This window comes from Buteo buteo, chromosome 6 (genome assembly GCF_964188355.1).
Source record: "Buteo buteo chromosome 6, bButBut1.hap1.1, whole genome shotgun sequence".
Taxonomy (NCBI): Eukaryota; Metazoa; Chordata; class Aves; order Accipitriformes; family Accipitridae; genus Buteo; species Buteo buteo.
The window spans coordinates 36315616-36387704 of record NC_134176.1 but is presented as its reverse complement, the minus strand read 5'-3'; positions in this window follow the sequence as shown (position 1 = coordinate 36387704).

Genomic DNA, 72089 nt, shown 5'->3' with positions numbered 1-72089 from the left:
ACCCAAAGTGGAATCTGGTAGCCATACATATTTTCTTCATTCTGTGAAAGTTCAATACATTTTGTCCAAAAGATGTTTTGTGTCATTTACATATGATGTGGTAATTGCTTGTCCTGTAATTATATGCTTTGTTCTTTTTTACATTTTTATTTGATATTTAGGTTCAATTCAGAGCAAAATTGCAAATGAAAACGATTTCTTGTAATCAGTATGACTTGTACTGAGAATTTGGTGCAGCATATCTGTTAAGCTTGTACTGATGGGAAATAAATCTTAGAATCATCTGAAACCACTGGGAAACCATGGGAGGTAAGAAGAAAGCCTGAGGAACTGTTGAATTGAATGAAGCTTTACTCACCCCTTGGACTAAACATTTTTTTCCTGTTTTTTCATCTGTACCTACCTCTGAAGAAGCTGATTTCCTGGTATTTCTGGGACACCAGAAGATGAAAACATCAGAAACCTGTTCTCATTACAACATGAGCTGTTTTTCATTTCCTTATGAGAGCGTAACCTGGAAAGAGCAGCTCATTGCCTAAAGCAATATTTTGAATCAAAGAAATTAATGCAGAGAGAAGAGTTGTTTCTCATGATAAATGCAGCCACTAAGAATACAAATCTTTGCTGACAGGACATGAAAATCATGGTTAAATGAGATGCGACAGAGTCACCTGATGGTGAAGTAGGGGTGGACACACTCTGCAGATACTGGGTATTTCTTTACTGGACCTACTTGACATACTTTTACTGATAAGGAGTGCATATTATCACAGTGCATATGGCTCCTGGAAGTATCTCTTGGGGTTACAAGCGTGCCTTTCCCACCAGTGTTTTTCAAAATTTGCCTTCCCATTTTGTGTTGCTTGGATATATCAATTTCTATTTTTGCAAAGCAGAAGTTAAACTGAAAAGCTAAAAATAAAAAGTGTCTTCACCTCTGTATTTTTGTTAGTGAACTGCTAAATGTACAGGTTAGATTTTTGGGATGATTTACTCCAATCAAATCTTAAGCATGGTTCCTGTTTTGGTTTGTTTCTTCCAATATGTCTGTCCAAGTCCTGTGGAAATCACACACAAAGAACATTCTCATTGGTTACCACAAAATTACCACAAATATATATCCTGTTCTAATTGCAGGGGAAACAGTTGTGATCTCAGATGTTTCATGTGGTAGCTGTCAGCAAATGGGAACATTTAATGGTAACCATAGTGTATTTATTTCAAGTCACTTCCCTAAGTATAATGTGCTCTGAACAGATAAGTTTTGAAGTGAAAACCCAGCTACAAGCTCTTTTGGTATATAATTTAAATGTATTTTCAGTAAAGACTATTTTTGCCTTGTAAGCAGAGACAATGTTGGTCTTCCCGTGTTACAATCTTACTTTTTGTTTGGGTTATGTAAATTATTAGGGAGTTTTTGGCTACTGTTGCAAAATCTAAAAGACAAGCAAAAGATATTTTCCATGTTTAAACAGCATATAGGAGTCAAATTCCTCAAAGAAATCCAGATCCTCCCTGAATTAATGCTCTTGGTTTTTAAAACTTCTGGTATAAAATTTAGCTCATATAATTAATTGTTTGGGGGTTTGGGGGTTCTGTGATAGATTATTATTTTGAATATGCCCAGTTATTCACTTGTTAAATGAAAAGTTATTCTCATCCTAATGAGTTCAATTGATCTGTCCTGTGTTTTCTGGTCTTTGAAAAGTTTGAGTAACTGCTCTCCATTTTTGCCACCCCTGGAACACAGTAGTAATACAAAGTTTATGGGCTAAATGAAAGTCTACTACCAAACATTTTGATGTTTCCTCCTACTATATGCTAAATCTAAGATCTTTAAAAGCAAGGAATGGACTACAGCCCTTAATATAGAAAAAAAAGAAGTATGATTACCTCCTCTCACTAAATTTCAAATCACCTCCCTAAAGCTTTGTTTATCTTAACCCAGCTAATCCTCTCGGTGCCCTCTTGGTGTTCCCATCCTGCTGTCTAAAACTACTGTGTTTGTTAGAGATAGTAGTGAACCTATTTGAGTCTTCCATCAGAGAGGAGAGAACATCCACCTGCACTGTCAGTTTGGTATTCTGAAGGGACAAAGGAAGGCCAAAACGCTTTCATTCTTCAACACCCAATGAAAATCATCTTGTGGTCAAGCCAACATAATTGATATATTCTGAGTTTAAATGAATTGCAGGGATGGCATTAACAGAACATCAGCAACACCAGTAGGATCTTGGCAGTGGACAGTTGGATAAATTCAAATTCATCACATGTACACAACTCTAAAATCTGCATATTTCATTGGAAGGGAAAACACTGCTTGTAATTCCTCTCATGTATGACAATTTATTTACTATTTTGATAAAAGCATAATGCTAAACACTACCAAAAAAATTGTTATAGATACACATTGAAATATCTGACAGGTGGAACAGATTGAGTATCAATTATCTGAATGCAGAGTACCTACAAAATACATTTTGTTGAATATTCATACAAGCCATTTTATGGCAGTGCTGGAAATAGACTAAATGCACAACATAGACTTGATGTTTTTCATTCACTTTTATAAAAAGTATCTGAGCCAATGTTAAATGTTCAGAACACTTAGAATAAAACCTGGACCAGCTATATTTTTATGGCAAAACCTTCCCTAACTTCAGTGGGATGAAAATTTCCCCCAATGTCCAAACATAATCTACAGGTAGCATCCTGGCACCTGCTCCAAAATAAAACTAACAAGCTAAAAACTGCAGCCCCAGCCATGGGCAGAATAAGGCATGAAGAATATTGTGTCTATTCCAAATAAACCTGGATGGGCAGTTTATGAACATGGAATTACTTTTCCTAGATAAGCTTTCAGGCAGTATACTGAGGTTAAGACTAATTTATTTTCAAAAACTAACCACCAGATCTTTATTTATTCCCACTGATAAGGACTTTCATTGATACCTCTATCTAAAATGCAATCCTGCTTGTAGATCTTTGTCCTGATATGCTCTGCTGGGATATCGGCTTATATTTATTTGGAGGAAAGAGTGCTTGATGCTAAATCACCCAAACCACCTCCCTTAGCACCTTAGTGTTCAATGGAGGTCCTTCATCTATATCTTAGTGTATCTCCAGTGATTATTAGACTGTCTTTCAACTTCTTTTCACCATTTCATGAAGACCACGAACAGTGGAGTGAAATGTTGCTGGTGCAGACACCGCTGATCTTCAGAGGTGCAAACCACCTGCAGCAAAAAGCTGAACTTCACTTTCCATTAACTTCTCCAGAGGAAGGGTAGATACGTGAAGCATACAGCACATCCTGGGACTGAGCCCTAACTTCTATTTAACCTTTCACCTTTCTCCTAACAGCCTTTCAGGAGATGATGAAAACAAGCTGAGAGACAGAGTCTAATAATCACATAAAGTTACATGGAATTTCCCCTTGGACAACCACAAGGTTATACTATCCAGTGACCTAGCTGTATTTATGGAATACAGGAAACCTTTACCTCCTTTCCTTTAGGCTTTAAAAATAAACAGTCTTACAGAAAAATACACAACTGCCACACTGTGTCTCACACCATTTTAAAGCATCTTACCTAGCAGTGTCTGCATCCAAACACGTTAGAGATGAGGAAGGGAGCTCTCTGTTTCCCTTGCTGTACCTCCTCAGGCACTGTCACCTATAGAGCACAGAAGGGGTCTGTATGAACAAAGCGTTGTTTGAGTGCTGGATTGTGAGACTTTTGGCAATATACAGTGGTTGATTGATCATTTCACAGATATGTTTAAAAGAAGAAATTTTCAAACCACCCCAAACTTTTCAATAACAAGCTCATGCATTTCTTTAAACAGAAATGAAAGGTATCTGACCTAATTCTGATACAGGTCAGAAATTGCCAGGCAAGAAACATGAAGTATCCCATTTCTGTGAAAAAAAGAATTCTATAACTCTTACTTTTCTCAGGGTGAAATTTCCCAAAGTAACTGCTTTCTCCAGTTGTTTAAGTCCTATTCAGATTATCCAGGAGACAAGAAGTTAAGAGAGCGTATCAGGACTATTTTGCTAACATCTGTGAATGGGAACTAAAATACGCTTAACTTTATGCATATGCAATTAAAACAGTCTGAATTTTAAATATCAAACACAATTAATGGACTACTAGAAAGCAAGCTAAAGTCAAGTGTTATGCCAAAATTTGATTACTTGATTCATGAAAATTGCAAACTGCTCACAGACAATATAAAAATGGTAAATAGTAAAGTACATCTAAAGTTATTTAAATCATGACATTAAATAATTTGAAAAAAACCACTGTAATTCCAGATTTCAAATAGATATGATCTAAGGATGGAATTACAGTTACATTTCTGACATCATTTCTTCCCTGGCATCTTCTGAGACTGCCAGTTACTATTAAATTTAACAGATGCTTCCAAAAACAATAATAAGGATGTCTGTGTCCATTAGGAAGCAGGTAACAATCACCCTTCTAGTTTAATGGGCTGCTAAACAATTGAAATGACAATAATGCTAAATATTTTGCCCCCAGATAGATTTCTGCCTAACATGTTTAGGAAGAAGTCCATTTACAGTCCCTAGAAAAATTCCAATGAGTGCTATGGTGCAGGGCCTCACAACGCCTGGGATGCAATGTCTCCTCAAGGTAACAGTAAAACTGCAGCAATGAACTTGGTTTTTTTCTTTCTTGATGTTTAAAGAAAACAATGTCCTCATGGTTCAGGGACACAAATGAAAACTACAGCCTAAATTCAGGCTGCACTTTTAGCACCACCCTGACCAGTATGTGGTTCTTTCTAAACCTTTAACTCACAGAAGGCCACATGATCCTGGGTAGGATTTAGCTTCCAAGAGGTAGTAGTTGGTTTTAATATTGGGAGTGATTTTAGAAAGCAAGAATTTCTGACATTCATTGAAAACTATGTGACTTTTCCAAAAACAAACACCATCACTTGTTATTCTTAAGCCAAAATAGTAAACCTGAAATATCATGACAGACCTGAGGATGATGGATAGTGTGCCTTCAACCACTATGGCAATGGGGAAGCCACATCTACATTACCTACTCCTTCCCATAACAAGGCAGGAAGGTGGCAACAGCAGGATTGCTTTACTGGTTTTCCTAGGAGGATTCTCTCTTTACCATTACACTGTCTTCTAGACTGCTGGCTGCCACCAGCTGACCCACAGATGAAGCTGCGAATCATGGAGTTTAGATCCAGATTTGAAAGAGAACCTGACCAGAATTTGAATAGGGATAGCTTCACTGTTTCACTTTGGCCCTTCCTAAATAGCTATATGCTTTTTTTTGTATGCATAACTTCTTTCTTCTTACTAAGTATTTTAATTGAGGCAGCACACAGGAAGGTACATTCTATATCCCAAACAGTTTACAGCAAACTTTTACATAAGATGCAACAAGCCCACATAACAAGAATCATAAAGGAAAGGAGTGAGGTGGAGTGTAGGAATATACTCCAAGTATAAAACATCCCTTCACTGCTCAGAATCGTCCCTGCCTTCCCTTGAGCTCCTAGGTAATCACATTTCAGTAGCATTCTGCCCATTTGTGCTGCTGTCTCTCTGTTCCTCATCCCCTTTTCCTAGGATTTTGTGCAAAACAAAGTTCCTAATACTATTCATACTCTGACCATAGATTAACCAAATATTATTGCTTGACAGAATCAGTAAAAAAAATTGAATTATCATTATATGCTTCGGCACTCTAAAGACATTCCAAAATACTGCTTAGGGTCAGTATGTTAAAGACAATAACAGATCATGTTGAAAGAGTCAAAGTCCCACTGTAGTGTTGCTATATGCATGCATACAGTGTCAAATGTAACAAGGACAGAGTCTGGTATCTTGGAAAACAGCTATTATGATAAGAAAGACCAGAGAAGGGAAATGAATACTGAGTGTAAATGCCAGGTGCACTATAGTGAACAAGCATGTTCTGACTATTCTACCCAGATCACACACTCTGTATTTTGTCATGTCTTGATATTTCTACACTTACAGTCTCTAAATCCCGGAGCTGAATGTTGGCCTGTAAAAGAAGTTTTTTGTTTTCTGTCTGTAAAAATGAATGAAATGCACTGAAACCATATGGCTAATCTATTCAGTATGTTTTTGAAATGTGTTCTGGTTTTTCTTCCCTCAGTCATGGTTAGAGAGGTGTCCTTTCAGCCTAATCTCTCTCCTCCAACCAGATGTGCAAACATGCCTCTTAGAAAGCAAAACCGCTGGAATGGAATGGAATGGGAGAAGGTTAAAAACACACATCAGTTTTCAGTATCTCATCATTTTCCCTTCAATGACATACATTTGTGGATGCATTTGTGTATACAGCCTGTGTATTTATTAAACTCCCATCCTCTCACTTTACTGAAATTCCCTTTTAACCAAAGTCCACCAGAATAAATCACTTCCTCTGTTGTTTATCATTTGCCAAACTTCTTTGCAGTTCCTGCAATACTTTAAGAACTTATGGTCATTCTTGAGCACATGCACGATACATTCATACTAATATACAGGTAGTCAGACCTGTTTCTTCCCTAAACTTTTTCAAGGGAAGAAACAACTTATTATCTTACTTCTAAGCTGCATGAACAATGTTCAGTAACACGTTATTTTTTTCTAATATGCTTTTAATTTCAATATCTCACAATCATTTAATATTTATTTTCTTCAGCAAAATCAAAGTTAAATGGAAGACTAAAATTGTCACTGCTCACAGTTAATATTTAAAATCTTAGTCCAGTAAACCTAGTATGCAGAGAGCCATACTTACTGCTTGTATGTAGGTGCATCTGCATTAAAGTCAGAAGAGTTACACCCACTGATGCCTACAATCTGTAGTATTTGCAATGCTTTTATCCATCAAATCTATTTTATTAGTGGAAGCTACTGAGAACCTAAGACTCTCTGCAGTGTTAGAATTAACTTGCTGGTCATCAGGGCATTTTTAAATTTAACTTAGATATCTTACTCTTTAGGAGATCAAAAATTTCTCCACCTTTTCATCTGTGTAACACCAGCAGTCATTTCCACTGGTTGAAATAGTTTGCAAGACTGCAGCTGAGGTAGAAAGAGGTCCCTGGTTCACAGCACACCGACATAAACTTGGCAAGGCTTTAAAATGGAGAACAGAGCTTGGCCCAACAAAGCGCTAACTACTTGAAGTCAATTTAGTTGTTTATTAGATTTACACTTTCAAAATGACTTTTTAGCCAGGATTTTCTACTACTTCCTCACAACTACCTGAGGTACTGTGTTAGGTTCAGCCTCAGAAAAATGCGAGCAATATATCATAGGGTTAAGATAGTTTTTGCTATTTTATATCCATGCAATCATTTTTCTGATTTATTATAAATATAAGCTTAATAATTTAGGTTCATCTGAGTATTAAGAAGTGTACCTTTCTTACCCTGCAGAATATTCCAGTACCTGTAACTTGAATATATAGACTCTAGGTAATAGGAAAACATGCTTCTCCTCCATTTCGTAATAACCCAAGCCTGTTTGTAGTATATCTAGAAACTGACTCTGGACTCATATAAGGTGCTCCACTCATCTTTTTTTTCCAGGATTGCCTTGAAGTTGTTTAAATTAATACAGAAATGAAATTAATACTGTATAAAGGAGGACTTCAGTATCAAAGCAAAATATAAACTTTGAGCAAACATGGTAAGGATTAGAAGTCTTATTCCAAACCTCTAAAATCAATGTGAATGTGGCCACTAGAATGGATGGAGCTCCTACCATCTAGGAAGGAACAGTTTCAGTGATGGCAAAATAAGGGTGGTTTATAGATTTAAAGTAACTAATTTTGAAAGTAAATATATTTTAGATATAATCTAAATATCTTCCATGTACTATAAAATTCCCTTTTATCAGGGTTCCCTGCAGCTAAAAGAATGTGATTTAAGCAGAGGCAAATGCTGAAGCAGATTTAGGAAGGATATCATCCAGAAACTTAAAGGTTTTTCACTGAAACCCCTAATCCTTTTCTCTTCTCTCTGAGCAACATTGACAATGGGCAAGTTCATAATAATAGATAGTTTCTGTCTGCAGATCACACCTTCCCAAATATAGAAGTCAAACACTACCCATGAACTGTAGAAGATCTTCAGATTTGGCCTGTCTTTGACCATTAGTCTTTGACCTCTCCTGAGACAAGAAACAAGGACGCCAATTAGTTCCAGCGGTGATTGTCCTTTCTGCATCATAGTCATCTGATGTGACATAGGAACTTGACTGAGCTCATGTATCATTAAAAATTTTTATTGTTTTCATGCTGTGCTAACTTTGGACTGTGATGTGGAGAGTAGAGGCTCCACATTCCCCTAAGAAACAACAACCATTGACCCTTTGCAATCTAAAACCCCCAGAATTCATAGTGCTACCTCCACTCAAGGAAAAATGCAAATGAAAACTCAAGTCCTTCTGAGGACCAGTCAGCATCTTTGTCACTGACTAAAACTGTCATTGGAATGGATTCAAAATGAAGTTTGACTTGAAAAAGATAAATTCTTTGGTGAAGGCATGGAATTATTTGATGGAATTGAGTAGCCAATAAGCATATGCTTTTTAAATCTTTTACAACTTAACTGAGTCTGTCAAGAATGTGAAATTTATTGAACTTCACTGCAGGTCAGACGTGGGTATCAAACTAGCAAAAATCATTGCAACAGTGGTACAAGCAGGATGAAACATGCTGCAACACTTGGTTTTCCAGATAACTTAAAGTTTGATGCCAGTCAAATTTACTTGTACGCTTTTCTGAAATAAACAGAACACAGGAGGTGCCTTCCTTTGCCAGCTCTAAAAATCTTCACTTTGAAAATGATTACTGCAGATCACAGAACATGAGGAAAAAATCTTGGACGTTAGATTTGGATTCAATTTTTTGTCAACCTGAAGGACCAGAAAAACGTCTTCCTAGCAGTAAGGAGGACATGACCTAAAAATAGCTTTTTGAGTCTTAAACATGTATATGAAAATACAATACCATTTACTGTCTAACAACTTTTTTCATTGGGGAGTGAACACAGAAAATTTGGCTCAAAGTAACTGGACATAATCATCTTGTGTTTTAAAAGAAAGAAAAATATGAAGCAAAGGAAAGACTGAACTCAAAGTATTCAATCTCTCTCTGTCTTCCATGAGCTGTGCTGTGAATTCTGGCAATCTGCTTTTAGTTACTGCTTTTTTATGTGATGCAGACTGCCATCTTTTACTATATTGTCCAAGCCATATGATTTGAAACAGCAATGAATAATATTGCTTGCTGGATTCTTTTATTTCCATGAATGGGTAAAGTTGCCTGTATATCCCATAGCCAGTATGTATAGTCTTAAATAGTATCACAATTTGTTTAAATACTCCACCTGCTCAGAATATAAGTATAGATAGTATAAGCAACAATGCTGGATCCTCTTCACAGAGTGCCAACAGGAGGTCCCAGTCCCAGCCTGAAATAGAGTATTTTTAGTGATGAGAAGTAAATTCAATTTCTAGAACTCATACCAGTAAGCCATCCAAAAAGGTACACGTTTTCATTCTGGTTTCTGAAATGAAAAGTTCCTTTCAATTGTAAAAGGAACAAGTGAAAAATTAAATAGGATATATTTAAATGCCCACTTAAGGAATAACTGGTATATCTGCTAGATTGTCATTACAATGGTGTTTTTAAGTATGCAAAAGAGGTCAAACCCAAGGACCTCAGCTTGGAGGCTTTTTCTGTGAATCAATACTTTGCGGGAACTGGCTAGGCACCATGAGCTTGCACCTTGAAATACTAGGAAATCCCCCTACAGAACTCATGACCCCAGGACCTGTAGATCCTGTGAAATCAAATGGGTTTGAGTATATTGTAATGTTCATAAAGGACTGTTCACAGGAGACATCATCTCTGTGCTGTACACTCCCCCTGATTTCAGTGAGACTATCTCATGAAAGACAACAGATTTCACAGGATTCTCTTATTAGTGATTTATGCAATTCATGTAATTTATAACTTTTATATAATTTCTAACACTTCTAATGTCATAAATGCATTAGTATTATTAGCTGTAGCAGGAGTTTCACTGAAGCAGTACACACGTGCATATATTAAATTTTATAAAACAAGGTTTATATAAAAGAAAACAGCAGTTACCTCAGCAGTTCACACCAAGTCTGTGCAGTCCACCAACTTCACTTGTCTGATATGAAAGTCCAAAATATAAATGAGAAAACATGAAACACGTTACCACTAACATGTGATACATAAAAAAAAACCGAAGTGAGCAGAGATGTAGCAGTGATGCAAGTGATGGGATCATTTACTGCCTGGGAATAGGTAAATCTTTTCAGCAAGACTGCATTTCAAAGCATGTAAATTGGACTCCATTTTTAGCTGGTATTTCAGAGTATTGAGAAGCATTGCTATGGCCTCTCTTCTTGTCAGTCTAGTACTAAAATCCAAATTCATTCTCTGCTATAGAGAAATAAGAGAGAGGGAGCATCCTCCTTGATTCATTCTTTATACTCTAGTGGGGAGCTTCAGAACCGTGTAAAGGTAAAATCCCTTGTTATTTGAAAAAAAAAGTAACTTAATAGAATCCAAATTTTTCATTTATATTTTAAAATTTTTTTGATTTTTCATCTGTGTTTTTGATACTTTCTGTATTTACCTTATTAGGATTTGTAAGATAGGATCATACACCTTTTTTTTTCAGAGAAACTGGCATGGCTGGTAAAGCACATAAAGTCAACCTTTTTGCTATATCTGCTTGAGGGTAGGAAGGATCTACAAAGAGATCTGGACAGGCTGAATCGATGGGCTGAGGCCAACTGTATGAGGTTCAACAAGGCCAAGTGCCAGGTCCTGCACTTGGGTCACAACAACCCCATGCAGCGCTACAGGCTTGGGGAAGAGTGGCTGGAAAGCTGCCTGGTGGAAAAGGACCTGGGGGTGCCGGTTGACAGCCGGCTGAATATGAGCCAGCAGTGTGCCCAGGTGGCCAAGAAGGCCAACGGCATCCTGGCCTGTATCAGAAATAGTGTGGCCAGCGGGAGCAGGGAGGTGGTTGTTCCCCTGTACTCGGCACTGGTGAGGCCGCACCTGGAGTCCTGTGTTCAGTTTTGGGCCCCTCACTACAGGAAAGACATTGAGGTGCTGGAGCGTGTCCAGAGAAGGGCAACCAGGTTGTTGAGGGGCCTGGAGCACAAGTCTGATGAGGAGCAGCTGAGGGAACTGGGGCTGTTAGTCTAGAGAAAAGGAGGCTGAGGGGAGACCTTATCGCTCTCTACAACTACCTGAAAGGAGGTTGTAGCGAGGTGGGTGCTGGTCTCTTCTATCAAGTAACTAGTGATAGGATGAGAGGAAATGGCCTTGAGTTGCAGCAGGGGAGGTTTAGATTGGATCTTAGGAAAAATTTCTTTACTGGAAGGGTTGTCAGGTATTGGAACAGGCTGCCCAGGGAAGTGGTTGAGTCACCATCCCTGGAGGTATTCAAAAAGCGCATAGACAAGGCATTTCAGGACATGGTTTAGTGGGCATGGATGATGGTTGCACTCAATGATCCTGAAGGTCTTTTCCAACCTTAATGATTCTATGATTCTATGATATTAGCTAGTCTAACAAAAGCTATGACTTCTCCCTACAGATCTGGATTCATTTGTATCAATAGACCTTCATGGTTACAGCAACAGTTTGATTACTAGTTTTAAAATAAGGGCATAGGATTTATTTAAAGAAATTAATGTCTAATTAAACAAATTAATGTATTTCTCTAATTCATCATGGAACATACCTTATAAGGTTTGCCTGGTGATTAGGTGTCATGATTTAACCCGTCAGCAACTAAGCACCGTGCAGCCGCTCACTCACTTCCCCTCCCCTCCCCAGTGGGATGGGGGAGAAAATCAGGAAAAGAAGTAAAACTCACAGGTTGAGATAAGAATGGTTTAATAGAACAGAAAAGAAGAAACTAATAATGATAATGATAACACTAATAAAATGACAGCAGTAATAATAAAAGGATTGGAATGTACAAATGATGCACAGTGCAATTGCTTACCACCTGCCAATTGATGCCCAGTTAGTCCCCAAGCGGCGATCCCCCCACCCCACTCCCCCCAGTTCCTATACTAGACGTGACGTCCCATGGTATGGAATACCCCGTTGGCCAGTTTGGGTCAGGTGCCCTGGCTGTGTCCCCTCCCAGCTTCTTCTGCCCCTCCAGCTTTCTCGCTGGCTGGGCATCAGAAGCTGAAAAATCCTTGACTTTAGTCTAAAGACTACTGAGCAACAATTGAAAACATCAGCGTTATCAACATTCTTCACATACTTGAACCCAAAACATAGCACTGTACCAGCTACTACGAAGACAATTAACTCTATCCCAGATGAAATCAGGACATTAGGCCATCCTTTTTGAAAATTGTCAACATTTTTGCATGCGGAAATTTTCTGGGAATAAATTAGTATAAATTGCTGGGAGATTCTACAATAAAAGCATAATGCCTGTTCTGCTGATATTTGTGCAAATCAGCTGTACATGAATGAGCAGACCAGAAACACTGACCAATTCTGGGAAAACTTTCTTGTCTCAGACTGCACATTATTAAAGATGCAGAACATACAGATACCAGCCTAAGATACCTCAGAGATTTATTTTGAACCATAGGAACACAAAACCTTTTCCAAAATGTAACCACAAGACTCCATACTCATAAAACGGCATAAGGAAAACACTAACTGCAGAATTTCCTGCATATATCCTGTTGGATATAAGCGCAATTTCAGACCTTATAGGCTATATAGACCACTCAAAATACTCAGCAGGTCAGGCATCAGCAGCATTAACTGGTTCAGAGTGACATGATTTGCCTGTGACCACAGCATCACTGACACTCACTTCATAGCCCCAGTCAAAGGCAGCAGGCAATCCACCTGCTCAGAGTCCTCAACATATCGAATAGTAGGAACCCACAGCTCAAGAATTAATGAAAGCAAGTAAAATATTTGTACAAAACATTCTTACACATAAACAAGGAGATCTGGGTTGCTGTTGAAATCAGTGAGTCATCTGGATTTCTAATTTGCTGTGAAATATTCTTGGATGATATTGCATACTCAGAAAAGAGATGATAGATGGGAGCATGTGTACTTTTCTGTAAATATTAATCAGGAAAACAGGACATAGTTAAGGAATTTGTTGGCTAGTAACTCCAAATTGAAAGAGAAGGAAAGACAGAGGTCATGCTTTTTTCCTTGGTAAAAAAAAAAAAAAATTGCCTAATATTAGGAAGAAGCAGTTCTGTGATTATTGTCGTACAGCAGTTGCATTATCCTCACACATTCCCAAAAATATCAGACTCCATTTGTGTTCTGCATCTTTCACAGAGAGAGACAGAGGACTTCAGGAAGTCTCAGCCTTCTTTCTTGGGTTCTTCAGTTTTCGTTGTGTGGATTTATGCTGACTGAGAGAGTCTGAACAGTGTAGCACTGCACAAGGTTTCCACTCTTTGGTCATGTCACGACATAGGAAATAAAGGACTCAATTCACTCACCAGCATTTGTCTTACTACTTGGCAGAATTCATGTACCCAAGCTGGATGCCGTCCTGGAGCTGCGGGAGAAATGGATGCCTATAGATGGCATGTGGGAAGCCAGAGTGCTGCGAAAGGCTCACTGCGAGACAACCAGTCACATTCCGCAAAAGGACTGAAGTCCCTGACCCGTCTAACTAGCATGTATGCCAGCGCTGCCGGGACTACAGGGTTGTAAGTAGATGTAGCCACTGAAAAAACTTTATTGGTGGAAATGTAAGTGTCAGGGGAATTTATGCTCCTAAAGTTTTAAGCAGCAGCTGCATAGTTGTTTTGTGACTAAAAGAGGTACCTTACTGCTAAATTTACACTTATAGATGTTCTTGTGAGTCCAGCTCCTCTGGCTAAACTTTGGGCCTTTGGGCCTTGAAATAATTTATTAATATCAGTGTTGCCAACACAATCCTTCTGGAACCACTGAATTACCCATTTGAAGTAAATTCAATTAAACTAAAGCCCCTTTATTCCTAAAAGAAATAGTGGACTTCTTGAATAACTGACTGAAGCAGGCACTGAAAATAATAATACTCCCAGTCAGTGGGATCATATGTATATTCTATTTCACACAATCTTCTTTGGTTTCCAAGAAAAGACAAACTTTACATGGTAAGAAATCCCTTAATTAGGTTAGTGATAGAGAAAGCAACCCCAGTGCATTGCTGTAAGCAGCAATGTGTGAATTTTCTATTCAACACAGCAACAGTGGTCTATTTATTCGGCTTATGTGCATAATTAGTAGTAAAATTACACAGTCTTTTTTTCTTTAACATACAGTAGTTATTCTTTATAGGTCTGGATTCTGAACAAAAATATTTCCTTTAGACTGTATTTGAGTAATGCTTTCTTCAGGTGAGCTCTGGCAAATGCCATAAAAAATTATAAATCTGGAAACCTAGGAAGTATAGAAAGGGGAAGGAAATTACCTCAGTTTGGCATGAGGTACAATGTTACTTTCTTTAAATAAAATGTATCCTCTGTCCTTAGGAACCCCTTACAGGCTAATTTAACATTTCATTGTACTCTGTCACTTAACCTTGGCTTGCCAGACACAGACAAGGCAGCTGATATTACAGTATTTGGAGTTACAAAGAGCTTATGTTTACATACACTATTTTTTACTTCTTTCCGAATACATGGTTGAATGGCACCTTTCTGATTTATTCATAAATGCTCTTTTACTTACTAAAGCAAATTAGCACATAATGGAATGTGCATCACTAACAAAACTGTAGGTGAATATAGAGGATATCATACACTTGTCACCAAAACTGCAATTTAGCTGGCTGTATTACCATGTTAGCTACTTTTTTTGCCCTCAGCTATTCTTATCTAAGCATGGAAAAAAAACAATTTTAGAAAAATATCTGCTTGTGAACTGAAGGCCTGGAAGGAAAAGTATGCTTGATAGAGGTGAGACTTCCACTTGTGCTTTTCACGTTTTAAAATGTATGATGGAAGAAGAAAAGCATTTTCAAAAGACTAAGTATGATGTAAGACCTCAACATCGTATCTTTTAGTAAAGGACTTAAGAAGTTATATCTTTAAATTACATGAGGGAAGATTAAAGCCAATTCTGGTATTTATATGCCAACAGGAAGCAGAGAATTAGAGCGTCCTTTAAATAAACACAAAGGCAGGGACTATCCAATAACAGAAAGATAAAAAATACATTCAAATGAGCAATAAAGCAACAATTTCAATTTCTGTGTGCTTAGTTTTGATAGATTCTTACATTTGTATCCTCTCAGGAGGCCAATAACTACCCTTCATTGTTTGGAGTAAAGACAGGGTAATGTTGTCCCAGACCATCTCAGACAAAACTAGACAGACTGCTTATCTATCCATTTTTCATTAAACCATCACAGGCTACGATGTACAGACAACACTGGGAACACAGTCCAGTACTTAGAAATGTGTTCTCAAAAGTTTGAGATGGGGTACTTCTCTAGCCATGCAGAGTTTAAATTCATTTCTGCAGCATACTTTTATGTAAGGACAGTAGCTTCACCTACTTAAGGGAGTAGAGAGGGTAAACGCTTTATTTGCTAGGCTTTTACTAAAAAGTCCCTTTCTTAAATGTCTGACTTCTTACCTGTGAAATCTCACATAGTGTCCATCATGCATTTCCAAAGGACAGTAGAGGTTATGACTCAAGAAGAAGGATTTGGGCTGCAAACACCAGGTTCAAGAGATGCCTAACGCAGGACCAAATCTATAGAAAAGAAGCTTCTTCCTTGTTTCCCATTGACTGGGTTAAATAGCCATCAAACGCACACAAGCATGACCAATGTGCCCAATCCTGTCCTCTCTGATTTGGGAGTCAGGCACTTCCACAGCTTGACATAGTGTCTCTGTATAGCCCTTAATGGCTTTTCATTCCATTACTTTGACCAAGGTTTGCCCAAACTGCCCAACTGTAAGATCACTGAAGAATTCCTGCATCAGGCATTCTGAATTAATCTTCCTCAAAGACCCTGACCCAGCCAGTTTTTTCCTGAAGAGTCTGAAAGAAAAGACAGGCAAGTAAGGGAGGCAGGCATGAATTCCATGTTGCCCAGCAGTCTGTCTTTAGAGACATTGTAGGAGACCACTTTTAATGCCATTCCTCTGCCAAGATTGAAAAAGGGCATGAACTTAGCATGTTTAGGCATTCAGGCAGGGCCCCCACCTGCAGAATATTCTAGGGATACAGCTGTTAGCAGCTCTTAAGTCAAAGTTGTCATATTTTTGCATAAATAATGCAATGTGTGGTAACAGACGAATGACTCTAAAGCTTGTTAACTAGGACTCTTGCCCTGGCTTTTCCAGGCAGATAATAGAGCTGGCTTCCCATGCTTAGGCACCTCAGAGCTCATGCACTGTGGAGGGCCCTGGACAACTAGCCGGAGACTAAGCAATTTTAAAAACACCTTTTTTATTGACCTCTCCTTTACTGACAATATGTCAATGCATCAATTTGATATTAGGTGGATTGGATCTATTACTTCATAAGAAGATCCAGAAGTTACCTTTAAATTAGCATTGAAACAAATTAACGATTCCCATTCTTCTAATTACAGCCACACTCCCTAGTAATATGTCTCATGCTTAACTCTCCTCAGAAGAAAAAGTCACCTTTCTCTGAACTCCTCACTTGTCTATGCGGGTAATTAATCAGTCAAAAACACTCAAGTATAAAGTTGATCTGACAAACTCCGTTGAGAACATGTGTGCTGTAATTTCGCAGAATCCCTAGTGCAGGACAGAGTGCTGGCTAAGCCAAAAGGTTTATCAAAACACAGTGATAAATCCCAGATGTGATCTCAGCTTTTCAAGTTTTCTGTTTTGTTAATGCCTCCAAAACCACTCATGGGATTTTTGTTGGGTGTTTTCTTTCTTCCCCCCCCCTTCCACAAACTCAAAGTAAATTGGTCTGGCTTCTGGTACCTGGCACAGTGGCACGCTTCCTCTCAACAACTGCAAGCCTGTCTGAAAAACAGAACAACATCTTTGAGATGAGGTGTTTATATGGGCAACATTGAGCCACTGCAGTGAATGTGTTCCCACCTTCAAAGAGACTCCAGAGCACTGCTTACCTGATGAAAGCATTAACTGTTTATGGCTGACTTGATTTACATGGAAGCAGCCAGCTCATTAGCTGAGCTGAACCCAAAGAAGTAAATGTAATGCACGTGCAGATGTTTTCCTAGCTACTTGATGTCAATGTTGCTGCAGCTTTCCTCAGGGTAAGAGTACAAAGACAGCAGTGATAAGGCTTTGCTGAATCCCCCAGCAGCTAAAGGAGAGCAAGCTGTTGAAAAGATTTACATCAGGGCTACTTAGGTCAAAGAAGTTAAATTAATGTAACCAAATCTTAGTGGTTAATATATAGGATTGCAGTGTGCACTGCATACAGGACTGCACTATATGCATAGTTCAGAGAAATAATAATTTAATATGACCAAGAGGTAAATGGAGGGCTTGACATTCACATACTGCTCCCTACAATTTTTTATAAAGTTCTTCAGATTTCTACCCTACAAGTAAAGTAATCCCTAATTATTTATATAACTAAGGCATCTCCTCTAGGAGTAGTCTTTCAAACATTAAACTCATGTAAGCTATATTTCTCTGGTCACTAGAAGAAAGAAGTTCTTGCTGCTCAGCTGCTTTTCAGACACTGTTCTTTCCTTGAGTAAGAAGGTTTAAAATAATAGTCTAATGAATATTCAAACAGGTATTCACAATATGCGAAAAAAACAATTCAGCAACAAAATGAAAACGGATAAACTTTAATAAATGTGATACTAGCCTCTGTTCCTAACTAATATGGAAATTGTTTCATATTCATCACTTCTTAAATGTGAAAGCTATTTTCTGCTGTCTTTCACTCACAATCCTAATTGAAATTGCACCTCAACATCGTTTCTCAGCTAGAAAGCTTAATAGGAGCTCCCTATTATGGTTGCTTTTCTTGGCTTGTTATCAAATCCTCACCACAGTCATAACAGCTAAAGATTAATCAACCTGCTTTTCCTCAGTTCATTAATTTAGCTACTTTGCTCATATACTCTGTCTATGTGGAATCTGAGGGTCTTTTATTCCTACTGCAAAAGATGATATAATTTGATCTTTAGCTAAGCATGTTTAGAGTATGACATCTTCACTTGTCTATAAGAGAATGCCTCACTCATCACTTTACTTTTGCTTCTTATATTCTTATATTCTTTTTGAGATTCTTCTGCTTTCTAACTAATACTTGTCTCACATACTGGGACACTGGAAATACCCATCATCTTCCCTCTCCTTTTTGTCATCTATTTATACACCTTTGCATCTTCCTGTCTCCTAGATTAGTATTATGTTTATCTTAGATTTGTAAACCAATTTTTCCCACCATTGTCCTTTTATGGATTTAGAAGACAATATAGAGAACAAGAAACAAAGTGAAAAAGGCAATGTGAATGGTGTTTGTATATGCATATGTTTATGTATATTTAGTTATAACCATGCACTAAAATCAATGGCTTCTGCTTCTGTCTGGAGATCCTTATACGTTTGTTTACTTATGAAGTTGGGCAGGGAATGAAAATTTCACCTGCAAAGTTCACCACTTACACAAGAATTTCTATCTATGAATATCCAGCATTAAGAAAACAAAAATCAGAATGGGTAGATGGTTAATGAAGGAGATGGCAAGCTTGAGAAAAGAAAGAACAGAGCATGTCTATGATTTGTGGTAAGCACTGTATACCCAAAGGCCTTGTTTTCCCACTTTAGAGACAAGCAATTTTTAAAAAGTCAATGTCAGTTATTCATTTCCAGTGGCAGGAGAATACGGTGCCCAGGTAAAAAACACTTTAGACCCTGAATTTCAATCCCCAAATTGGCTATTCAACTGTAGCCTTATAACTACTTTTCAGATTTTACGTTTACTGCCTTTAGTCAGTGGTCTGATGGTCATAATAGGCTACTGTGCAGTTCTACGTGAGAAACCATATGCTTTTCCCTGACAAATGCTCTTCCGGCCCTGGATGCTCAACATAAGTATTTTATATTACCAAATTCCAAGAAAGGAAATGCCATTTTCCAGTATTCATACATAGTCACTGTGCTATGTCTCTTATCATAGTGGACACTCTTTCATTTCTGGAAGAAAGTTTATTCAGGGTCTAACCTACGTAGATAAATTCCTCAATTTTAGAAAATTAAGTGATTAATCTTGCCGCTAGTTACTTATGCCAGGCAGTAGTAAGAAATACCTATGTCTTCATCTTCACACTCCAGCTTGAATTTGTAAGCACATGATTTGCTGACCTGTTTCAATGTGTCACAGAATCTTCACAGGTCATTTTGGTACTTGAGATCCTTAAGGTAAAGCCAAAACTAACTTCTTCACTCAGCTTATAGCATTTATTACATCAGTAATAAGTGCAATAGCAGAGAGCCCTGACCACACTTCATAGCATCTAAGCTGAGCAAAGGGCAGGGAGGGAACTGTAGAAGCAGCATTAGCTCTGTCGTAGTGCAGATTCCTCTGAAAATTTAAAGTTCTTTTTCCTGTCTAGATTTTACTAGCTATGATAGATTTGCTGGTAAAGTTCCGCTATGATAGCTTTACTGGTAAAGTTCCTTTTACCAGCTATTAAAAAGTGGCTCTACCTGAAAAGAAAATGTTGACTGAATTTTCTGCTTCTATAATTTTGGAGAGGGGCCCCTGTCAGTGCTATAGGTCTAACATCAGATGGATCAGAACAACTGTATATGCAGGGCAGACATACGCTGCAGGTGTGTAGAGGATTCCTCTATTGCACGTACATTTGCTGCAGTCCCTCTGAATCATCTCCCATGGCATTACAGAAGCCATCAGTTAATGTCTTATATTCTTTGGCAAGGCCAATACTTAAGTCTTTCTGGATGGGCACTGGCCAAAGCAGCCTCCTATTTCTCAGCATCTGACATAAAAGATCTGCAAATAGGGAATCTCTGGCATTTCTCTAGGGTAGAAGAGATCAGGTGTTTCTTCAAGAGGAGATACGAGGACTTTCTCTGTTGTCACTCAGTCTGGAGTAAATCCAGAGAATAACAATTGTACAATTCTATCTAAATGTGAGGAATATTGTCTATTATTCTAAACTGTAACATATTTGCAAAGTTAGTTAAGCCTCTTCCATATTGCTCCCCCATATCTTTCCTGATGTCTATCTAAATATTCATGCAAGTTGAAAAAAAATTCCAGATATCTCATTCATTTTCTTTGTTTTCCTGTAGTGAATATCAGTGTTCAACTTCTCATTTTCCCACACTTCATGATAGACTTGCACAATAGCATTCTAAATTAAGAACTTTGCACAAAGTCAGTTTTTACAAATGTTATTTTGTTGGCTAGTCCAAAACCTGGGAGTGAAGCATTTTGTTAAAGACTTTCTAAATACAGACTGCTTTATTCATTCTTTTTTTTTAAAGTTAAGGGAAGGAGAGAGTTGGAAACATTTTGCTGCCAGAAATAATGAATAATTTAAGACTACATTATCAATTAAGAATAATGCATTTTTCTCCTCAAAGAGTCTGACCTGGGTACATTGAAGGAGGTGTATTGGAGAAGTTGTGTATTAATTAGGCTGATCCTGAAAATCTGGATGATCCTGATACTCCTTTCTTTCTTACCCACTTTACTGTAAGCTAACAGACTTCTGATTTACACTGCTCTGCCTTGGAGGAATACTAGGGCTGAGAAAATGGGGCACTGAAGGAAAGGTGAGGTGGCTTTTAAAGCTAAAAAGAAGAAAGAAAGGAAAATCTGAGTGTCTACTGTAAGAGAAAAGTACGCTTAAATATGATCAATAAGGAAGAAGCAGGAGGAGTGCCAGACTATCCTTCTGCCCACCCCTTAGCCAACTACCTAGACTTCTTCAGCTCTCACCCATGCTGCCTGTCTGTCCAATTGCCTTTTGAATACCCGACAGTTATGGTTGTCTTGCTCTTGGATAACTTTCAGCCACAGAAGAGCTCAAGCAAGTGTGGGAATTCTGTGATTACAGAGTTTGTCAGAGAACCTACCTTTTTGCCACAAAGTCCAGCTCCAAAAAGTAAGTTCTGACATGTGCCACACGCATGCTCACCATCTTTCTCTCTTACTCTCTGACTAATCCTTCTTCCACATATAGCTGTGGAGGAAAAATATTAAAAATATGAACCAAATGTATACTGATATGATAGAATGTTCAAATATTTAAAATGCTGTCTGAAAAATTTATTTTCAAAAAAAAGCATAATGCAAAAATATTTTTCATGGGAAAAAAATCAGTATTTCATCCAGAAAATTACTGGCAAATGTCAATATAGTTCAAAAGAACAACTGTGCTAAAATTGAAAATCCAAACCTCTGTTCTAGTTCTGCTTCCCTATATAGTCCCGTTTATCTTATCCATTTACAGGACTGTGGCTAGCACTCTTTCATTATGCTGCAAAACAGGGAAAATCCTTGCATTAGTTAGAAACGTCCATACCTGCTTTACTGATGGTATTTCTCATCTCTCTCTAAGAACTCCAAGGTTGGCATGCCGGTGAGATTAGAAATTTTCATATTTCAACAAACAAAACATTCTTTTCTAATTTGAATGATGCCAAAAATTTCCTCCCTGCTAAATGCCACAGAAAATTAATATACAACTTAGAGTATGTAGTCACTCTTACCCTTGACTCTTACTTCATTTTCTCCCTCCACCCTCACCCCTCTTATGTCCTTTCTCATTCATTTCTTATCACCTTACTCATTACTCTAAAGCTTTTCATGTCTTTAACCTTTCACTCCCGCCTTTTATTCCTCCTTGAATTTGGACTGGGACCTTGGTTAAAACATATAAGTAGTTTATAATTTCCTCTTCTTTTTTTTTTTTGTTTAAATTTTCAACATCGTGTTGCACCTTTAGAAGCACTGCTCTCAATGAAGTTATTCATAAAGCATTCTGTGTTTAGATTTGCAGTCACAGTGCTGGCTGCCTTTTTGTCTCAAAAATGGTGTGAAGAAGTGGGTCTTAATAAAACTCCTGACTGAAGATTGTAAAGTCTTTGATGGAAGGGCTGTCTCTTACCATGTGTTTGTATGGGTCCCAACAGAATCGGACTCAAAGCTAGGTTAGAAACTTCTTGCTGTTTACATAGTTAGTAATACCAGTAAGAGCATAAAACCTGACATAATTATTTCAGGAGGCATCCTTTTCTTTTGCTGAGTATATAAACTGTGTACTGAGATCATTTGTGTATTTCCTTTACCTGTTCCCTGCATAGAAGTTCAGCTTCATGCCCTAGACCATCCAACAGGAAAGCCAAAATACTGAATTTATGGTCACTGATATCACCATTTTCAAAAATTAATTTTATTTCTTTGCATACTTAAAAGCAGATGTAAGATGCTATAGGAATAATGTAAAGAACACATATGGCTTCTACCTGCAAAATTCAGACCCAGGTTCGTAGCTATATTTAAACCTGTAGAGGTTGGTCAGACTTAGGGTTTAGTTTAACTGTTATACATGCTTTACGTATGTCAGTACTGTACCTATGTATAATAACTCTCAATATTTAAATTCACAGGTTTCAAAAAGCAGTGTCAGTGGGATAATGAAATCATAAAGGTATGACGGGCCATTCTGCACCACCGGGAGTAGGCAGACCTGAGCTCGTTCAGCCCGCGCTGAGCCCAGGACTGGAAGTCAGAGGGTCACAGTGACAAGACACCTGCTCCTACAGGACAAGAGCCACCACATAGCCAGGCCTTCGAGCCAAGCTGGCCCTGAACTGCATCCATTTTAATAACCCTACCTGAGAGTTAGGACATGTTAGCCTGGGCCCAACAGCAGCCTAAGTCAGGCAGACGGTGTCTGGACTACTGCAATGGTGTGGTTTTAGCATTCTGGATTTCTAGTAGCTTGAGCCCATCAAAGCAGTGTCTGTCCCAAGGTAAGACAGACCTGCGGCCACACAGTGACTCAGTGGCAGAGCTGGGATTAGTTTCTAACAGTCCTGGCTCAGTCATGTTCATAGGTTATTTCTAAAAACTTTCTTCAACATCCAGGTTCCCATAGCCAATAAAATAAAATAAACTGTGCTCCCTATCTTCTGAATTCTCAGTAATGTGCGCCAACATTATCACTACAACATGAAAGACGTTCTTAAGCAAACAAAATTACTTGAACTCTAACCTATGCTTTCAGATAGCAGGAACTACTGTTGTAACCCATGGGCTGGGTATTGAGTTTTCACAGCTTGCAGCAGACACTTAATGAAAGTCATCATCTCTTAATCCCATACTGTAACAGCAGGCCCAGGCTAAAACTAAGGTTACACTTCACTGATCAAAATTTCAGAAATAAAATCCAAATTTACATGCATAGGAAAACACAACTTCGAATGTTATATTGCATTTCCTGGTATCACAATTCTCATTCTAGAGATCCTCTCTGAACTAATGGCAGCTGTAATATACATCATCCACAGCAAGCCACCCCTCTGCAGCCCTCCATCACCATTTCACTACACTGGTAAAACAATACAAAGCAAACAAACATTCTTTTTCCAAATCTGTTTCTTCTCTTTTCCTGTAATTTTCTCAAATTCCCCAATTTATCATTGTCATCTGTCTTGACTCATCAGTTCTTTCGAGGCTGAATAAGCAGAACTGTGATTTTAGCTTTAAAAGCATCAGTTATTTATGAGTGCTTTTTAGGTTAAGAAAATAGTGATCTAATTTTTGCACCAAATGGAACTAAAATGCATTAACTAAGGTGCAATTGTATTTTGCTTCCTCCATCTGTTAGCATCCTGTCATACTTCGACTCCAATTATCTGTAGCAGACTTTCAGAAAAATCTTCCAGAGACCCTCAGACACAGAGGAATTTGTTAGGCAATGTGATTACAGGCTCATCTCCATGAACATGAAGGAGGAGAGAGACACAACAGTAGATGGGGGAACTCCAATAACCTACTCAGAGAAAGAAGCTGTCACTGGGGAGCCTCGGCCCCACGGGACAGCGGTGGCCCTCATCTGTAAGTCTGTGGGAGAGGCTCTCTGGGTCTTCTTTCAGACTGAGGGGGTTTAGCCCAGGGCTAAGTCATTCTGGAATGCAGGGATGAACATTATGGAATTGTTCAAGACTTACGAGATGTTTAGGGTAAGTACTAAAGACGGGGAAAGGGAGAGTTCAAGGAGGAACAAGTGTGGGAAACTAGAGGGAAAAGGGGATAAAAGCCATCTATAACCTGGCATTTGGTCAGTATGCTTCTCTGGCCGTGCACAGTCTATCCCATCTTCTCATTAAACTCTATTTCCAACTCTTCTCATGGGTGAGGGGCTTTCTACTCCATGGATTTGTGTATATATGGAGGTCCAAGTGCAGTAACTCGAGTCAGACCATGGGGCATCAGGGCCCCACACACGAGGGGTGGCAATGACTGGAGAGACCAGAGAGTGTGTATTTGTGTGGGTGTGCATGTTGGTGTGTAATCACTACTGAACATCAAGCCAGACTAGCCAGCAAGTAGGATAAGATGCTTAGGAGGAGAGTATTGGTGTGGCTGTTAAGCCTGGGCCAGATAACAGAGGAACAAGATGGGTCTGAAAGTTGGCTAGTGGAGGACCATGAGGTCCAAGCCAGCTACTGGAGAGACCTTGGGATCTGGAGGTGAGCTACTGGTAAGGTCATAGTTCTGGGCCAGCCACTGCAGAGACCCATCTACATCTGTGTGTCTGTGTGTGAAGCATCTGGGAAACCAGGGGATCCTGGGCCAGCTACTAGGTAGACTGGGTGTCCAGCACCAGCTACTACAGAAGGATCCATACTGGCTTATATATATATATACTTATACATTTTATACTAATAGGCTTTCATCCTGAGCAGCCAGAGGAAGAGGAGAAGGCCATTGGTGCCGTTTGTGTTTGTGTGAGTGCTATGTTTTCTGTCTCTGCTGATCTGTGCGACCAGCTGCATATATCTCTATATTTGTATACGTGTTTGTGTTTCTATTGTGAATACATGTTCAGTTTCACTAATGGTTGGAATATGGAGCTGTGGCAGCTTCACCTCTATTGGGCTACCAGATTTGGGAGCTCTAAAAGAATTAACATGATACCTCCATGAAACCTCAGAAGTTGCAGAAGAGTTGTAAGACAATAATTCTCAGTATTGGTAGTTTCTTCCAAAACATTTAAGAGGCCATGAAAATTCATGTGAGGCTACCAAAAGTGTGCTTTTGTAATTTTTATAACCTTCAGCCGACAGCTGGAGTCCTTCCTGGCAGGTAAAACAAAAACCATCTCATTATAGCAACTTAAGTATGGAATCATTAGTCTGTCAATATGTTTGTGATAGATGCTGAAATGCTCAGACAAACCTGAACTGAAATGCTTCTGTCGATGTCCAGAAGCAAAATTTTAGTTACCTGGGGATTTAGGAAATTACATGGACAGCTGAAGAACTATATAAGCAGTGGCTAAGTGAAGACTTGGAAACCACTGTTTTGAATTGAATTAATGAATTGAATGAATTGAACATGAATACTGCATGTCCTCATTCCAATTCCTAAGCTTTAGTATTTACTAAAATATACTGTGATTAAGCACACCATTAAGAATGTCAGATTAAATGTGATAAAGTATTGTAAGGAGAAAAAAACCAAGAAGACTTGACCATTCTTAAAGCAGAAATTGGTCAAAAGAAGTTGTCAATCAGCTACAGAGTTAGGTCACTGGAATCTAAATCCTTTTTTGAAACTGGGTGGCCTATGCCCAATACTGACTTTTGTGTTTTGGTCTGACATTTCAGTGATTTTTACAGTGATACTCTATATATTATTTCACATTAGCAGGACTTACTCAAATGGAGAGTAACATCCCATTTCCTTCTTTTCTTAGCCTATAGTTTCCTACAGTGTCACTTGTTTTTGCTCAGAAGAAACCAAAATATGCCTGGAATTGTAATTTGGAAAAAATTTGTAGACTTGTGGTAGTAGTGGCATTGACTACATGCCATAAAGCTCTTTAATGCCTCACCATCTCAATATCAAGTTCTGCAATGAATGCAATTTGATCCCAAAAGAGCCCTTTTCAGAAACCATGTAGCCTTTAAAGGGCCACATATAATATATTAACTCTATTTTGATGAAAAACAAATCTGCTAGATACTTAACAGACTTCATCCTGAAGTAAAAGCTGCTATATAGTGTTGTTCTTGGCAAAATAGCCCCAGCCTCCTTAGAAGCTGTGATTTTGGATTACCACCCCTTTTCAGTAATAATGAACATACGGTAATCAAAAATGTTATATGCAGGAAAATACAGTATATGCAAGAGATATGTTATTCTTCTCATGCAAAGCAATGAGGACCAGGTCCCTGTTGCTATAAATCAAAGCAGCACCACTTAAATTTATGGAACTATCCCAAGTTATAGCAATTCAGGTCTTGCAACTGCAATCTGCATCCTAGAGCTAGAGGTGATTGTGACTGGTAACGGCACATGCTGTAGCTGCCATATGAACTTACCTTTTTGAACAAGGCTTTTGCTCAATTTTGCTTTCATGATGACCTATGCTTTTAGGAAGGGATGAGCAGTCATTAACAATGTTCAAACTAAGTAACATAAACTGAAGGCTCTTTAATGTTTCAAAGATGGTGTAACAGAGAGACAGGACTGAAGAGTAAAAGGAAAAATCCCAGCCACAAAAGCAGAAGGCAGTTCTAGATTTCCAGCACCAACATTTCAAAGTTTAGAGGCATTCAGGGTTTTTTTCAGAGAGAGGTCATTTTCAAAATGTGGCCATGGATCTAGTTTTAGATCATGGTCTCCACCCACTTCCTTTCCCCACAGAGCTTGGGATAGTCAGGTCCAGGCTCAGGGCCATCTTTAGTAGAAACCATGATCTTGAAAAGCTGTGTTCTTACTGAAAATATTGTACGTACTGCATTAAGAAGTTAGTAATAGCAATAAAAATCATATTTTTCAGTTTCCTTGTCTGGGACATGGGAGAGAGCTTTGGGTGCAGTAAGTTTCACTGATCCTTTGTACAACCCATTTTTTTCATTCTGGGATGTTTCTTAATCAAAGACCAGATTGTTATTGCATGGAATAAGAAGTCGAAGAAAGGTAACTTGCCATCCCCACTTTTCAGTTAGATGTGCTGTCTGTATGTATGATCACATGCCATTAGAGCGCTGTAATTATTTGGTGGTCTGTTGTGCGCAGGAAGAGGTTCAGTCAGGATGTCCCCATGACAATCATTCAGTGAAGAGGTTTTGTGCCCTGATACTTCTCTGGTGGCAGGTGATGCAGTAGCACATGTCACTCTAAAGACAGCGTGGTGATCCAGGATCCTCTTTCTGTACAGATGTTAAGTATACTCCTGCAGAAAAGTGCTTGAAGCTGACTGATTCTCAATCCTGACTCCATAGCATGCCAGGAGATGCTGTGACACAGCACCAATGCCCACATGGTCAGTGGCTTTGTGTTCCTTCTTATGAGACCACTCAACATCTCTTAAAGTAACAGAAACTTTTCTGGCTTTGAGTCAGTAGATGGAGTTGGTCTTAGAGAAAAAGTAGGGCCAAATTCTGGGACCTTTACTACATGTCCTCACAGCAGCTGAGGCAGCAGGAACACCCATCAGATGAAGGAGAGTAATTGTTGAAATCACCAGATCTCTTGAAGAGAGCAAGAAAAGATCTGATTGTTCCACCAAAATATTTATAGAGACCTGCTTGGGGAAACAAAAAATGTCCTCTCCTGAACTAAGAACAGGAAAAAAAGAGCAGAAAAAGAGTGACAGAAGAGACTCCATGTTCAGATAAATTTGTCAACACAAGGCAATCTGGTGTCCATACAAATAAACATGTGTTACTTGTTCTGTCAGAAATCAGGGTCAGTTATAAATCAGACATCACAGCACAACTCACCCTTAGTATAAATCTAAAGGCATGACTGTTACTATACTTCAAAAACATTTTTCTGGTGCTTTCAGGGAAAGAAATAAAGGTTGGCTCATAATCGGACTCTGAGGGAATTAAATCAAATGCCCACATCTTAATGAAATACATTTGAAGCCTACTGTATTTGGAAACTGATATTAATTTCCTACATCCCTTTCTAAGAAGAGAGAAACAATTATATCCATTCTTTAAAACTTCTCATACATCAAAAACCCTGAAGAAGAACAAGCTCTACAACTTAGTATTTTGCTAATTTTGCACACCCATCAGTGTAGTTGTACGCACTCAGTATGTGCCTCAATAAATATATAATTTCAATGGTGTCTAGTGAACGCAGCTTATGAAGAAATTATGTGCAATATCTCTGATCTCAGAAACAAGAGAAGAGACAAAAAATAGACAGGAAATGCATGTGTTTCCCATAGGATCATGTGCACTTGTACAATGTTCTACCCCACTCTCAGTGAGGCTGATTCTGCTCTGTTGAAAAGCAAATTTCATAAACAGTTAAATAAACACATGCAGTTTTTCTGTCTATCAAACTCAGCAACATTTAATGCTACTGTTTGGAATATAATTTCCTGTAAACAAAAATAGACCTTCATATACTATGGTCTCACCTTTTCTCCTCTCTCCTGTTTAACATCTCCTAATTTCTTTTCCCTCAGATACAGATGAGTACAAACAAAGCAAGTTTGAATGGACAGTAACCATTGCTCCCTTGAAGTTAATCTTCCTTCTTTCAAGTGAACCAAATGGAGAATATCACCCTAGGGGAGTCAGATCAAAGAGAATTGTTCACCCCAAACATTGTTTACTCAAACTTTAAATACTGATCTATAAGATAAACAAGAACAGAATTTGCCTTTTAGACATACATTTTAAAATACTCCAGGTAGTTTATTTCATACCAGCAACTCTTCAACAAAAAACAGACTTAATTTTTCTCAAAGACCAAAAAAGGGATAGCACCTGAATCTGGAACCTAAATGAATGAAATCAAAATATACAAATAATGGGACTGCAGTTAGGCTACCACAACCTGACATAGCAATGACGAACGTGAACTCCAAGAAGTACCAAGTGTTAAACCAAAAGGATGAAACAGAGGCATTTTATCTCTGACAGACAAAATCTATGGGTACTGATCATAAAACTATTGCCAATCCTCATGAAGAATGATGGGCAGGTAGACTGTCTCTGAAGACAAGCACCTTCTGAGCCTTCCTCAAGAAGGATGTAAGTGAAATGACAGTTCAGAGATTGTTTGAAATGACTGCAGATTCCTACACTGCTATACAATTGGGGTTTTGTTGGGTTCTTCTAAACTCTACCATTTACACAGAATATTGTTTTCAGTGCCAAACTTTAGGTAGGAACTGTACAACCACAGCAAGAAGAGCACAAACAGAAAGAGGTTCTTCCTAGTCCTAAAGCCTGCAGCTGATACTGCTGCCACTCAGAGAGATGGGCTGACATCCCAACAGCGGGGGCGAGGGGTGGGGGCATAAACAGGAGGCAATGACAGTTACAAAGAGCCCCAGGGGAGGGCGTCCATAATTAGTGTAGCTGTAAGAATTGCATGTGAAACTAATTACACTGGTAAGGCTGCTCTGTGACAGATAAATCCTGTTCTCTGGCCCCACGCCAGGAACACATAAACTCCCCTGGATAATTCTCTCTCTTTTAGATCAGCAGTAGTTCCCATATCCCTCTCAGCTTTGGGGCAATTTTTGATCCTTCTTCCATGCTAATTTTGTCTGCAAGATTCTAGGGATATTGTTTTCTCATCTGGAAGGCATGATTACTCCTGCCTCCAGAATCTCATAACTTTTCTTGCAGTAGGTCTGGCTGAGGGACTCTTGAAGTTTTTTAGTGTTTTTTTTTCTTTATACTTCTTCTATCCTTACCCCTGCCAAGCTGCCTTACTTTCCCTAAATAGAAATCCTAATGGAGATTCTGCCATGAATTTTACACACACACCCCCTTTTCTTCTTTCCCTGGCATCTCTCATTCTTGGAGCCCATTGCACCCAGCTCCCATTTTGGGCTTTTCCTCTCCCACTCTCGTCACACCGTCCCTGCTGTCTTCTATCTGACATGTTCCTTTTCCCCTTACTTTTCTAGATGACTCAAGCTCTCTCACTGCTCATGCAACCAAAACCTTTTGCACATTTTTGTTGATTTACAGGGGCCACCTCAGGTCACTACCTCTTATGCCCATAAAAATATTTCTCTTTCTTGCACCCCTGTTTTGAGCGTAGGTCTCCACACGTCCCCTGAGGGCCACCTGAGTGTGTGGAGAGGTCCAAACTGCCCGAAGAGATCCCAGAAAAACTCCCTCTCCTGGGTTCAACTCTCTGGCAAATACCTCACTGTGTTTCTGAAGTTCAGTTTTTACATGGAATTTATAATAACAGGAAAGAGAAATATACAGTCTTTCAGTACTTGGAATGGCAATCTGTCATGTGGCTAGGAAAGGTATGTCTGGGAGTATCATATAGCTGTTACTCAACCTAGAGACAGAGGCGCTTTGTGTGGTATGCTGAGGCTTCTTGAGCAAGTCAGACCAAAATACAGACACACGGCTGAGGCTGTTCTGGCTTAAACTGACATAGACAGGTTTCACACCCAAGAATAAGTAACTATTTTTTCTTATGACAATAAAATTTTATGAAGTTAAAAAATTAAGTCCCAATATTAGACCCATCTGCCTCCATGTTCAGTGCAGGGCAAGTTCTCACTCCCTGCAATCCTCATTCAGGCAAGGACCAGGATAGTTTTGTAGCAAAGCAAACTAAAGAGGATATTTATGGATCATGCTCAGGCAAGCAGAGGTCAGTTGCACTCTCTCTGGAGATCTCACAAGAGAGAAGTTTGGGTTTTTATCCTGAAAATCTGCCATTCTGAATTACTCAAGATAATTCCAAGTTTTATTAGCTTTCTAGTCATAAATAATTAGATAAAAAAGATATAACCCCTCATATCTCCAGCAGTAACACAGGAATAAAAATGTTGTGAACAACCAAAAATGTTTGTTTCCTAAAGCTTTCTAACACTTCAGCTTTCAATGTTCTAAAAGCTAAAAGAAGAAAGTGGAGTTTTCTCTAAGATTACCAATAGCAATGGGACACTGTAAGTTACAGAGGTCCATTTGGAGTAGGATACTCTAAGGTTTGTCCATGAATAAAGAAATAAAAAGAATCAAGTGGGTTGGGGGAGGTGGGGGTATTTGTGAATAGTTGCATGTTTAATAAAATGCATTCAATAAGGTCATTGAAAGGGAACAGATCGAAAGATCTCAATTATAAAGATTAACATATGGCTTCCTAGAAGTTGCCTCAATAGAAGTCAGGCATTTTCAAAGCCAGCTTGGCAATAGTGTGCTTATTTGGTGAAACTTATGGTCAGAAAACAGCACTCTAAAGGAAGGAAATTGACCAGTTTGTCCTTTCCATGCAGTTCAGAAAAGTCCTACAAGTCATCAGTGGCATAGGTCCCTTAGATGTATATTTAGGCAAAAGCACCATTTGCAATTGGATATACAAGCAGCATGTAAAACATATTTCTGGCAGCAGAAAACATGGTGTCTTACACAAATTGTGTCTAAATCAAAGAGTTTAAGAAAGACATCTTCATGATGATGAGAATGGATTCCCAAACAATAACCAGTAACAGTCCTTTCATGTTGCACACACTGAAGCTAAAGCAAAAAAATGTACCACACACATTGAAATTGCATATTAGACAAAAAAGCCACCCCAAATTCAAGCCAATTTATAATAGAAACTTCATTTTATTATTGGCACCACTACTGACTATATTACACTGTAAGACTCTATAGCAATTTCTCTGCTGTGTGGTAATGTAGGATAACTAATTACAAATGGCAAAGCAACTGCAGATAATGCAGTTCAGCAGGTTCAAAATTTGGCTTTCAGAGACAGCATTCAGGAATTCTCTGAATTCAAGCTCTACCCAAGCACAGAGGAACATTTACCAATCCAATTGTTAAACAATCGGGACAGTATATGCAATAACATTTACTGAGCACAGCAGCAAATGAGCTAAGCAGCTCCCTACTCCCCCTCCCTTAAGAAAGTAATAGCTTCTATATATTGTCAATGTCTTTGTAGCTCTCAGTTCATAAAATGTATTTTCTTTGTCTTCCTTCCTCTCAGTGCACTGAGTTACGTTGCTACTTATTCTACCCTTTCAGAGGTGTCTGTCCAAACTCAGGATGTATCATGATTCCTATTATCATATCTAATTAATCCTCCCTTCACCAAGAGGAAATTAACACCTCCATTAGGTCCATTTTCTGAGACAATTTAGATACTACTGGAGGAGTTGCAAATAGGATCTATGCTGAACACAACTACAGGAAACAGTAAAGAGTAAACAAAGATATGTAAATAAAACAAAAATCCACTAAGACCTGGTTGATTTGAAATATTAGTGGGAGCAGATTTTCTATTTCTTCTTGTCCAGAAATGCTCTATTTTAGCCAAGTCTTGCACTATTCTACATTCTTTCAAAATTCATCCTCTGCTGTCATTGCTGCAGAACCACCGAATTGGTTCAAATATATGAAAAGAAATTGGACTGCAATCATCCACTAATTTGACAGTGGCCAACCAGCAATACTACATATTACAATTTTTTAAGATGAGATAAAGGCCCTGAGCAAGGATCTAGGAACTCAGTATCCTAACATCTAGTGCATAAGCATTTGGTATTCTTTAGCTGGACATGCTCCACTTCTGTTATTACTGTATCCATATTTCCCTCTATTAGCGTGCTGCTAATAAACTATCCTCTGCTCTCTATTTTTTCTAGAATAAACTCAAGATAATGTTTAAATCACAAACACACATTCCAAGAGGAATGTAATCCATTACTTATCTGTAAGCCCGTCTAAATATTTTCAACAAAAATAGCTTTGTTATGGAGTAAAAATGTCATAACACATGAAAAAGCCTATAAACATCTTTAGCCTAATTCCTGTGAGAAAATTGCTCTCATACCCATTGCAGTTTCCTGCAGACACAAAGTGCTTTCTAGAGTTTTCCGTTTATGTAAAATCATAACTATCTCTGTACTGACTTCCTCTTAGCTCCCACAACAGCTCTAATTCAGACTACGGTGATGTAACATTTTTAAAGGCTGAAGCAGGTACTGCTGGTACACAGAGTGGATCCAAATCCCAATGTCACCGGCTGTTCTGTGTCCCATGTTTAGAACAGCAGCCTCCAATTAAAGTTTTTGAGAAAAACTCAAGAATTCCCACTGGGAGATGAAACTGAATCCTTCTGAGCCAAAGATATATATCTGCTGGCTCCACAACACATGAAACTTTGCTTATTTTTTACCACTTCTTTTAAATACTGTGTACGTATGTACCCACAGACACATTTAAAAGCAATACTTATTCTTACTCTCTAGGCATGCCTGAAAAAAAAATAAAATAATAACCACACAAACTACAAAAACCTTTTTTATCTACTACTCTGACACAGCTTAAATACTGTGCAAGCTTTTAGAAATACTTACTTAGGGAACCTGAAGCACAGATGGCAGAGCTGTCTACAGGGCATGTATTTTGTTTTCATAGCAGTTTTCAAGCTTTCAACATTTTTATTTTCTGTTGGAAATATTGCCAGAAAGGAATTGGGTGTCAAGAGCCAAACTTTCCCATTCAAAAGGCATCCTGGTGACTGGGTGTTGAAACTATGGGCCTGCGAGTCAGAATACAATTTGTCATCCCAGAGTATTCTGAAACAGGTGGAAGACAACCTGAATAAGATCTGTCATCATTCCAGCCCAATTCCCTAACTACCACTTCACTGAAAGTGAGGCGTCATGTGTAACTGAAAACCTTTCCCAAAGAAAGGCTTATTCACACTAAAAAAAATCTTAGCCAAAAATATCCCGAACAACGGCAAAAGGAAGCACTTAGGAAGATAAGGACATTAACTAGCCATTTTGTATAAGGTCAGAAGTCTGTCTAGTCCTGTCTCTTCCAAAGGTCTGTAGCAGAAAGTAAAGGAAGTGAATAAGAAAAACAAAGAATGTATAGAATCATATAACTACTCCCACTTTTCAGTTTAAAAAAAAAATAATAATCAAAAAACCTCAAATATTTTTGCAGAAATGTCCACAGATAAATCTTTTGCTCTACTGCAGCTTGTGTCCAAGCATGAATACTGAGCTCTTTTCAGCAGGACCGGGATCAGAATTCTGACCTGCAAATACCAAATTAATGAGACTAATTTTTGTCACAATAACACCAGTGCAAATCTGCTGTAACTACAATGAGAGCACAGCAAGATGTTATCATTGCTCTTTATCCCTAGCTAGTCTCATTTATGCAGAAGAGTGACTATAGCTAACTTTTAAATCCTGTGGCTGTCAGCTCTGCTGTGAACTGCTCAGCTACAGCCAGTATCAGGCTTCATTACTACTGCCTTTCTTTGCTCCTGCTCCCCACAGCTCCAGCTCCACAGATCAGTGTGTGCAGAGTGAAATGTTGCTATTCGGTCATAATTCCAAAACAGTGTTTTCCCAGCTCACCCACCCTTAATTCTTTTGTCAAGACTCTCATTAGATCTTCTCCAGCCTTATGAAAATGACAGCAAAAAATAAATAAAAAAGTCTTCCACATTACTCTGTTTTTCTCTTCTTGAGACTAACATATTGCAATTTTAACTGATAAGATGAGTCTTACTTATGCCTGTAGTTAAATTTGGCCCATGACCTGAAAAGACCACAAGAACAATTAAACTTCAAGGCTGCTGTTTTTCATCATCTCCTTTTTCTTGACTAGCTAAACCTTCAGAGAATCTGAGCTATAACCACATTTTTCAAAGACAGCTCCCTGTTACTAGTCATTCTGAGGTTCATTGTGTGGGTGTCAATGTCTTCCAACTGCAGCATTCCTCATTTAAATTTCACCTGTCATGATATGCAGCAACTGGAGGAAACTCCACTAATTTCTTAAGGCATGTTAAATATCTGGAATTTGGCCACCAGCTAAAAAAAATTAGAAACTAACTTCAAAGACAGGAGAAGAATTATTAGCAGATTTCTCTGGACAAGCACAAAAACAAAGTGTGATTCTTGCAGAAAGCTGATCCTAAGTACCTTCAATCAGTGGAGTGAATACCACTGGCTGTAGAACAGCCATCTACACTGCAGCCAAAATTACTGAAATTGTGTACCAAAACCAATCTCCTTCACTTGTAACATAGGTTGTTTGAGAATCAGGTGAAGTATAATGGCATCTGTTATGCAGGAGTCCTTAATTATTAGCTTATCTCATTGCAAATACATTTATTTATTTGCAAACATATATAACTGACAAATGAATATGCAGATGAAGTATATAAAGCCTTCAATTAATATTTGAATTTACAAGCTTTGTTGCTTTGCACAGTTGATACCTTCATTCATTTAGTTTAATTGCTTGCTGGCACAGATTTTAGGGGATCATTTTTGTAGGCTCCAGAGAATATATTTGCCCTCAAGTCCATTAACATCCAACTAGAGATTTTACAAAAACAGTCCACTAGACCAGCAAGCTCTAGTTAATTATGAAGGAGTCTATCAAAGTCAAAACAATAAGATTTTTGTCAAATTTGGTTTCATGATCTCAAAAGACAGGAGAATCCCTGGCTTGGGATTCTATTGAATTCTATCAGATGGATGATAAAACTAATAAAATTAGAATCTAAATGTCTCCATAGCTTGTGGAGTACCTACTCAGAACCCCATCACATTCAATAGATCTTTATCAGCTAAGAGTGAAGCAAGGTCTGAGAGACTACTCCATGATGGTTCTGCAAAATCTCAGTAGCTTCATGTGTTTCCATTCACTATGGAACAATAAGTTCCGACTCCCCCCTCCCAAACAAAAGCTTCATGATTTCACTTACTGTTGTGTTTTCTTTTCTAGTGAACAAAACCCTGTCATTCTTTGTCTGCCTTTCCCAGCCAACTTCAGTTTGGACGTTTTAAAAGAAAATGAGTCAGTGGAATTTATTGGCCAAAACCCAATAAATCTTAGTAAAATACAATTGCCCAGTTTTCATGAATATATTCCAAGAAAATGAGCAATAAACAAAGTGGTAAACATAGCTGAGGCAATAAGTGATCTGCCTGAAGAATGCTTACCCTCGCAGCAAAGAAAGAGTGGTTATGAGTGAAGAGAAACGTTACTGGAGATAATTATGTATACAGGTTTTATCAGTTATTCCATAAGAGAAATAACATTTTAGTATTTTTGACTCATTTTACTCTTCACTTATCCTCATGTCTCCAAGTACCCTTTAAATAATACTGCTTGCAAAGCCAGCTGAAAAAGTGGCTCTTGGCTCCAAAACACTCTGAAGAATTTATAAGCTGTTTTTCCTCCTATCCTTGGAGCTACTGCCAATAGAAGCCAAATCCAGACATTTGCAACTCAACACCAGGAATGACAAGCTAATCTCATCAGTGTTGTCAAGGCCTAAGCCAATGACCTCAGGCATAGGACATCTGACAGATGCTGAGCCACAATAGCTAATTCTATTTCATTTTATATGAAAGCTCTTTTAGATTATTATTCTCTTATGTATTGCTACACTGAGATACAGCTCAAAAAACACAGTGAATATTTTCAGTCCAGACTAAAATTCCAGTCCCTACAAAGCCTTTGGCAAGCACCATAGTTCAAACAAAAAGGTGGTAGGCAAGTCTTCAGAGATGCAGAGATTTTCTTCAGATAATCAGCATTCGAAAGCTGAGATGCTGATGTAACCTGCAAGTGCACTATCTAAATCTCTCAGTTCTAGACATCATTACAAAATATCATACCTTTTTGGAAATTTGTTCTACTGAAGCTAAGAACTACATAGGAGCCATATTTCATGTAATATATCAGTGCCTCTGCCTCTGGACAGAAACAGGAAATATCACAACAAAATGAAATATGAAAGTCGAAGAACAAACCTCCAAATACTTGCAAACCTTGTCAAGTCATTTCAATCCAATTGCCCAATCTTGATTAAAAGGGTTCATATGTTTCTACCTAAAACACAGAAGGCCAATAGGTTCTCAGTAGCATTATGAAGATGAATGTTTGGTCTCTGGCACAGTGCTCTCAGGCATAGTGCTTCCTAGATCATATAAAGTAGAAGGAAAAGCTCAGATCAATCACTGTGGAAGGAAAACAATACTTCCTTCTTGCCATGGTGCTGCCTGGAAGAGATTTATACTATAAAATGAGTTTCAGATTTATGAGCTGAAATCCTGGACCTGCTCAGATTAAAGGCATAACTCCTACTGACTTTAATAAAGCCAACATTTTATCTATGGAGAGCTGAGAAAGAGCTGGAGAACCTGATAGGAGGAACCGGCCAGGGTCTCTGCCTACCCAGCAGGTGTCTCTCTGATGTCCTAAATATGTCTGTGGATCCTTGCTGCTTATTGAAAGAAAAGTGGCAGTGGCCTTCTTACCTCTAGAGAAGTTAATTTGTAGTTCATTTGGAAAATAGTAGCTATATCACGAATCATGATCCTGATTCAAAAAAATGCAGCTTGCCTGATCATATAGCAGACGAGAATCCTTCCATAGTGGCCACAAAACACAAAAGAGAAAATGCAATTGCTTGGTAATCATGTCTAGGTGGGGGCGCAACAAGAATAGCTAGAACCCAAGACTGCAGACTCATTTTACACTGCAGAGTATCTTTTGGAATAGCCTGAATTAAGAGCTAATAAAAGCACACACTAGACATTCTTGTATCTTGAAAATGACTTTACATGGTACACACTATTCTTGCTGAAATACTGTTCAGGCATTAAAGGCAACACCTTTCATAAAACACAATAAAAAGCATGGGAGAAGATGACAAAAGTTGCAATGATGTACCTATATGTAAAGGATCATGCACGTAAATGAGTGGCACCTTCCATAGAGCTCTCAATAAGCCATATGTGAATATTTTAGAAATAGGTTACTTACAAGACTTTAATGTAGGATACTGGCATTATATATGACAATATATACAGAAGGACACAAAAGATATTGTTACTCATTACATGTTGCAGTCATTAAGATACAGTAGAAAGATCAGAGAACTAATGATAGCCAATGAAGAGGTTCAGAACTGAAATTTCTTTTTATTTAAGTCCATTTTTTTATCAGATAAACATACATTAAAAAATTGCTTTTAAACTTTTAATCACAGTTTTCACTTTCAGTTTTAAAGACTTAACATTAATTTTTGATTACTCTAACTTCAGTTTTACACCTATGTGACTGCAGTTATTCCAAAACTAAGCCTCCTGTCTCTTGAAATACCTGCACAAGAGAGAATAAAATGTGCCCTTAAGTAGTCTCTAGCTATCACTGCAGAGGCAAAGGACACAAATTCCTGGATACATTTATAACTGGGGACCATGTGGCATGCAGCAGGGGAAAAAATAGAATCTGTGTGCCAAGGGGAATCCTGACATGTCTTATCTTAGCTCTGGATGGCTGTAACCAAGATTATAGTTACTGCCAAGTACACCGAGACTATCTGAAGAAATGATCAATTTTCTTGTCTAATGTAAAGTGAATCTTCTTTTCCACTGCCTCTCTAGATCCCTTCAATGTTTCAGTACACACAACCTAGTGTTAAGTAATTTCAGTGGAAATCCTACTTGAATTTGAAAGAAGGGTATTTTCTTATCTTAGAATCACAGAATAATAGAATAGTTTGGGTTGAAAGGGACCTTTAAAGATCATCTAGCTCAACCCCCCTGCCATGGGCTTGACCGCAGATACACTCTTTCCATTATCCATTTTACTTTTTAAAAAATATATTCTTGTATCTACTCTTCTACTCTTGAAAGTAAACAACTGCAAATTTAATTGTAAATTCTAAGGGGCGGGGGGGGGGCTAAACTTAACACACTGGATACACTGGACAAACAAAAGGTTCCAGCAAATAACATCACTGTCACGGTTTAACCCCAGCCAGCAACTAAGCACCACGCAGCCGCTCACTCACTCCCCCCCATCCAGTGGGATGGGGGACAAAATTGGGAAACAAAGTAAAACTCACAGGTTGAGATAAGAATGGTTTAATAGAACAGAAAAGAAGAAACTAATAATGATAATGATAACACCAATAAAATTACAACAGCAATAATAAAAGGATTGGAATGTACAAATGATGTGCAGTGCAATTGCTCACCACCCGCTGATTGACACCCAGCTAGTCTCCAAGCAGTGAACCCCTGCTCCCACTCCCCCCAGTTCCTATACTAGACGTGACGTCCCATGGTATGGAATACCCCGTTGGCCAGTTTGGGTCAGGTGCCCTGACTGTGTCCCCTCCCAGCTTCTTCTGCCCCTCCAGCTTTCTCGCTGGCTGGGCATCAGAAGCTGAAAAATCCTTGACTTCAGACTAAACACTACTTAGCAACAACTGAAAACATCAGTGTTACCAACATTCTTATACTGAATCAAAACATAGCACCGTACCAGCTACTAGGAAGACAATTAACTCTATCCCAGCTGAAACCAGGACAGTCACTTGCCCAGAAAATTTACATAATTAATTCAGAAAATAAAGCAAAGTTTCATTTACTTTCATGTCTTTATATCTGGTTTGTAGAACATAATGTTCATGATATTTCTGTAGCTCTCAAAGGTGGCTAAATGTGTGACTTTGCTTGTAATATTTAATAAGTACTCTAAGAAATAGTTATCTAAATATAATAAATAGTTGCAATTCTAGATTTCATGGTGATAGAAAGTATGGCACAGATTGTTCCATATTCCAGATATGCAGCCTTTGTGGAAGACTCACGCAGGATTGTTTCAGCCTTCAAGTCTAATTGTGACACTTATGGGAGAACACACAGAAATTTTAAGCATGTAATCTAGGTATCTGAGTTACAGATCCCTGGAAAGGCTGACTGGGAATGGAATCACTAAACTTTTGAAGAATGGGAAACTTCTCATTGAACACAGCAATTTACAAAATGGTCAGTGTAATTTTAAACTCATATGCAAATATCCAGGTAAAACTTCCAGCACAAAACTAACTGAGGTACCTACCAATCATCATAGCTGCAAAATCAAAAATACTTTTGCATAACTTAGGCAAAGCTTTGTATTTTGCAGCCACGCAATAAATCCTAACAGCTTACCTCACTGAGCCATCATCTTGACAGAGGCTTGTTTTAATCACTTGATAATAATTCCTTTAAAACATAAGCTTGTCATGTTATATGGCCATACACAGAGCACAGGAGTATTTTTATCACACTTTTACATATATAAATGCATTACAAAATAGCATTTTAAAATAAAGACTTCATTTTCTAATCATTAAATATTTAATTTTCAATTATTTTTATGTAAGTTGAATATTTGTGTCAAAGGATATGAATTTTCTCTTCCTGAGTCAGTATTGTTATTATTACAAAGCCAATGGCATTCTTCGTTAAAAACTTTACCTGAAATACTGCCCCATGTTAACCAGTTACAGTGCACAATAGCAAGAACTCTTATTATTCAAGAACAATGCTACATATTCTTGAGCACCATCTACTCTCACCTATTAAATACTTGCAGACTTCAGAGGAATTCTAATTGTAGCATAATTCCTTTTTTAGAAAATTAAATTGTCAGGTTTATACACCAAAGAATTAATTATTTGAATACTCAGTACAGCCAAGATGCACAAGAATTACATTGTGCACCTCAGCCCTTGAATTTAAGTCACGTTGGGAATTAGTGTAAACAAAAGGCAAGCTTGAGACAGCCAGGATGAGTGATAAAACTCCAAAATATGGAGACATGTTTATTTTGTAATTAGTCACAGTGTTTATTTCCCTGAGTTTTGTTAGTTGCTTGAGAAACATCAGAAATACCTCTACAATGCCATGCCCAGTGAAAAAGAGTTGGCACATGGTAAGAAGGAATTAGTTGGTTGACATATGTCACAAACAAGTCAACAATGCCAATTTCAATGAGAAACATTTGGTGTGCAGTAAGAAAAGATTCTTGCTATGTGACCTCCAAGGGAATTGTGCTAGATGGATTGGCTTATGGTGATATAACTTACTAGTGCTATAGCTGCTTACAATAGCTGGTTTTCTGTTAATGATGCTGTTCGATTTAACAGTTTCTAAACCAACATGATTAATTGGGTATCTACTTTATGCAATCCCTCCAACTAAACTACAAAAACTAAATGGAATTTTTTTTTTAGTTTGAGGGTTTTTTTACCAAAGTGAAACTCATCCACTACCATCTTTTCAGCACAAAGTATCACCCTCACAACACCCAAAAGATAAAATAGCAAAATAAGGCAAGGATGCATGCCAGTGAGATCAAGTCACAGGCCTGAGAGGCTGAAATTCTATCTGTAATTAAAGCATGACTTGGGATGATATAGATTTACCAGAGATTAGTAAAAAGTTGTTATTGGCTTCAGAATTTCTAATGCAGATTAATATATTGAGCATTATATAGCTTTACAGCACATAGAATTGAGATGTATTTTCTCCAAGTGTTTTCCAAAAGCTGCTGTGTTTATTTAAAAAAAAAAAAAAGTGATTAACAGCAACTCAACATGTAGCTCAGTGAAGCAGGTTTCTAGGATAACAACTGCATTGCACATAGCCCCGGAAGCATCCTTGTGACCCTAATCTTGCTGGAGTAACACTAGGCAGTAAAAGTAAGCAACTACAGACAAAAATCAACTTCTTATCAAACTTTTCAAAATCACAATTGGTTTGATTCAAAAATAATAGATATGCACATTCACTATTCAGATACTAGTAGAATACAGTTTCAAATATACTAAAATGCCATTGATGTTGGTTCCCAATGCAGGATTTCAGCAGACAGTTTGAGGGCTATACATTGCTCTAAAGAATTAAAACAAATACTCAAACATATCTAACATTGAAAACTCAGCTAAGCAATGTAACTGAACGTAAATAGTCAGGATGGAGAACAAAACCATGATTCAGCCCTCTAAAGCAGGTGTTGCTTACACAATGCCCTCACAGTATGTATCAAATGGAAAAACTAAACTCAAATCCTTTACTGAAGAAAGATTTAGATTATTAGAAGACAAAGTGATTGAAAAGCTGCTTCTTGACCAAAACATAAGCAATGCATTCCGTGTTCCCACAATTAGTGAATTCTATCAATCATTTCTTCAGAATACTTTAAAAGCACCTACAGTGTTTTAAATATGCATATAAAATAAACAAAATGACTAATTATTCATTTTTATTTAGCAGAGAGTTGCTAGATTTTAGCACTGTGTTTGTTTATAAAAGTTTTAATAAGGTATAAGTAACTTAGATGGATTACACAAGACATCTAACAGCAAGAGCAATAGACTTACAAATCTATCTGTTGATCCTGTTCCAGTCTCATTGACTTGACTAGAAAGTTTTGAAGTACCCTGAAATCCCCTGGGGTTCTCAGTGCATTTAACTTACACATGGGAACTTGCCTAGAGTGCATTTGCATAACCAGCAGAGAAATCACTGAGGACAGATTATTTTTTCCCACCAGAGAACACCAGTGCCTGTGCTACCTTCGCAGTGGAGGAATTTACTTTTGGTTTTCCAGCAGCAGCAAGCAATTGCCATCTAAATAATTGTTTTCTCTCACCTCAGCTCCTCATTCCTAACTATATGAGAATTGCCATGGAGGAAAAAACATAAAGGTAGCATTTGCATTTGTCAATCCCTTTATGGAAACTAGAACTTAAGAAGGCAGTTTAATGCAATAGGGCTATTTCTAGTGCAAAATTGTTAGCTCAGTTACAAGAAACAATTCAGGAAAAGAGCAATGTTTTTTAAAAGGAGGAAGGGAAGAGAAAGATTGAACAGTGATAGCTCAGCTTCCTCTGAGCTGAGAGACAGGCTACATGCTCAGGAAAACAAGAGCAAGAAGTTCAGCAGAAGCAGTGGGATGTGGAGCAGAACTGAGAAAAAGCCACCTAAAAAAGTCTTGCTGCATTCACCACAGCCTGTCCTGCTTGAGAGTTCTTGTATGATCCAATGATCAGTGTGTGTTAAAAGTTCTTTTCTGGGCTAGGTTGCTGAGGTGTTATGTTCAGACACTGGAAACTTGAACTTCTGAAGTTATTTTGCAAGCTAGCCAAAAAAGCTATCATTGCACTTATTTTTAGCATTTTTTGTTTTCCATACAAGAGGGACAAAACATCACTTGTGGATAAACAACTCTTTATCAGGCATCTGCATTGGTGAAAAAGCCATGATGCAGACAGCCACAATCTTTCAACTTCAATTCGAGCTCATGTGCTGCTCTACCTATATCTTCCTTCAAACTACCACACTGTGTGTGGTGTGACAGATTGTGTGTATCTTGTGTCCTGCCACAATGGTAAGGAGTCACCAGAAAATCACTTTTGTTTAATATTAAGCAAGAACTTTAGTATCAGACTTGGAAAAATAATCTTATCCCTAAATTTAGCCCATCTCTTTCTCTGCTTTTCTGCAGCACTTCCAGTTTCTCTAGCTGTAGCCAGAAGCCATCTCCAGTTCTGAATGACACATATCCTTCTGCCATTCACAAGAAACAGGTGCATCCAGAACTGAAGCAGAATCTAAGTGTCAAATTTTATCTTCCCCTTTGGGTACATATTCATTGTAGTAAAAATGCCACACACTACTATTGACAGAGTTTATTACAGTAACATGTCTTGACCCACCAAGAGGAGCCTTTCATTGTGCTAAGCCATAGAGGTCTGCCCATCCAACCTTCCATTTGCTACACGTGAGTCAGAATTTTATCAACCTTCCTTTTACTGTGATCCCTTGATGCTACGTTATTAACAGGAATCAACAAGTAATGGAAAACTATTATGATCATTAAAGTATGCAGACGAAAAGTGGCCAACTTATGCTTATGCATGTGCCAGAAACCAGAATACACATTTTTTCCAGTTCACAAACACTTGAAAAAGGAATTTTGGTTCTGGCATTCTTGGGAAAAATCAAGTGCCTGAAGCACACTCAGTTCCAGCAATGGTGAGGTTTTTTCTTGGGGGGGGGGGGGATGGGGGGGGTGTTGGCAAAGTTACTGAAAAATGTCATTTTAAAAGTAAATAAAATCAACACATTTTATTAATGTTTTGAAAAAAGACACACATTTCAGGTAGCTTATTTTCAGCCAAATAGTGAAGCCGTTTTTCAAAACATGCTCAGGAAAGCTTATTGAAGTCAACAGGAGTTTTGCTGAGTGAGGACTGCAGGATTTGTTTCTAAGAGTCATCGAAATAGCGTGTTTATTACTGAAGCAGTAGCAAAAAAAGCAGTCACTGTGAATCATCCAAAATAACTATTTCCTTTAAAGACTGACACTCAGCCAGATAATTCTATCAGATCTCTGTGGACTTGGATGGAGTGGTCTTCAGCAGACATTTGGATAACCTACAAGAAGCATATGGACACACTAGTTAGAGCATAGGTCTTGCCTCCAACTAGAAAATCATCCTTTACCTCTTCTTTTTATAAGTGTGAGGGGATATTAAGGACAGTGGGGAATTTCTGCCAGGATGAAGGCAGAGCGGATTTCTGGAAGGAAACATGTTTTCACCAAAAGAAAAGGGAAAAAATAAACAAGGTGGAAAAAGAAGCCAACACTTTCCACTGAAAGAAAGAAAAACTATTAAAGGGAAAGAAGAGGTACAAGTAAGAATAGCTCCTTTGCAGACTTGTCACTTCCTATTGCTCTTTTTGTTTGACAGAGCTGAAATAATGAATTTACTTTTTTACTTCTGTATTTAAAGGCTATATTACTTTGCTGTTCCTTTATTCATGTGTTTGCTTTTAAATTCTGTTTGCTTTCACACTTCCATTGCCTTTCCTCCTATGAAAAGAGCAGGTATGGATATGGATTTCCTATAGAAGAGATGTTAACACCCTTCTTTTACTTTACAGCCTTCTCAAGAGACTGGGGATAAGGGAGAGTTTTCAAAGAAAACCATATCCTAGCAAACAGTCTACTTTGTCTGATGTCTGGTGTCTGACATGAGACAGTTTCAAGATGCATTTGAGGAAAGAACTAAATCTCCCATTCCTTGACAACCTGCCCAAAGGAAAATACATTTTCTAATATTTGTTTATTTACCAAAGTTGTTCTTTCCTCTGATTCAATCCTTACACTGGCATGTATTAACTTTTCCTCTTTATTTGCCAAGTACCTGATTTATGATTGGGGATGCTAGGCTTCATCACAATACAGTGCTGACAGTCTGGCAATAATTTGCCCTGTTTCTTGAGTCTCCCATGTCTCTTGTTTAGGAAAGCATCAAAACTCCAGCCCACATGTATTCTTTTGTAAATGGACAATATTCAAAGACATTCCTTTGCAAACGTCGTTTAAAAATATATATATTTAAAGATTGCAAAAATTAATAACTTATAGGAACCAAAATGGCTACAAAATAAAAAAAAAAGTACGCCTGTTTTCATAGACTTGGCACTTTGACCTGTCATATAATTTTTTAAATATTATTAAAAGCACCACATGTTTCTTTCAGATCTCTAAGTCAAATCACATTTTAAATCCTAAATTCAGCAGATATCTGCACTGTTTTCTCATGAAGAAAGATTCAAGTTTCATATGCAGAGTATATCAACCTATTTTCAATCACTGACTTCCAATGATAGATCTGACACATTTCCAGGAGATTCAGTCTGGGGAAGTATTTCTAGAGCTGAGTCAAGTGATGAAGCAAGAACGCTGAAGTCAAAGCCCCTCTGCTTGAGGACCCATCTGTTATTTAAATAATATATTAGCAGGGTGCATGCTCATCGAAGCAACCCCTAGACACAAGATGTCTCAAAATATGGAATATTAGACTTCAGACACTCTTGGCACTGTGACAGTAGTCCACTTAAGTTACATAGCCCTTCACTGATAAATTAGTGTAATTATTTCAGTGTGTTTTTAAGAGGTGCACAGTGTGCTCCCTTGGAAGCTCCACTCTCAGCAATACATAGTTTTTGGAATTTTTCCTACCTGAGCTGCAATTATCAGTCAGAGGGAAACATAGAACAAAGTTCTTGCATTTAGATAACCACAAGATGCTTGGCTAAACCCAAAGTACCAATGTAGCTACTTAATATTTTTGCCAACTGTGCTTATTATGTGGCTTTGGCCTTATTGCACCAGTCTGTGTGCATGTATTGAGACACTAAACACATGCATTATCTCGTGCATTACCTCATGTACACTTACAAAGCTCAGCTTGATGGTCTCCTGAAAAGAAAAATTTGTGTCCTGGAGAGAATGACTATTTTCTAGTAGAATCAGATTTTGGTGATGGATACCATAGCTGGTTCAGAAAAGGGATATATGTCACGGGACAGACCCTGGCTAAGAAGAAACTTTCAGAGCAGTTGCATCCTGTCTAGAATTCACTACACCTCTTTATCCACATTAAGAAAAACAGTGTAGTTTCAAGGTGGTGAATGTGATTCGTGTCCATACAATGACTTTCTTTTTAATAACTGTTTTACCATGATCAGTGAGAAGCATTTGCAAGCCACATGCGGGCCTATTCTTGACCAAATGGAAACTTTCTGTGGAAATTCAACTTCGCCAGGAAATGTTTCTTAGATGCAGGATGTAAATCAGACAAGAGTCCTCACGCTAGAAACTCCAGTTGTCCTGCGGCTGCAACATTCATCTGACACTAAAGTGTTCTTTAGTGCATCATATGAGGTAAACAAGGACTCCACTTGTATTTCCCACTTCCTAGTATTGTCTGTTGAGTTATTGACTATTGCAGGTAAGATATGTCACTCACTCCTCAGAGCAGTTGCACTCCTTCACTGAATTTCCTTCTCTCAAAATACATAAAAATATGTCTAAATAAAAGAAAAACTGCAAAAGACTTGTCCTATAAAGAGTAGAAAGATTTGGAAAAACTCAGTAGCTTCCATTACACAGAAAAACATTTCCCAGGCAGCTCTTTTCAGAGCACAATACTAGCCTTCAATAAGACTTAGCTTAAGCAGAGTAAGTAAAAAATGTTGGTCTATTCTACCAGCTTCTCCACAGTGCCACCATCAGTTCTTCAACATAAAATGAATACAAGTGGATCTTGGACCCAGAAGGAAAGTCAGATCTGCTGTAAAACAGAGGGTACTAAGTCAAGTAGCATCCATCCCACAACTATACCTTGTGTTTACTGGGTGAGCATGGGGATTGAGCACAAATGCTTCTTTCCAAAAGTGCAAAGAGATATCAATCTGCCCAAAGAACAATAAAAGGAGTCCCTTTCTGGCCTTCAGACTCCACACTTGCTCTGAAGAGCTGAGAAAAGGGAGAACACTCTCTCCTGGTCCTTCTCTGATGATAGCTTTCTAATATCTTTGTTATAAGTGTAAGTTCTGTCATCTGGAAAAATCGCCACCGCAGAAATGCTGCTGGGCAGAAAAATTTCAAGCAAATGTTTGACAGCTTTATTCCTGCTGTGAATTGTCATAATTATAATTTCAAATAATAGTTTCAAATTATTCACAAAATTATTTTGTATACAATAATAATGAAAATGTGGATTTATTTTGAGCCAACCCTGGGGAATCATAACCAATCGTTATTAAATGCAAGCTTGAATATCACTGGATGTGTACATCACAGGATTCTTTGACTGAATCAATGCAAGATTGATAATAAGTATATTAAAATTCATAATTCCAAATTAGTGAAGATTTGCTTTAAATTTACTTTAGTTGCAAATACTACCAGTGATGTTTCAATTAGCAGAAATTTTAATGCAAAGGGAACACAAACCAATGATTTGAAATGTAAGATAAAGAATTATAATAGCACTCAATTACCTCTAGAATTGCATCTGAGCTACCACGTCCAAATTCAGATGAGGATTTGTAACATTCCAGCATCTGAGATTTTTGAATCAAGGATTTTGGGAATGGTATGTTTTAATGATTTGGTTCCGTCATTACATAACAATCTGTTGGTTTTTTTAAACCCTTTCACAAAAAAAAACCCTAAAATTTTGGGGTCCAGGTATTTTGGTTCCATCTGCATTTTAAATGAAAGCAGTACTTGTTTGCATAAAGTCTTGTGTTCACTCCCTTTAGCATCACAATATAACATCTGCTGGTAGCACGATACTGATAAAATTCTTCCCTGACACCACACAATCCCACTGAAATCATAGGCAGTGACCTGGACACCACCTCCCTAAGGAATGTGAGCCATCTTCCTATCATGAAATCCCATGATAGCTTTTAAAAATATTTTCAAAATAAATAAATAAATCCCAATTGATTACCACTTCAGTTCTGCATCTTTAATGTTTTGTGTTGCCCTTCTCTGACCTGTAATCAGAGCAACAGTTCTGGAAGCCATTAAGAGACTAACAATGCAAAACCATGATGTCACATGCACAGTGTATTACTGCGATTTAAGGGCAACTTCTGTCTGCCACTTAGATGGTTCTCTGGAGAGGTGACAGCTGACAGGAAGAATGTCCAGCATCATTACTGTCTATTTTGATTGGAGGACATAAAGGCTGTACAATGAGACACCCTCTCCTAACCACTGTTGGGATATATTTATTTACAGCTGGAATGATAATTACATGGATGGTTCTTTTAAGCTGAAGTATGGTTCCTCCTTTTCGCTTTAAAGTAAGGGTGATCATACTAAATCTGTTATTACAAGTGGTGTTTTCTTTTTCCTGATACTATATAAGACTGCCAGCCTGCCAGCTCAGCAAAGATATCAACAAGCACTTGTTTTGTTGACCAGATGAAAACAAGTGCATTTCAGTTTAAAAACTTCAGCATTTGAAAAAACATACTTTTCAAGCAAACAAATACACTCTTCAAGGGAAAAAAAAAAAAAAAGCAGCAGTATCTGGCAATTCGTATAAACAAACAATTCTCCCACATGATGATGACTGCATACAACAAAGTTGTCAAGGCTTTATTACAATACATTAAACTGGGATGTATAAATCTGTGCCTGTGGCTGGTATGCAAAGAGAGACCTCCACAACTTCTGCCTTGCCTTTTGTACCTTTGTCTCTCCAAACACAGGTGGATTCTGTCATATTTCATTTCCAGTTATGAACTTGATTTGAATTCTGATTTGTTCTGAGAACTCAAACAAGAAATGCAAAAAAAGAATACAGCAGGGAGCTGGTATTGCCCAAAGGAGATGGAAGATGTCTTAACGCCATGTTTATCCAGAGACACAGGCAGGACAGAGCATCTCCGTCTCTCAGGGAAGGACCACTGCTTGAGTGAGTTCTCATGTACCTTCCTCAGCTCCAGAGGATGCCTGACCTGTCTCAGAGGAAACATCCACTGTGGCAGTACTCTGCCCAACCTGTGGCCATGTACTTCAGTGAAGGGGCACATGACTCTCTAAACAAAACTCAAATGTGTTCCATAGCTGAATGAGTCACTCATTTTTAATTACTGCTGTAGGGTTTTAGACATCAGTACACACAAATGCTTGCTGGGTGCAAGCATTCAACTTCTTAACACATGCTCAGATCCCAGATATTTGCTAGCTTGTAAAGTAGTTTTAAAAAGTATTCTATAATCTACTACAGACTGCCAGTGCTATAGTCCTATATGTACTCTAAAAATCTATTGGTCTGAGTAGAAACAGATCTTTCAGCAGTTTTGGTTTTGTTTTGGTTTGGTTTTTTTAATCATTAGACTTTTATAAAAATATGAAAAGAAACATTACAACTTTCTATTAAATTTTATAGAATATTTTTGCCACAAATAAAAAAAAAATCACATTTATACAGAAAAAAACCACTGTCTAAGTAAGAAGAGTTAGAATATCTGATCTCTGGTAGAGGCCTGGCTGAAAGACTTATCTTCATTATCTGGCTTTCCAACAATTACAGCATTACATATTTTCATACATTAAAACCAGACCTATTAATATAAACCAGAAATTACTTCCATGTGATTCCATATAAAATATTCTCTCTTCTCATGTTTAATAAATTTCCTGTTTGAAGAGATGTAAACTGATATCCTCATCCAGCAAAGCACTTAAGTATATGTTTAAACTCATGCACATTAGTAGTCTTCTCAATCAGGGTCTGCATGAGGCTGCCATCATTTCTCTCTGCTGGAGTTTTTCCTCTACAGTAAGGTGATGTAAAACCATGTTGAAAAGAGACAAAGTGTATTCCCACCATTTAATGTGGCATTATTGGGAACCAGTAGTGGAGCAGCTTGAACAGATCTCCATCATGCCACAGGAATGGTTCCCCATCAGGTCCTGGAGAGCCAGAGATAAAACAGGAAAATGGAGGACATCCAGAAAAAGTATACATCAAAAGAAGCACACAGATGACTCAGGATGGGCTATCATATCAACCTTCCACTCCCAGTTTCCCCAGAGACTGTAAATGCTGGGGTATCATGCAGGGGAAGCTGGTTATGCTTTTTACAATAATTAATCTCATCCATGTTTTGGCTTTCCTGTTGAAACATTCTTCTGATCAATATTTTGACTGAAATTAATCATTAAGTTCATATATGTAATTGTAATATTTTATTCCTCATCTGAGAGCCACCAGTAGTAGAATCAAATTGAACTTCTGCCTCTTCTTATTCTTTTTTTCTGCTTTGTCACCTCTCTTTTATCTTCTCATGTCCCCTTGACTTCCTTCGCCTAATACATTATTTTACAAATAATCTGTTCTTTTTCAGTATTCTTCTCTTTTCTTTCCTTATTTCTTTTCTTTCCTTCCTCCTTTTTCTTTTTTCTTTCCCTCCCTCCCTCCCTTCCCCCTTTCCTTCCTTGCTTCCCCCTTCCTTTCTTCTTTTTCTACTTTCCCCTTTCCCCTTTTTCTTTTCCACTTTCTCTCATTTCTACTTTCCTTTTATCATCCACTTCTCATTTTCTTCTTTTCACTGTCTTCTATGCCATGATGTTTTTTTCTCTCTACTATTGAAAAATAATAGGCAAGAGCATATGTACATGTATAAATTAAAATTAAAAAAATTTCATTAACTGAGAAAATTTCTGGAGGGTTCATCCTTCTAGAATTTCTTCTTTTAGAAAACGACAATTGTCACTGTTCACAATGTTTTAAGAAAGCTGAGAAGTAAAACTAGAAAGATCTTATCAGAAAAAGATATAGACATTGTCGTGGTTTAACCCCAGCCAGCAACTAAGCACCACGCAGCCGCTCACTCACTCCCCCCCAACCCAGTGGGATGGGGGAGAAAATCGGGAAAAAGAAGTAAAACTCCTGGGTTGAGATAAGAACGGTTTAATAGAACAGAAAAGAAGAAACTAATAATGATAATGATAACACTAATAAAATTACAACAGTAGTAATAAAAGGATTGAAATGTACACATGATGTGCAGGGCAATTGCTCACCACCCACCGACCGACACCCAGCCAGTCCCCGAGCGGTGATTCCCTGCCCCCCCCTTCCCAGTTCCTAAACTAGATGGGACGTCACATGGTATGGAATACACCGTTGGCCAGCTTGGGTCAGGTGCCCTGGCTGGGCATGAGAAGCTGAAAAATCCTTGACTATAGTCTAAACACTACTGAGCAACAACTGAAAACATCAGTGTTATCAACATTCTTCACATACTGAACTCAAAACATAGCACTATACCAGCTACTAGGAAGACAGTTAACTCTATCCCAGCTGAAACCAGGACAGACATGAAGGCCCAAGTTCGCATACAAACACACATCCACCCTAAATAAAATCCTGGTCTACATAACTTCAAGTTCGATATAAGTATTTATACACTCTTCCTGGAGAATAAATAAAATGGAAGCTGACATTCAGCAATGATGAATCTCTATGCTTCTTTAAATTTGGGCCTTGAAGATATTTGTCTTTTGTTAAGAATAAGCTTATAGAATTTTCTTTATGTCTTGCACACATTACAATAGGCATCACAGGGAAACTTTGAAGTCAGTTGCTTGAGTATACAAGGCAAAGTCAAAAGCTTGGCTACTGAAAAAATACTTCAGAAGTCATGGTTTTTATACAGAAAACCAAGAGACAAGAAGTAAAGTAAAACCTCCTGTAACACAATTTTGTGTAAGTGTATAAACTAATCTTCATGCAGAATTGACTTAAAATAATCTCAGGACACCTGATGCTCATTCTGGCGAATTAGACAACACAATGGGACATTAGGTTTTGCAAATCCCCAGTCATATTTGGTTTAGTTTGAGAGACAATTTGTGTACAAGCAATCCTCCGGGTTCTCAGTCCATCTTAAAGGGAAAACATCATACAGCTGAATTTTTAAGCAAACAAGGCATTTTGGTTTCTTTGTATGACTGAAAGTTCTGAAACTTGAGGAGAAAATAAACCAGCAGTTAGTTATGGTGCGACAGAGTCACTGTTATTTAGATGCTTAAATAGCATCCTGTGGTGGTGCTGGTCAGTGGCAGCCTGCTGAAACCCTGCGTTGAACCAAGGTGCCCTCCGAAAAGGGAAGCATTGTAAGGAGGCACCACCTGTAAAGAACAAATGTTACATGAAGACATAAAATCCAACTTCATTGTCCAAGTGAAAAGGGTTATGTCTGTACAAGAGCACGGCTCATTTGTAAACTTCTATAAACTGTATGGCTGCTCAGGAGTGAATACAGTCACATTCAACTTGGCTTCATAAGAAATACAAGAGCAAGCTGACTTAGCTACTCAGTTAAAACAAAAATAACGTAACATTTAATATGAAGTTGAGACATTGCATGAGATGGCTTCATATTCCAGGACTCTTTAAAGTGTATTATACCTGTTGCTATTGTTCAATACAACCCATCTGTCACTTTTCTCAAGCATTTTTTCCACAAACCGGATATTTAGAATTAACAAAACCAAAATCCCATCGAATAGCTAGATAATATCCTAAGAACACGAAACTCTTCACCTTAGGGACACGGAGGAGCTAATAACTTAACTGCTCTCTTCCATTTGCCAGTCAGATTGAAACTGCAGGACATGTGTTACAGCTACCTCTCTCCTTTAGGACTCCAGTAATCACTCCAATTTTGTGTCATACAGGCATATTCAGTGACTTCATGCAATACTAGCCAGAAGCAAAAGACCAAAATACCCAAAAGTGAGGGGAAAAAAAGATAGACATCCCTTAATTCATAAATAACAAGAACACAGCCATGTAAAAGCTATTGCTATCAAACACCATTTCAGTATAGGATCATTCCTTTATATCCCTTTGCAGAAAATAAGAAATAACTTACCGCTAAAATGACATATTTAGAAATTGTCATGGGAACAAACCCACTCTAAAACATCACATAAAACCTTCTGAACTTTGTGACTAAATATTCAAAACCAGCTAAGTGATTTTATCCATAAACATGGATATTTTTGCTTATGTTTTTGCAATGTGCAAGTTTACTGAAGTCTGAAGATCAGTCCTCTTACACCAGCCTGCAAAAAAGGACTCAGAGGGAGATGTCAAGCCACCTCTCTGCTTCCTTCATCTGAGGCCAAACATGTGCCTGGCCAATTTTTCAGTACAAATTTTAGCATCCTGAAGGCTGCTCCCGTTTGTACCCATTGGCAAGGTTCCAAAGGACCCATCTTTGTGGCCATAGCTGACAGGGACTCAGGAAAGCATCAGTCATGACTCCACGCTGACGCTGGCACCAAGACAGAATACAGCTTTTTCTGGCTCTGTGCTAGAAGGCATCCCATCCACAATTTTAGGAAAATATCAGATATCAGAGTGGTGCAAAGTATTCTTGTTGGTGATATTTCTGGAATTTGCTATTTTAACGGGTTTATAAACCTATACAAGCAATTATAGTTTGCATTTACTGTATATTACATTAACATGCAGATAGTTAAAATGCACATTGTTAGAAAGAGAAGGGCTGGATCCTAAGGCAGGAGACCCGTAGGGAAAGAGAATTTAAACAAATTTTTGTATTTTTTTGTCACGATGTGCAATGTTGACATTTCAGCTTGCTATTTATTTTACATTTATTTATTTCTCTTCATATTTCTTTGTTTTATGAAAGCAATGCCTATGTATCACTAAATGGATCTTCCTTTTTCTATAGACTTGTAAATATAAGATACAATTATAGGGCTTCTTCTGTTGAAAGCAGTCATATTTTACACCTTTTTTCCTCCTGCCCACTAGGTAGTGATTTTCTTTGTTAGCCACGGATTATTCTCTTTCAAATCCATCATTCCCAACTACTCATTTGGTGGGGCACAGCAAGCTTTTTCAATCACTCCTTTTTGCTGACCATGCATGTGAGGTTGCAGAACTCAGTCTTGTCCTCACAAGAGAATTGTTTTGGTACAGTTTTGTTGTAAATTTGAAGTAATACAGTTACAATCTTACATGAGGATGTTCTGATTCCAATACCACAAAACTTTTTTAAGTTTGTTTGCATCACATGGAAAGAGTTCTAAGCTAAAGCAAGCAAGCACTGCTCCTCTAATAAAAGTGTTCATGTAGGAGATTATACCCATGTAACAGTTCAAATTATTTGTCTCCTGTTGAGACAAAGTCCTAGACAATGATGTGCTCCATGCAGACATAGAAGCAGCATCCAGATGATAGGTCTCTATGTTGTCTTAATTGGTTCAGATGACATGGTTTTCTTTTATAATAGCATGTCTCTATTTTTTGTCAATTTTTAAAAGGAAAAATATCCTTTCAGCTGAAATCTTGCTATGACTATAAGTCATTAAGTTGCTAAGAAGCCTTCAAAAGCTTGTTAGAAAAGCCTGGTAAGCCCCAGCCTCTCATAAAATTTCTGTAGTAAATAATTTCTCATATTGTATTTTCCATATGCATTACATGTTCTTTGTATTTTCAGCCATCTAACGAACAATAACATCACATGCCGTGGTAGTCAGATGAGGCGACAGTCCAAACAGCCACCCCTGCACAGACTGCATTGACAGGTACTTGGAGAAGAGATTCACGTGTTAGAAAATTAAATAAAAGCATCCTAGGGAAAAATTCAGGTTAGAAAAATAAGATTTTTCCCACCCAACAGGAAAAAGAACCCACTTGTCAGAAAAGGCTGCAAATGAACTTTATCATCTGAAAGAATGAGTTTTCTTAGTAATTCAGTGACAGAATTACAATTCAGTGACAGATTCCTATAATGAGCTCCCCATGGCTAGATTATTTTCATGTACATTGAGACATTTTCAATTAAAAAAAACTTAACAAATTAGATCTGTAAGCATTTCAACTATTTTTATCTGGTTCATCTAAGCCTTGTGCTCTGAACACTCCATTTTCTGCTTTCTATTTCAACCCATGAAACATGAGGGTGAGCGGTGTTAGTTCATAATTTCAGAAAAGCTCATGTTGTCTTTTCTGTGGAGGAACATTTCAAATCATAAAAGTTAAAGAATTACTAGAAATGGAATTTTAAGTCCAGAAAAAGGTGGGTAGCTGCTGATGACATGAATGCTAAGCAAGAAAGTACTCATCACTTTTAAGAGTTTAGGTGAGAGTATAAGCAAACAGGTTTAGATAACATTAAACAATTGGTCAATCAAAAATTTTTTGCTCATCAGGGAATCACAAAAGCCTTTCCTTAAAGCTGCCTTTGCTCTATATTTGACCATTCCATGGTCAAATAGAGATAGAATTTAATTTTCAGTATGCCTGCAGATCTTCAGAAAGGCTTATTGCTTTTAAATCATACTGCCTCATATAACTGAATATGTATTAAATTAAAAGTCTTTTTAGCCTCTTATTTGTCATGCCTTTGTTCTTGATCTATGGAGAACTCAAATCCTTCAGTTCCTACTACAGTTTCTGAAAATAAATCTGCTTTCAATTGGTTTTGAGTATACATTGTACTTTCTATGGTCCTTTTTTCCTACACAGGGACAATACAGGCATCTGTCAATTTATAGAAGCAGTTTATAAAAGTGAGAGGGAGACACAAAAATGCATAGAGGTAAGGAAATCATTTACCCAGTGACCAGAGAACAGCACTACTTTATTGCAGATGAGAACAAACACTGAGAAGGCTAATCTTGTGTTCAGCAGTCCTAAACTTTTCTCCTAACAGAAGACTGCTAGATGAGGTCCTGGATAAAGAGGAGGTTTTTTTCTGGGACTGCTATATGAGGAATTATTCAACTGACATCTTACTTAAAAGACTAACTGGCTCTTTATGTCTGTTTATCATGCATTCAGTAGACTCCAGTCTAGCTGATTTACACAGATTCAGTCTCCCCTTCCAGCCAAACTGTCTACCCAGTCTTACAATGATATTTTTTTTTCTTTAATTCTGATATCCAGAAATCTTAAAGGCTAGGTTATATAGTAATTACTACTCCAGTTTACCCATAACAAGCTCTCATTCATGATGAGGAGACATTTTAGGGCACTGAAAATCTTTTCATATTCAGTTAAACACATAATTTTGAAAGTAACTGTGATCAGATCAAATAAGTGATTTGCATCAGCATACTTTTAACGCCCCATAGAGGTTCCTCAAAAATCAAAAATTTAACGCCTCTCTATATTTTGGGACATTAGAAGTGTAAAAAATACAAGCAATACAATTTCCATAGAAACAAATTAACAATTAATGACATGCTGATTACTATGGGAACAGGATGGAGACAACGGAAATTTTGTATTCTAAGCTAACTATCATCACTTAGTAATGAGGAAGGTTTAGGGTTCAAATCCCTTCATTCCACTTAGACAATGCCCTGAGTTGTATGCTTCCAATTTATTTACCACCTACTACAGACCACTTGTCTAACACTTTTCATTAAAAGAAACGTGGAAAACAAACCAGCAGATAGAAACAGCACTGGAGTGCACTGCTCTGACCCCAAAACCATTAAAGGCTTAAGGCCTTGTTTAAAAAGAAGTTTACAACCTCAATTTTTGTTTAAGAAGAGGGAAGAGTAACAGTCCATGTATCACAAAATTCTACTGTAAGAGAACTTCAAGAGTATGTAGGAGTTTGGTCCACAGAAATTACAGGATAACAATGGAGGTTTTTTTACACTAACTCTCCACGTGCATCTGGGAATCAGAAGAATCAATGTCCAGAGTCTCAGCTATATCTACATTCTTCACCTTCCAAGACATGATTCCATGATGTCCACTGAAGAGAGTGATTTGAGGATGTTCTGTATTACTCAGCTGTAATATATTCTAAGCTTATGTAAACATAAATGCATGCAGGATTTGTTGTATTGATTGGTCAGGGCTACCTCTAGACATGTAGAAGACAGGAAAAGGTTAACTACATTTAAGGAATGATGGTACTGCCCAAGCTGTCCTTTCAGAACTGTAATACCAAGCAGTAGTTAAACCACAATCACACACACACAGAGAAAGAAGCATGTAAATGCTGTCTAGGACTTAATTGAAAATAAATTGAAGTTTCCATCCATATTTATCATAACAGATCTTCAATATGGACTTCTCTGATCAACAAAAACAGTCTGTGGGACATACAGGAAGAGATTGCTCCTCAAGCAGCTTCTAATGGCAGCATCTCTTAAACACTGAAGCTTATTCCCAGGCATACAGCTTCACTCTGAAAGCCCTCTGATAAATGTCTGATTTAATGATTTAGTTTCTGGACAATTCAGGAAAAGCATGAACAAACTATGTCTTTTATATTCTATTTCTGATTCACAAGTCGTCTTTGACAAATCATTTACATTTTTTCCTTTAATTTTCCTATCTGTATCCTGGAGTAGTAACATTTCATTGCTGCAAAGAATCAAGTACTGTTGAGTGCTATATAAATGCCAAGTGACGAGAAGAAAATGGAACCCGGAATGAGACCCTGGAAAAAACCCACCACATGGGCAAGGAATTAAATAGAAAAATGAAGGATAATAAAGACTTAAAAAAACCAAGAAGAAATTAATAACATGTAAGACAATTGCTTTTAATCTGCTTGTTTCCCCTAATTTGTCAGTTCCTCTACATGAGGAGAAAGACAGGATAGATGTTTGGTGAGCTCAAATTGCATTATGAAGCCATACCCACCTGGAGGGGAAAAACAATTCACCAAAATGTACATAGAGTCCTCTAGCAGATGAGACTTCACACACACAGAACTGCTGATGGAATCATTTTAGTGTTTACAGCTAAGCATAGCAAGATGGATTTCATCTCTACCATAGAGAAGGCTTCCTTTGTCCCATCTTCATGCAAGTTGAGTCTGTCCTGACTATAATATGCTGGGAATGGAATAGTATTTCTACAAACTGCCATGATTGCTGAGAATTTCCACTGATACCTGGAATTTCATTCATGTTTAGGGTAAATACAAAATATTTTTGACAGCATTAGCAAACAGATACCTTGCTCCACAATCAGTGTGACCAACATTTCTAACTAAAAAACTATTGTATTTCTACCTTTTCCCCAAAGAAGGAAAAAGTGTGTGCTCCTGGAAATAGGTCTGTTTTTCAACATTGCACGTTCTGCTTCTCAAAACAATAAAGAAAGAGCCAGTCTCCTCTGTTTGCATAAGCAGAATATCTCTTTTAGCAGCTGCTCTTTCCTTGTATAGGGTGCCTCCAAGCAAAAACAATCACTAAGTAAATAAACCATGCCTCTCTCCCTTCATCTGCCTCTTGCTCCTAAAATGTCTTATTTTTTTACATAATTGATCAGTGCTATTTGGATGAATGTGTTTGCACAGCTTTGGCAAGCAAATGTGTATTTTTTCCTTCTCATGCTGGAAGGAACGGTTTATTTCAAAGAGTTAAACAGCCGCAGGGACCCTTGAGATGTTCTACATCCTCTAGCTGTGGTATGCATTCTGCTAAGCTTTGAACGATACACTATGCAGCAGCCCCTTTGAGGATATGGCTATGTAAACCATCTTACAGACTCTTTTCCTACCTATACTAAAGGCCTAGTGTCTCCAGGAAAAAAAAATAACGATTCCTGTAATTGGAAAAAATTACTGCTAGAAAGAATCAACAGGAAAGGATTGAAATGAATAGGTAATCCAAACACGTGCCTGAAATTCCATCATTAATAATATAATTGGCACAAATGTTCTCAACAATGCTCCACTGTTAGTCACACATACCATTGTTTACATTGTTGTGATGCTTAGGTTAACACAGATATAACTCTACCTTAAGTCCGGGACATGTGTGGCACAACATAAGTCAACCTCCTGCCACATATCCGTTTGCCGCCTTCTAAAACAGAAGAGGGAGTCAGCAACGAAGATGCACATCCCATATGTGCTGAAGTCCCAGAGCCACATGGGTTTCTTTTGGAAAATGGGATCATTAAGTGAAAAAAGCTATGAAATAAGACCTTTAAACACAGTAGCCAAATTTTTTTCTCAGTCACTAAGTGTAGCTCAGGAATTTTGACTCTCTCTTTCAGCTGCCAAATGAAGCCACAGTAGGAGTGCATGGTTGGTCTTAGGAAAAAACAAACACATCTGTACTGGTGCAAGCCTTAAATTCACTGAAAAAAACACAAATTATTATTTAGTGGAATCATTCCTTTTCCTCAGAGAACAGAAATTAATAATAACCCCCGTGTCACCATGTGTGATGGCTCTGCAAAACTTAATCTTGTGATCTCTCCCATTCAGTATATACATGCAGCCACTTAGAAACAGCAAAACATCTAGCTACATGTGTGCAGCGAAGATAAAATTTGGACAAGGTATATTAAACCCCACATTCCCATAATTAATTTACATAGCATTTCACTTCTGAAAATGATGAGTTGTCAGGCCAGTCACTCTCTGCTTCTTCATTTAAAGACAGGCAACATTTCATGACCAGACTTCACTAGCTACAACATATCAGGAACATTTTACCCACTTCTAAAAGGCTCTATGAGAAGTTATCAGCTTTGTCTTGACAGACAAAGGGTATTTTTAAATCTGCCAGTCCAGACTCCTTTCTTAATAGTCAGTTGGTTCTCTGTTATAAATTCTGATACCCTTTTTTGTTGCTCATGTAAGTAACAGAGGGGGGACACAGAAAACGTGAGTCAGGGAAGGAAAAACCATCAAGGATGAAGGTAAACAGCATGGGAAAAAATAGATTTCTACAAGGTTCTTCCCTGACAGGGAAGACAGACATAGGTTGTATGAAGGGTATTGGGGATCAAGGAATTGAGGGATCTATCTGCACTGACTGAAGAAAGGATTTCTGGATAGAAGACACTTGCTATTATTGGAAGATGAACAGAAGGAACAGAATACAGAACCTCTGTAAAGTTAATAGACCCAAAGGAGACTGAAACACAGCATTCCAAATAATTTAGGAAAAACAACATTGAGGGCAAACATTTCCTTTATGTAACTTGGCAGGCCAGTACTAAAAAATGAAATGTGGATCTCTAGCATTTGGCAACAGCAGATGGCCAAAAAAGGTCTTGTGTGAATAATATGCAAAGCAACTGTGAGTTTCAATTCAATTTATCACAAAAATTATGAAAAGAAAGATTTTCTACTTTGCCAAATTTTAAACTATTTTTCCCATCTGTTTTTCTTTTTTTTTGTTACTGCAGTCAAGTCCTTTTAACTTTAATAAATATTGCATATCAAGCACTAACAATTATTTTTCTATTACAAAATATTATTTAAGCAACATAGAATTGATAGCACAATGCTGAGAATGTTCCCAAAAGTCTGTTATTAATTTTGTAAGAAGGTAACTTATCAATAGTGGGACAGCCCTGAAAAGGCAAGACTTGGAGGAAGTAGTCTGTCCACCCATTATTATCAATAAATGCACATTCCTTGTCACACAAGCAAAGTTCAGCCAAATGATCTTACTATTTATCAGTCCAGTCAGGTTATCATGTCCTTTTTTTGTCCTAATCAAGAAATTTACTCAGAGTGCACGAACTCACCACCAGCTCTGGAGATACCTCCCTATGAAAAAAATATTTTGGATACTTTATTTGTGCCACTTTTCTATGAATTAAAGCTACAATCCTTTTTTCCTAGAGAATACATCCTTATGAGGCCAAAATACTGAAGATTTTAAGCAGTCACAACACCTTCTTGCACATACCCACAGGTTTTGCTCTAACTTGAAACTTCCTGAAATAGAACAGTAGATCAGAAATTGGTCTGCCTCAAGGCCGCTGCTAATAAGAGAAAATATTCTCAGGTTAACAGACAATCAGCAAAGTTACAACTGACTAAAACACTGAATCAGATAAACAGGAACTGGCCTAACTTGCCTAATAAACCAAACCATGTCTGGAAATTGTGTGGGAGAATTCTAGGTGGAGTGGATCAAATCCATGACACAGATCCTGTTAACAGTTTAACAACATTGCCTGTCCTGAGACTTTAGTCCAAGCCTGGACCTTAGCAATGCTTAGCTTCCTAGCTTGTTGTGATGTGTCAGTAATGACCTAGATATAATCACCTTCGAACTTAGTTTATTTAGTCCTAGTAATGATAATGCTTTACAAAGGACTTGCAAGGACAAAGAAAAATGTCCTCTCAAACCAAGTTTTTCAGAAGAAAAGACACGGTAGGTTCCCCCCTGCTGCAGGGAGAATGGCCAGGCCTTAACAGAGAATTTGAAGAACAGCTGGCAGTGGACCTGAGGCAGAAGAAACCTAGGTTTTGGGGTGTGTGGGTTGCCTCTACCCTAAAACAAAAATGACTTCTTCCCTTTTCAGGATTTTTCTAATCACTTTATGTTGTAGAATGTAATTCTGATTTTAAAATATTGTAGTTCTTCTATTATAATACAATTCCAAGGACAGGCTAAATCAAAGCATCTTCTCTTTGAGCAGTGGGCAGAGCCTAGTACTAGAACACAATCACACCCTTTAGCCACATTTTATCTGCATGTTCTTTATTTTGCCATTTCAACCTCTGTAATATGAATTAGATTTTATTACAGGAATCAATAACCTCATGCCATACTATGGACTGTCATGGCAAGACTACGGTTTTTGCAGAAACAGTACATCATTCTGTTCTTTTCCTCGAAGTTCATCATGTAATGCATTAAAAACAAACAAAGAAACAAAGAAACAAACAAAAAACACTTAGTAAAAAAAAAGGTTTGTATTAAGTTTTAATACAGAAATTTAAAAGCACATTTTTAAGGAAATACTTTAGTGCCCACCAAAGAGCAACTCAAACTTAATAATATGCAATCTCTTCTTCTTTGTTTGGGCCTCCCCTAGTAAAAGAGGAGTTTGTAAAAGATAAAAAAGGGAATTATTTGAGAGATTACCGGAGAAGAAAATGATGTGTCCAACAGCCTTCTCCATTAATTGCTGAGCAAATCTCTACCTCCTTTTCTGCCACATTGACTTCTCCAAAATACATACTTCAATCAGTTTTTAGTTTCAGCAAAGGAGCTTTTACAAGGTTTTTGAATTTTTTTTATAGCGAAAGAGGGATGGGTCAAAGACACTATTTCTGCCTCTGTCTGTTCTGAATGGTCTTTTATTTTAAAAACTTATTTTCAGCTGCAAGAATTATTCAATTATGAAAGCAAAAAGCCCATGGATTTCAACAGAGCAGGAAACTGGCAGATTGTATGATCAGGACATGAAAGTTTCTGAAGAAGCAACAATTTTCATTATAAGATCTAGAAATTTGTCAAGTCCTACTAGGCAAAATTTCTTCACCATCCGATGAAAAAACACTTGTTTAATTTCTTTGTCTTCCCTTTGCCATTTCATAGGCCCAGATTATTGCATTGAAGCTCTTACAATTTATCAGCTACAGGTAGCAAATCCTGACAAAAGTTAACCCTACAGAAAGCCTGATAGAAAATGATGGCTTTTTCAACTCAAAGAAAAGAAACTCAAAGAACAGAGACTGAAAAGAACTGAACGTATGGCAAGTCACCAAAATAAGGACAATTTTAGCAGCTATTGATCAGGCAATTATAGACTTATTTCTGCAGCTTCGCATTGGTTGTGGGGAAAGCCTTCAAATAGTTGTTAAAGAGCAAATGGAAGAACAGTCAGTAAACCACATCTTGAATCAAGGATAGCCAACATGGTCTCAGGAAGGGAAGGGCATGCCTCGCTTACTTGCTGGAATTGTTTAAGCCTGCAGCTGCCAATACAAACATGGGGAATGCTGTGGATACTGCGCACTTGGATTTTCAGAAAACACTTGCCAGAATTCCTAACTGAGATTACTGTCTAATGTGCAAAGCCATAGCCTAATTCAAAAAGGGCAAAGGGGCCCCCACAGAAGTAAAAGGCTGCCCCTTGGGCAGGAAACAAGGCAAGCCCCTGTAAGTTGCAGGGAGGTTTCTGGTCTTAAGAGTTGGCCTTACTAATAAGCTTATAAATGCTCTATGAGATGGAATTGATATGTACTTACACTTGGAGAGAATGAATTATGATACATCCAGAGACACAAATAGAACATTGTTTTATTAAACATGAAGGCTAATTAGTAATCACATTGTAATTTTGCTAATTTTGTAAAGGTAAATTTTGAGATTAAAGAATCTCAGGGGAAGGAGCACAGCTGTAAGCTCACTCACCAAACCCCTACAAAGCTTATTAGAAACATAGGCTTGAAACACAGCAACAGAGTTTTAAGCCTGAGCCTCTGAGGAGAAAAAAAAAAGAGTAACTGTGAACCTGTAAATAACTAAATTGTCAATTTAGCTACAGACCTCAAGAGAAAATTCCAAACTTGGTTTGATCTGAAATAAAAGTGGAAAAATAAATTTTAAGGTGAAAAAGGTATTCAGGACTAGGAAAAACAGATGAATTCAGTCCTTCCAAAATGTTGTATTTTCAAATACTAGTGGAAAAAGCAAAGCGACAAAGGTATGAAATAAGAAATAGGCAAAAATTCTCTTTTACCTACTGTGCAATTGAAGCACTCACTCAGAATTAAGAAAACTCATATCCTCTGCATTTTCATAGTCCTTGGGAGTCTGACTCTAACAAATGCACTCTAAGGGGTTTTCTTATCATTGAATGTATTTGTTCTTCCGTTGAAACTGTTCTCTCAGAAAAAAGTATTTACGTATTCATTTAGTTGGAGGGGTTAAAACAAAAGTACTTACTAACCAGTAGGGAAACAATCTAGTCCCTAATTTAATTATTATTTTACACAAAGTAAATTTAGTGAATTTAACGCTGACACCTCCAGATTGGACTTGATGTCTTCCTTCCAACCAGAAAAATGTGAGGGTTCTGTGCAAACCTCCTCAACAGAGAGGACACTCTGTGGCCTGGTGAACATCAACCTTGGAAGCCTCCAGCATTTTAAGTGTAATAACCACTACTGGATTAAGACAGCTGTCCATTTCAATTCCAGGCAAACTTGGTGAATCACTTCACAGTGAATCACTTCACAAATCTCATCTGTCTGGTTATCATAAAAATCTACTCTCATTTTCCCAGAGCAGAGAATATGAAACACTATGTGTAAAGTATCAGTATTTTTACAAAGACTGGTCTATAGGTATGCATTTTAAAGATGAATCATAGAAGTCAGAGCTTGTGCTTAATTTCTACAAAAATCACGTAAAACTTTTGCTTTAGCGATCTGTAAAATGAAAAAAAGGCTAGTCATGGATATTGCCAGGGACACTTGTAATGATAAATGAAATAATTTTCATTCTGTAATACTTTTGGAGATCATTAATTGGATTGCCTTGTACTCATTTTTGTAGGTTAAAACATGTCTATGATGCATTAATGAAATGAAATACTTTCACCTCATTTTAATGCTTTCTTAAAAAAAACCAAAACTAAACTAAAAAAAACAAAACAAAAAAAACCCCAACACTTGTAAGGCCTGATCCTCTGATCCTGTATAAATAAGTAGAGGTAACACAAGGGAAGACGCACCCCTCACTGATTTAGGAGAATTATGCCATTGTCCAGTATGACTTCTTTACAAGGTGGGAACACCTCCACTCCAGCTGTCACTACTAATAAGAGAAGTATCCACATTTCACCAAATCTGCAGCCTGATAATAAAGGACTGCAAAATACCAGACACAGGAAGGAGCTCTGTGGCAGCTGATTCAATGTTTTGAGAGTGCTGTTCCGTAGCAACTCAGTTCTTCCTATTCACACAATGGGACTAAAATAAATAGGAGTTTATATCAGTGATTCATTTGCACATTGAAGATTTCCCTGAAACCCACATCTCTCCTGGACACACCCAGCCCTTCCATTTCAATGACCCTATAAAGAAATAAGACTATTGCTGCAAGAGTTTGTGGCTTACTTCTCAATGCATTTTGCACAAATTCAGTCCCACCTTTATCATGCCCAAAACCACAAAACTAGGATTGGGATAAATCAGCAGTAGGTATTTAGGAACCAAAAGCAAACATCACATGTTGCATGTTTCTATTACCACTTTTTTTTTTCCCCATGTGCAATCAACTACATGGAAATGAAACCTCCTATTAAAATAACTTTTTGCAACACCAGTTTTGTTTTTAGGTTGGGACTTCTGCCTTAAATTACAGTGAAGGGATTAACTGAATGAATGGACGAGTTGATTTTCTGTGCACTATAGAAAATACCAGTAACAATGGAATGGTATTTTGCAGAAGAACAGAGAAATGCAGTTACATACATCAAAATGATACAGTGTTTACTATTTGTTCACTGAAAGTTTGTCATAAATCATGGCTGAATGTAATTGCAGCACTGTAATTACAGTACTGTACTTTAGAAAGGCATGGTACTGTGATAATTGAGAGATTACTTAAGTAGTAAAAACCATGGCAAGCTATATAATTCTAGAATATCAGGTCAGCAAATGCAAAAATGGCAAAAGATGATTTTAAGAAAGGTTTTTAAAAACCTCAGTGGGATAGCTGTGAATCCAGATTTTATTTAACAGAAACCACTAAAGCCTGGGGAGAGGAGAAGTTCCTCAGGATGGCCCTGGTTTTGGCATGGTGCTTGCTGTTTGAATAAAACACACAGAATATGTGTTTTCCTACAACAAAAACTAAGTTGGCAATTTTTTTTTTTTAATTTTTTTTTCAAAAACCGGAACAGAAAAAGATACCACACTCAGGGTCTATATCTCAATGGCTGGGATAATGAAATCAGATAAGTGATCATTGTTTGAATCAATCTTTACAGCACACAGCAAATAATAAGACACAGGTAAATGGCAAGTTAGGGGCAAATCACCAGGTGACCCCTCCACTGAAGAGAATTTAGCTTAGCATATTGCATGGTTCTTCTCATTGCTACACAGACATATACAGAGACAGCCTAGCCTGTATGTTAAGTGTCATATATACATTATGGCAATGCACGAGGCTGTAATTTCATGAAACAGCTTGTGAGAATTCTAAACTCTCTCATGTAAGATTTAAGCTAATGTTCAAAATTAGCAAGCACTATGGCTCTTACATTGTTTTGTTAGCCCTGTTAAATTGTCACACAAAACAATGGCAGGTATCCTCGAAGAAAAGGGTTATTGTTTGTTTGTAATTAACCAAGCACAATTAACAACCTTTCTGACTTTCACTAAATTGTAGCCAGTTTCTCATACTAAGTGCAGTATCTTTACAGGACTTTCCATTGTTAGTCCTGCATTTCTTGCCACCGACCATGCAAACCAACACTGGTACAGATCCAGCAGCATCTCAGCCATGCCTACACGCAGTGCCACAGGTAGGGCCTTAGAGAAGGAAGCCATCAGCATGCTCCAAGCAATCACTACATACTCCACCCCTCCCTCCCACCAGAAGCATCAATATTACCGCCACATCCATCTTCAGAAGGATGGGCAGAACGCATCCATAAAAAGTAATTTGGTCTAGATCTGTTTGTTTGACATGAATTGTTAGAACTTGGTGCTTATCTCAGCCAGTTCAGCTTCTGTCCTTACAGTATTAGGATACCTACCTTTACCTGTTGGTATAAACTCTCTTTGAAGGCAAATCTTTATCTTCTTATGTTGTTTTAGACCCAGCAACAAGGACATGAAGGGTATGTTTGAATGCTAATGGAAAGAAAAATGAAACTTTGAAACCCTGTAAAATTGTGTTTCTGATACACCCTGCATTTCATGAGTGTCTGCTGTAACGATGACCAGATCACTCCACTTCTCCATTCCTGAGTGCCGAAAACCAAGGCTAGGTGAGCTACTGCCGCCTGGATGGACCCCTGGGCTCCAGGGGTCCTCTGAGCCTCATGACAGGGACAGCAAAGCAGTTCCTTGACAGACAAGGTGCAAACGCTCCAATCTCCCATTTCACACTGGGAACCCTTAATCTGTTTTGACAGTGTCACTCACAGCTTTTTTCTGTGGGATGATTTTCCTTTCAGTCCCCTTTTCACGTGAATCACAATACAGACGACAAAGGATTTATGGTGATAATTATAGTCAGATTGCCAGGTAGTTTTGTGTGCCTGTGTAAGAGCAACTAAAGCAGGGCTAATAAAAAAATCTGCTTGCTAAAATTTTGGTATTTTTGTTCTTTCTTTTAGATGTATTTATCATTAAAAAGGTTCTTTTGTGCCATCTAATGTGGATATAGATGGAGGAGGAAAGCAAATAATCTTACATTTATGGGGGTAAAACAACTCTAAGAGGGTGTCTGCTTAAAAAGCTAATGTCGCTATTAGTAAGACTACTCATTACGGTAACATGCCTTGGATTTAAATGAGGAATACAGCAATGGAATCAGTAATATTTCCAAAAGTACATACTTATTTTTTGAGATGCTCCATGCAACTCCAGTTCAAGAACCACTGGATTACAAAACCTAAAGCTTCACTATTTTTTGGCATTTAAAGGTACTAAACGCAAGTGTCCTGAGAAGATGCGGTACAACATTTGCTCACAGATTTTGTTGCTGAAAGTTTTTAAAAACATATAATGAATTAATAATACCACTGCAGAGCATTTGATATATATCTTGTAGTTTGACAGGACAGGAAAAGGACAAAAACTGGAAAAAAAACCCCATAAATTTTCTACAAAATTATCTCTAAAATGAGTAGCTTCAGTTGGAAGCACAGATCAAAGGACTAATTCATAACAAGACACACAACAGCTAGAAGTCATCACAAGTACAGATGTTTAGACATGCTTTTAAAGGCCAGATGCAGGAAGCCAGCATCCAGCAACAGAACTGCTCTGAGAGGCCTGTAGTCCCAAAATGACTTTCACCTCAGCACATCCACCCATCTGGCTACACCCCATCCCTGTTTTCCATTTTATGCAGCAAATGTACCCAGCTCTCACTGTGCATAAGGCAGGGAGCATACTAAATCCTGAAATAACTTCCAAATACAGCCATCATCTCTTTGCAAAGAGAACCATTCAACTTCTGAGACAACTAAAACACCCTGAATTACCTTCTCTGCCCACCCCTGACTTCTGTGTAAGAAGAAGTAGGTTTGACAAAAAAACTCTGCTGAGCATTAATCCCCTGTTGACGGAACTGTCATATTCAGTCAAGTACATTTGATGCTGATAACAATTTAGGCTCTGTAAAATACTAATGTTGACAGTTACAACTTTTAGCTGTCAGATTATACTCCTCTACTAGCAACCTGTTTTCTCCTAAAAATGCTAACTGGTTCTCTGAATTACAAAGAGGAAAAAGTGAAGCAGGAAGATAGCATGGACAAAGCTGTAATTACAGAAGGTTCTGGTGACAAGAGCAAGCTCTGGAGCCTTCCTCTTCTGGTTAATTATGATGTCATCATCCCCTCAATGCACAATGTTCATAGGACTTTACTTCAGGGCCTATCATTTATTCTATATATTAACATCTAGAGCTATAACCATGATATAACCTAGTCATTGGGAAAGGCCACAAACCCTGCTATGGCATGTCTTGATGCCAGTGCTGCTGGTTTACTGCAGCTGAGACAGAATCACAGAAAACACATGGCTTTTAAAACTGATCGCTGAGGTAAGTCAGAAAAGGACTGCTAATTGGAGGTGCATTGAAGTAACTAATAGCTCTGTACTTGTGGTGCTGCGCATTTTAAAAAGTATCTGCAAAGGATGTCAGTTAATTAACCTGTATCACCTCCGCAGCAGGCAAGTCAGTCCTACTGGAGATTTGTCTCAGTTAAAATATTAACATGTATGGACTGAAGTTTAGATGTTAGGTTTCAGTTCCAAGCTATTTTTCCCATGTGGAAAACCAGAAACAGATGTGGAGTATCTGTTTCTGATTTCTACTGCAGTGTATAGATCAGGAGGAACTCCACTCAGTAAAGCCAGATTACAGCTAAGTGAATTGCGTTGTAAATATTGCGGAGGATGTGGAATTAGAGCCCTGAAACTTGTTTCAGACCACGAGATCTCCCTCTCTCTCTAATGTCTCAATAACAAACCTCTTGTACCTCTACTTCCAAAATGGAAGATGGTATTTCCCAGTAAGACCTAACCCTGCCCAGAAGCAAACAAGCATTTTTAAAGCTTAAAAACCAAGGTTTTTTGCTCCAAAGCCTCCCATGACTGCGTATCAATTATCTGGCATATTGCTAATGAAAATGGCATTTAAAAAAAAAAAGAAGTATAGTATTGGAAAGTCAAGTTCTTGCATTTGACAGTTTTTGCTATTGCCCTTGAGATTCTTTCACTTCAGATCCAAGATACTGGAAATGCCATATTGTGACTTGCTCTACATAAAAAACTAGCGACACTTCTAAATAAAATAATAGTAAAAACCCTGCAGCACTAGAAAATACATAGGAAAAACTCTCAACGCCAATAGAAATGTTCATACATAGGCTTAAACGAATACCATTTGTAATGGTCTAGATATACACTTAAAATAAATACACATAGCCACGCAGAACCACCGCTGTGCCTGGATCTTCCTGTGCAGAGACAGGGCATTTATTTTGTCCCACCTTTTGAAATGGACAAAGATTTGAAAATTACTGTATCGGGGAGTTGAGACCTGAAAAGCCTTCCCCAGCCAAGTTGGCCGGGAGGTGGCAGATTCAGGTGACCGTTTGAAGAGGAGACGCACCAGAAACGGCGCTGGCAGAGGCAGGTACGCGCTGAGGGCCGCGCACCCGGCAGCGCGGGAAGGGCCGCCCCTGAGGGGGATACCCTGCCGCGCGGGCGGATCACCACACGATTTCCTTCAGGTGGTTCCCGTTCGCTACTCGGACGGCAAAGCGGGAGGCGAGGTGTTTGAAATTTGCCTTACACCACTCATCTCTGATTTATCAACACCGCGAGCTACCTCGGAGGGGTTTTCACCGGCGGATCAGCCGAAGACGGGTCCGGGCCGTTGCTCCCAGGCGTCGCTGGTGCGGCGGCGGTGCGCGGGCGCCCTCTGCTGTCCCGCCGCGGCAGCGCCCACCGCGCGCGGGGCGGGGCGGGGGGGGCGGGGGCGGCTGGCGGGGCAGCGCCGTCGGGGGCTGAGGTGGAGGCGCAGGAGGCGGGCGAGGCGGGAGGTGGCCGCCGCTCGGGCCTTCAGGGGAGGCGGGAGTTGTAAGCAAAGGCTACCGGTGGGTGACAAGGTAGGAATGCACCGTTTTCTCCTGCGGTGCCGTAAGCCGTGCCGCCAGAGCTGCCCCTCAGACCACACGGCCGTGCCCCTCGAGTCTGTAAGGGCGGAGAGGCGGTATCGGCCGGCGGCACGTTGCTGCCTCTGGAGCAACGGGGACGCGAAGGGCGTCGAAGGGGTCAGGCCGGCGTCACTGCAGCTCAGAGACAAAGGCGAGTGTTGGTCTCTGGTCTCTTAATCGGCAGGTAAGCGCATCGGCCGCAGAAAATGAAATTCTAGTACTAAAAACACTCAAGCACGCACGCATGGTCTAGATCGTCTGCTTCTGCTTCTTCCATACCAGCAAATCTGGGATACAAGGTTTGCCATCGCGTATTTATCAGATCAAACCCAACCCGGGCGAATAATAATCCGAACTCTTGCACTTCAGTGAGGATCAGAGCGGCACTGTTTTTCACTTGGTCATCAGTTCAGCAAAACATCCGGGGTGACTGCCAGTATTCAAATTCAGGTAGTTTGTTGATGTTGTTGTTGTTAGTCTTCATCTTGATAAAGGGACCAGACAAGCAGAATGATTATGGGAAATAAATTCTCGTTCGTAACACTGTCCACTTCAGCAAGGTGGAGATAGTGGGCAGGCAGCATCCTACACTAAATGAGCGTGGAATGAGAATAAACAGACAGTATCAGCCCACAGCATTTAATCCAGTTTTATGAACAAGCCCTAAAGCAAATTTTTAAAAGGATTTATGACATTAACCAAAATAAACTAACAGGCCACTTTAGGAAGGCTATATCTGGACAGTGAAAATACTGGAACCTTTGAAAAAGAGACCCAAATTCCTTCATTCACATCAATTGTCTTAAATAAACAGTGTACTGAGATGAGGCTTCATATTAAATATCATAATTTTATTGGTTTTCAACAGAAAGAGATGGAAAACATTGGTGAAATTAACCTGACAGATGAGGTAGCAGAGCTGCAATTTAAAAAGTAATATCCTTCCACAAGATCCAAGAAAAACGAAATAGTCTTGTGTTTTTCTGTAGGCTCCTTATTTTATTTTCTGTTGCTTTGATTGGCAAGCCCAAATATTTTAGCATGAATTTTATTACTGAGGGAAAAAACATGATTATTTCATGAAGATTACGTTGGAGATGCATCTCATACCTCTAATAGTATATTATTAACTTTAGAAAAAATGTTTTCCAGCTGTTATTCTTACTAAAAACTTAGTGGATCAACATGACAATTATAGCTATGCTTTTTTCCAGTGTTTTTTGAAATTAGTATTCACAGAAATTAGCATTTCTGCAAAATATTTTACCTCTGCTAAATCCACAATTTCTGATAAAGATTCCAGTGAAAAAATGTAGAGCGGACATCAGTCAGAAAGATACTCTATTTCTACTATATTTGTGTGACTATTTTATCATTTTCCCCATTGATGGTTACTGTGACCTGAAATGTGAGTGGAGCCCATGAACTAAACACTCGGGAGAAAAGGAAATTATGGAAATGTGTATTTCTGGTTTA